A 72,089-nucleotide genomic window follows, 5' to 3' on the forward strand; every position below is an offset into this window, starting at 1 on the left:
ATCAAAGGTAGACAAAGCTCAACCCTGAGCTTGAAGCCTGTGTCCTCAATGCTATGGAGCCTGATCATGGGCAATGCATTGCTTTATCATTAAACTATTTCAATATGTGAGTGGATAGTGTGGGGAGCTGGTTCTGTAGAACATAGAGATAATTTTGACAAAACAATCCTTTGGCTTTACCAAGGATGACAAAAATTCATTAAATACTTACAAAAGGGTAAGTTTTAATAATGTTTCACTCAAACACCTATTTGAAGAGAAGTGAATGATGCCTGTGGAAGTATATCAGATGCTGTGTGAAAATGTTATAATAAAACCTATTATATGTATAGTTAATATATGCCAACAAAAGCTTTTAGATGTTAAAAAAGTATTGCTGGCACTTTTCTCCTCCTCATCACCATAAACAATGAGATGGATGCTTCATGGATGCTACATCAGTTGGGCACTCAGACAGTCCTGTTTTCCAGAGGAACTAACTGGAGCTAGTTTTGCTATTTGTAGTAGTGAGTGAATAAAGCTTGGGTGTTATTTTCTTTTTAACTTTGTTCAAATTGGTCTTGATGACTGAATATTAAATAGAACTTAACAAATGTTGAAGCTTAGGATACCACATTTTTCCTGAATGCAAATTAGTGATTGTTAAAGACAAAGCAGAAATAAAATTGAATGATGTGTGTGAAGCATAATGTTTGGATAAAAATTAAATGTTCAAATTATCTAAAAATCAATAAAATATTATTTAGAGTAAAATGGGTACATGAGTTCTCATAAAAGATATAATAGAAAATAAATGCACTGGATGGCAATGTACAGTATGTACCAAATATATAGCAATCTGTAACATTTTAGATTTAGTAGAAATCCCTAAATAAGTAAGCAAGATTAGGTTAAGCATGTTTACAATGTATTCACTCTACATTATATTGTTTTAAAATAAAAACTATCATATTAATAAGCCAAAAAAGGGATTGCTGGTATAATCACACATGTCTATGACAATGTAAGAACCTGATGGAGTTCCTTACTGGTTTCTACCTGCTTACACTGACTTCCCTGATGGGTAGGAACACACTGCTGTTTTCATTCATACCTAAGCTTCTTTAAGGTGGCGATGAATTTTGTTTATTCTTTCATTCTGGCCTTTTATTTTAACTATCTTGCCAAGAAAACAACAACATGACATTATTTTAAAGGCGAACTAGCTACCTTGTCTCATATGCCTGCTTTCATCACTTAAATGTTTCATTTTATCCAATCATTTGCTAAGTTAAAGAAGTCAGCTCTCTTCCTCCCAGTTCCATCCTCTGTACCAGTTCTGTGGGGATGAATACATGGAGAGTGGGTGAGTCTCTGCTTTGGGAGATTATAATGTTATGAAGTAGACAAACATGAAATGATATATAAGTGCAGCGCTCATGAATGAGGGCTGATAACACACTCTCAGAAGGAACTCCAGTAAATTCCGTGGGGAAAGCCTTGCAGTCATCACACATTAAACTTTAATTTACTTACTATATGGCCTTGCTGTGTAGACAAGTGAACTACATTGATCACACTGCACATGAGAAGCAGCATTATTTAGATAGCCCAAACAACCTAGATATCCCTTAACTTATGAGTCAATAAAATGTAGCAATTTTTTTTATTGTAATGGGGTGCTATTAGAATAGACTACCATAGGAAAGAAGAACTGATGCATGTTTCAGTTGGAAATATTCGGCTAAGTAAAAGAAGTCAGTTACAAAACCCACGTATACATAATCCCATGTCCATGAAATGGCTATCACAGGCAAATCTATGGGCAGAGTTGGCTAAGGCTTCTGGGTGGAAGAGTAGTAAGTGGTTGACAGTTATTGGGTATGGTGTTCCCCTGGAGGTGACAAAATTATTCTAAGGCCAAGGACAATTGCACATTGTCTTAGTCAGGGTGACTATTGCTGTGATGAAACACCATCATCAAAAGAAACTTGGAGAGGAAAGTGTTTATTTGGCTTATGCTTCCGCATCACTGTTCATCATTTGATGAAAGTCAGGACAGGAACTCAGAACAGGGCAGGAACCTGGAGGCAAGAGCTGGTTCATAAACCATGTAAGGGTGCTGTTCACGGGCTTGCTCCCTTTGGCTTGCTCAGCCTGCCTCCTTATAGAACCCAGGGCCACTTGCCCGGGGATGGAACCACCTACAATTGGCTAGGCCCTCCAACATCAATCACTAAGAAAATGCCCTACAGGCTTGCTTATAGTCTGATCTTATTGAGGTATTTTCTCAATTGAGGCTCCCTCCTGTCCAGTGACTCTGGCTTGTGTCAAGTTGACATAAAACTAGCCAGCATACACATTTCTGTGAATATACTAAAAGCCATTTAATCATCAGTTTACTCTTATTATTTATTTTGAGACAGGGTCTTGCTAAGTTTCCCAGACTGATCTTGAAACCCTGAGTAGCTGGGATTACAAGTATGTCCCACCATATCCAACTCCATAATTATATAGTTTAATATCTGCTTTTATGTGTATGGGAGGGGGAACCTGTTTGTGGGTTATACACATGTGTGTGGGTGAACTGTATGTGCATGATTATGGAGGCCCAAGATTGACATTGGGAATCTTCCTGGACCAGTCTCCATCTGATTCACTGAGGCATCATTTCTTGGTTGAACCTAGAACTCACAGATATGATGTAGTCTAGTCAGTCATCTTGTTCTAAGGAGACTCTGTCTCCACCTTCCTGCCCCAGAATAACAGGCAACCATTATGCCTACCTGATGGCATGTATTCTCTGGAGACCTAGGCTCCTGTCATCACACCTACACGACAAACACTTTATCCACTAAGCCATTTCCACAGCTGCATAATTATACACTTTAAACAGCTGACCTGTGTGTAAGAATAATCTTAATGTGCAGAGCTGCTGTGTAACAATTGGTTCGTACACACAATGCTCTCAGAACAATGTCTGCTGCTCAAAGACTGGCTTGTTATTATTCATGTCATATAAAATCAAGAGACCATTGTTCACTTGCTAGATTAGGAAATATTAAATACTTCAGTAACACTCAGTCATGGGAGAATATCTATACTTGGAGTCTCCTGCACAGCAGGTGGAAATGTAAATTGTATTGTCTCATGGCTTTACTTATCAAATAATAAATATTCAGATTTTGGTTCAATAATTTAAGAGAATTTCTCTCTGCTCCTTCTGGCAAGGCTTAAATTACCAAAAGACCCGAAGAATTATTAATACATGTCTGGTTAAATAAATGATTGTGCAGTCACACAAGGAAACTTATGAGGCTATAAAAAGGAAAAAGGGACTTTGTGCAATGAACTTACCTTTAAGATATATCATTAAGAAAAATTATAAGGCACTGACATTACCGCAAAAAGTAATTTATGTATTGATGAAAGATGATTATGCACACACATTTACATTCATATTTTGCTTTTATTTGCATGGAACTTGTGGAAGGAAACACAAGGGAATTAGTAGGGATTGGAAATCTCATGTCAAAGAAAGACTTTCGTTTGTTCCTACTTGCTTTTGTACTGCTTGAAATTTTGGTTTTAGTAAAAAACATACTACTGGCGCCCAATGGGTTGGCAAGAGTTTCCACCTAAAACCTGAGAAAAAAGATTCTAAAATGGAGCTAAAAACAGCTTCCTAGTTATCTCTCTCAAGTTAGCGGCAGCCTGCCGGTTTGAGCTACTATGGAGGGTTTCTGGCGTGTGCGTCTGACCTACAATGTGGCAGGAATGAGGAGTGTATAAGTGGCACTTTACTCTGCTACATGGGCGTTTCAGTCTTACAAAGATGAATATTACACAGAGAATCTGGTTTGTCTTGTCTTTGGGATTTTTAACTGCAGAAAAAGATTTGATCGTAAAAGCTGTTGAGTTAAACAAATATGTAAATTTTAAAGGTGCCTAGACTTCAAAATTTGGATATAAGGATATGTTGCTTTAGAAAAGAGTCTCTGCTTTTGTTTCCACAGAAAGCCAGAGGCTATGGATTTGTTCCAGATTAAGATACATAAGGTTTGATCAGCCAAGACCACCTGAAAGGTCTCTGATGACACCATGGCCCAGATGATCCAACATCCAGAATGGTTTCAAGGCAACTGGCTCAGAGGTTTACCCTCACGGACTAGTCCATAATCCTAAAATTTTCTTTGTGTCCCCACAAGATACAGCGCCCCCCTCCAGCAGGAAGTAGAAAGAAAAACTACGCCCAAATTCCCAGCTGGCTTTGGAGATGGAATTGGTTCACTCCTTCTCTAAACCCAAGCACATTGTTAAAAGAAAAGGTTAAGAGATTCTTGTGTCCCAAATCAGAAGAGCCCTCTGGTGTGGGGCAGAGAAAAACCACTATTTTATTTAAAACAGGTTGATTATAAATGCAATCTCTTTCTAAAGATAAAAAGGGGATATGATATAGATATGATAGGATGAAAGGGTAGATTAATGAACTTAATTCTAAAGAGCAACAACTCATTTAAAATGTTTTACATTGGTATAGATTTTAGTCTATTGATACAAACTTAAAGTTAATTTTGTTATACTGTAGGTATATTTCTACTCTTGTTTAAGGTATTATGTTTGTACAGCTCGCTTAAAATTGCAATGGATAATTAAAAATAGATTAATAACTGGCCATCTATGATAATCATACTCATAGCCATGTTAGTTACATCTTCTAGGTATACACAGCGATATTTCAGATAGACAGGTAATCTTCAAATACTTCAAAGGTCTACAGAATATGGCATTTAAAATATTTTTAAAATTTAGACTTTCTGGATAGTGAGACATGTCTGCTCCTGGCAGCACCAATTTACTTCAGAGAGGAGAATGGGCATTGAAAACACTTCATATGGAGTTTATCTTCACCTTGACAAAAATAGCCATTTGGGCAAGAAACTGTTCTTGCCTGGACTGCTTGATCTACGGACCCATAGAAAGGTGACCACTAAACTTTGCTTGACAAAATGGTCCTTCAGGTTCTTGCTTTGCAGAGGAAACTGTCAGACATTCTACAGGACACTGAGAAAAGTGACCAAGAGACTCTAGCCCTGTGGGCTGAAGACAAATGCCCCAACTTTACAAAGGAACATTAGGTGACTGTCCAGGCTGCCAGCTGTCAATGTCTACTCTTGCAAGACTCCCGAAAAATGCTTACATCCTTCTCCTGGTTCTCAGGTAATATTATATCCTTCTGAAGCCTTTGATATGGTTGAAAACTAGATAGTTATAATTTCCTCAGTTATGATAAAAGATAAGTTACATACAAAACCTTAGACTCACAAATATAAGATAGATAGGATATCTTCTTTAATATTGTAACTAATTCTTGCTTGATAATTGTTTTATTATCTAAAATTTTACTATATAAAAGTTAAAACCTTGCTTTTTAAAAAAGAAGAAAAGGGGAAGTGCTATGGGATGTTCTGTATGTCAAATGTGTTGCTCTGATTGGTTAAAATAAATAAAGTGCTGATAGGCCAGTAGCCAGGCAAGATTTAGGGGAGGCGGGACAAGGAGGAGAAGAAGGCTGGGAACAGGAAGGCTGGGAGGAGACACTGCCAGCCGCTGCCATGAGAAGTGACATGTAAAGACACTGGTAAGCCACAAGCCATGTGACAAAATATAGACTAACAGAAATGGGTTAATTTAAGATAGAAAAAGTAGATAACAAGAAGCCTGCCACGGACATATAGTTTGTAAGCAATATAAGTTTCTGTGTGCTTTCTTGGTTGGGTCTGAGGGACTATGGGACTGGTGGGTAAGAGAGATGTCCTGACTGTAGGCCAGGCAGAAAAACTCCAACTACATACTACTTTTTCTCTTGTTGAGAAAAATTATCATGTAGCTCAGGCCGATTTCAAACTCACCAAGTAGCTGAGGAGGATCTTGAACTCCTGATCCTCCTGCCTTTACCTCCTGAGTACCGGAATTATAGGTATATGTCACCATACTTAGTTTATGTGGTGCTGGGAATGATACCTAAGGCTTTGTACTTGCTGGTAAGCACTCTGCCAACTAAGCTACTTCCACATACCCAATAAAACATTACTTTTCAAATTAGAAAATCAACTAAAAGAAAAAAGAGAATCAAGGCTAGCAAAACTTCAAGTCAAATGAACTGGCATTTGGTCACACTTTACTCAGTGGACTGACTCACACATTGACTAGGATTTTCTAATGTTCCACATGCCCTTCAGTGCTATGAGAAGTACTTCACCAGACATATTTCTCTTCCAATCACTTATGAACTAACAAAGGGAACAGAACAGCTCAATTACCAATACTAGACCTTGGTGTCCAGGACCTGAGGGCTGGCATAGACAGGGCCATAGTGGTGACCAGCAAGGGTAACCTGACACAGACACACTGCAGCAAGTGGAAGATCTCAAGGCTTTTGAAAGAAGACCTACAGGGTATTGTCATGCTGGAAGCCTGCCACTGGACATTGCAGGATGCTTTCTACAGTGGTGTCTGAATAGTATTGGTGTCTGTAACTAGTTAATAGATCCTGAGACACAGAAGATACTGTTCCTTCACATAGCTACTTAATTTATCCATTTTTCACAATGGGCATATCACTGGCAAGTTTATTGTTTGCTGAAATACACAAGAGAATAGTTGTATCATCAGTTATAGCCTCTTAATGTTGAACATTATTAGCAGACTACATAATTGTTGGAGAATATTATTTGAAGGTGTGTTACTTGTGTTGATGTTGCATTTAACTCGGAGAAGCTGTGATCCTTTGCCCATCTAAAACATTTGATGGTTTAATAAAGAACTGAACAGCCAGTTGCAAGGTAGGAGAAAGGATAGGTGGGGTTAGCAGACACAGAGAATATATAGAAGGAGAAATCTGGGAGGAAAATAGCCAGAAAAGGAGGAGGACATCAGAGGCCATACACCCAGGCAGCCACAGAGTAAGAGTAAAAGTAATATTTACAGAAATAAGAGAAAAATAAAAGCCCAGAGGTAAAAGAAAAACAGGATAATTTAAGTTAAGGAAAGCTAGTTAGTCATAGACCAAGCTAAGGCTAGGCATTTATAATTAATAATAAGCCTCTGTGTGTGTGTTTTTTGAGAGATGGGTGGCAGGCCCCCCAAAAGAGTGAAGAAAAAAAAAAACAACCAACAACATTTGGCACCCAATGTGGGGCTGTAGAAAGCTGAACAACTACACATAATGTCTTGTGATGATATAGGAAGACTAATTTTTAAACATGGGCCTCATGTTCAATGACAATCTACATTTATTGTTTCAGGACCCTAACAAGCTTTTCTCCAAATGAGTGATATGGTGCAAAGCTGAAAAGGATTCCCTCTGTGGCTGGGTTTGTGGTGATGACGTAACAGCTGACAACAAGTGTGCTTCGGTTACCCAAACTGTCTTCATGACGATGTCTGAGTTATCCATTCTTTGGCTTCATCCAGTTTTCCTGATATGTCATTTCAAATAACAAATCAGCGTCTATATTAAGCAAAGAGGAAAATTCGGGTTGTGGATTTAGCTCAGTGGTAGAGTGCTTGCCTAGCAAGCACAAGGCCCTGGGTTCGATCCTCAGCTAAAACAAAACAAAACAAAACAAACAACAACAACAACAACAACAACAACAAAAAACAAAGAGGAAAATGCTGTGTTGACTTGGTTACCCTACACTAGTACTTCAGTCAGATCTATTTGTCATCCCCACAGCTATTTAAAACTACCAATGATGTGTACCTTTCATTCTTAACTCCCCCTTTAATTGTACAGGAAGAACACTGGATTCTGCTTATCCTGTGGAAGACATCACCATTGCAAAAGAGTCATCTTCCTCTTTTGCTCTCTACCTTACTAGTTTTTGAGACTGTGCCTTTCTCTGAATCTAGAATTCAGCTTCATCTAGGATGGCTGGCCAGCAGCTCCCAGGTCACCCTTGTTTCTTCCCCTTTTCTGCAGTCCTGGAGTTACAGGCGTGTGCCATCACAAGCAGCTTTTTATACGGCTGCCGGAGATATGAACTCAGGAGCTCAGGGTCACGCATCAAGCACCTCACCCACTAAGCCATCTCCTCAGCCCTATTTTAAGAATTTTAAGAGCACCTTCAAGTCTTCTGAATGTACAAGTTTGGTAAGATATCATCTAGAAATTTGGCAGTCACTGTTTTTAGCTAACTAGAGTTGACACTACTATAGACATACTCCACAAGTATACCAACAGCCCTGAACATCACAGTGTAGGATAGAGCCACGCCACAAAGAGAACCTCAAGTCCTTCCTACTACAGAGGCTGATGGAACACTGCATGATGATAGCCCCACAAACTGTAAGAGGCCTAGAATGTTGGGGTAATTGTGTTTTAAGATACTGGAGGTGACTTTTACCTGTTTACTAGAAGATTTCTGTGAAGGTTTAAATTACTTCAAGCAATCTTTTAAATTGCATTTCTAATATGACAAAGCTAACATTTCAATCATAGAGAAAAAACCTTTAAAAAAAACCAACAACAGAAGATTGCCATTTAAATGTGTTCCCCTTGTCCTTCACATATATAAGAGTTTACACTTTTGAACTGTGGTAATAAAATCCTCTGTTCCTAAGAAGTCTTTAATTAGCATTCTACATATTGTTCTTTGCTTTATTTTCTGTAAAATTGGTAAGTAAATATTATATATATGTATGTGTGTGTGTGTGTGTGTGTGTGTGTGTGTGTGTATCAGAATCTCAGTCATAAACAATGAACTTATGACATTTTCAGGAAAATGAATGGAACTAGAAATCACTATGTTAAACAAAATAAGCCAGGCTTAGAAAGCCAAACACCCGGTTTTGTTTCATATGCAGAATCTAGCTTTAAGTGTGTGTGTGTGTGTGTGTGTGTGTGTGTGTGTGTGTGTGTGTGAAAGGAAATCACTAGAGGGGAGGAAGAGACTTTCAGGGAGTGGGGAGGGAGGAAAAGAGAGGGTAACAGAGTATATCAGAGATGAGAGCAGAAGGGCGTGTTGCCTGCGCTACCGCCACAGGGGGCATCATTTGAGGGGAAGAGACCACTGAGAGGCAAGGGGGCACGGAAGATGAGGAGAGCAGTGGGGATGAAGAAAAATTGGAGCAAATCATAATGGCACATTTGTATTAAAACTCTATAATGAAAGTCATTAGTTTGTATGCTAAATTAAAGATGTAGAATATTCAAGTTAAAAGTGTTCTAAACTTGTTTTTTGAGATTCGGTAGTGTAACCATGAAGTCAGCAGGGGGCACCACAAACACCTCCTTTGCTGTGTGAAGCCAAGCTTGGCTGACTAGGGTTTTGGGTGGGGTCTAATGCTATCTCTAACAGTGACATCACTGTAGCAAGCATTTGTGACTTGGGTATTCACGTTATTAACTAGGCTTCCTACATAGATTTATTTTGTTTTGATTTTTGAGTTTTAGAAAAGGGAATGAATCTGATTATAAATGGACATGGACTAGAAACTGTCACAAGTGGGACATCTTTTCAGTTCTTATGAACTGTTTCCTAGTAAAGGCTGCATCCTCCTTATCTGGAATGTTCTGCCTATTTCCCCCACCACACAGCCTTGATTAACAGCACCATTGCAATACACTGGCTTTGGGGAGAAACTTTGTTCTCTTTAAAAAAAAAATAGACTTTTATTCAAACAAAACTGGGTACTGATATCCTTCCTTATTATGTATGTATAAGTGTTTATGTCTATATATTTGCTATTATTGTTGTTTGTTTATTGCTTTAGGAAGTGGAGATTGCATGACTATCCACAACTCATGGAAAACAAAATCTCTAAGATGTGTATATACAAATCATTTTACACCATAACTTTACAATCTGAAGCAATCCCACATTCCACCACACTCAGCAGCCCCAGTCAAACACAACCACGATGGGGTGGCGGGGGCGAGGCAGGGGTAGGCTTGTAGGAAACTGGCTAAATACACTATTCATTTGTACCTTTGACATCTTTCAGTCTCAACCCTCAGCTTTGACAAAGAAACTGTCCTCTGAGTTTAGTATTTCTGAAATACATTCTTTGGGATTCTTTAGCATAGTGTCATGGAGTGAATGGTTAGGATGGGATGGGCGGCCAGAGTCTCCACCTATTGAGTTCCCAGAAAAAGAGGCCATCCTCACGAGCAGATGCATAGCTGCTGGTCTTTACTTTGTCCCTCCCTCACTATATTGATCACCATTGCTGCTCAGATCAGTTTGAACCCCCATCCACCACCATCAGAAGTTGAACATTAGGATATGGGTAGGGAATGGCAGAAGAGCCCTCACGACAGTTTTTAGAAAACATCTTGATTTGTTGCTGTTGTTTTTTATTTGAACTTACATAAAACATTTGTTTTTAAATGTGCATGGGTGTTTTAATTGCATTTATGTAAATGCACCACTTGCTGGATTCCCTTGGAGGCATCTCCTGGATCTCCAATTACAGATGGTTGTGGGCCACTCGGCGGGTTCTGGAAATCTAGCCCAGGTCCTTTGGAAGAGCTACCAGTGCTATTAACCACTAAGTCATCTCTCCAACCCTAAAATATTTTTTGGTTCATGAGTTTGGATTTTTACATTGTATTTGTGTTAGCCATGTTGTTCCCATATTAAGTGTATTTTGAGCTATCAGCTCTACCGTAGCTCTGATGCTCTTTCAACCTTGTTTAGACATTTTATCATATTTCATTTTGGGCAAGGAAAACACAGAATAAAATCCAACCTCAAATCTTCATGTACAAAAGAGTCTACTTCCCTTTCAGGTTTGCAATTAAAATATTAAAATTTAGCATGGTCTCTCCTGGGACCACCCAAGTAGAGGGAGCACACACTGTGGTTTCAGGACATTGTTGTTTAATCTTTGGGGAGTTTCAGTTTCTCCCATCTGTAGTATGGGAATGTTATTCAGCTTTGTTACAACTAAAAATCATTAAATGCATGAGAGGGTGAAACTTGCTTAATGTGCAAATAGCAAGTAATCAATCAAAACTGTACAGGAGGACAGACAGTTGGATGGACAGACAGTGAGCTTCCTTATATCTGGAAAAAAAAATATATATATAGCTTTTGACTGTAGCAGATGCCAAAGTGCCCTACCCTAAGGATAATATTTTGTTAATATTTAAAAATGCTCAGCTTTAAACACCTTTTTAAGTCTGTGACAAAGGAAAACAATTTTAGAAAAAGCCAAGCCTCAAGCAATGCATGGCCAAATAACCTTGTAGAGTTTTGGGCATCAGACTCCATGAATGCACACGGGATCCTGACCTGGAGCTCATGTGAGCCTGGGCAGAGAGAACTGGGGCACCTGACCAAAGCCAGCACAACCAATCATGACAGAGTGTGGCCACCACACCCACCTGCCCACCACTGGTCCCCTGGAGAGGAGCCAACCTGTCTGCTTTTTTCCTACCAGGCTGAATTCTGTGTTAGCTCTTCCTGGAAATTCCTGTACCTGGTCATGCAAAGTGGCAATACTGGCCAATATAAACCAGGTTCAGAAGCGAATATATATATATATATCTCCAACTCTTGAGTGCTTTTTGTGGTTGGTTAACTGGAGGGCAGAGAGGTCATTTTGAAAATGCATTGTAAGCATCAGACACCCCTTTATTAATCTTATACAATCTTGCAGTCCTCTGAAAGTTGCAGGCAGAGGTACAGTTTGGTTTGGAGTCTTATCAAATCACATTCATATTTGAAACTAGGCTGTGTGGCTGTTCTAGATAAAGCAGTTGGTGTTTCTGCTCTTCTGTTTTTATGCCTTTTACTCCACTGCCACGTTTTAAAATTAGAGCTTCCTATATACTTTTCTTGGAGGTTGGCCGCATTCTAGTTATGTGCACCCTGGCATATCTTCTGCCATTTCCAAAGTTGTTCAGTGGGGTTTTGCTCTTGCCAGCTTTCATGATTCGCTGCATGCTTTGGAGCCAGTAATGAACATGGATAATACACTGAGGATTGCAATGCAAGATGAGATACTGAGAAATGGGGACATGCAGAGAAGCATGTTCAACTTCTATTTTATAGTTTTGAGAAAACTTAAAAAGTGAGTCTATATTAAAGCTTATGGTGTGTCTCTGTGAGTGTGTGTTGTATAGAGAGGAACATATTAAAATATCGGGATCTGTAAAGAGAGGAAGTTGGAGGTTCTGATTTTTGAGATGGCTTCTCAGCATTAAGGTGGGGAGTTTAATGTTTTTTTTGTTTTTTGTTTTTGTTTTTCCCTAGCCAATCAGCATCCTCTTCATTTAAAAAGATACTTCACAAGTATTCTGAGTTTCGGGCAGACAGGCATAGTATACGACGTGATTTTATTTTTCTTCTCGTTCTACATACATGTCCTAATCCACTTTGCAAAAGCTCAGTGTTCACCTAGCAGAGTACAATTCAATATTAATGCATCTAAAAAGTTGTACAGTGATAAGCATAATGGAATTCAGAATATTTCAATCAGCTATCACTCCCCCCAGCCCCCACCCCTCCCAGCGCTGCAAATCCTTCGTCTTGGGCCATCACTAATCTATTTCCTGTCTTTGTAGGTTTGGAATGGTGCAATGCGTGTCTTTTGGAATTGCTTCTTCCACTGAGAATCCAATATAGCTTACAATATTTGTCCATGACCTTCTGCCTCCGAAGATAAATGTTATTTTTGCGTTTCTTGCTGAATTAGAAAATCGAGTACAATTTGCATAAGGCAAAAATTAGAAACTAGTTAACGCAAGTGGGCCTGTGTTCTTCTACCACAGAAGGAAATCCGTATTGCCAATGACAAAAAGCAGACTGAAGGCACTAGGCACTGAGCACTCTACGTCATAAGGTCCCTTTGGCGCGCGGGGAGTGGGGGAGGGGGAGGAGTCGGGGGTGGGGGAGGAGGGGGGAGGTGGCAGAGAGAACGGTGGAAAGAAACTCTCAGGTTTAACAAAGAGGATCCATCAAGGGGTGTGTGTGTGTCAAAGTGTTGGGCAGCTGTCTTTTAAGAGCAAAACTTCCTCCTCTCGAAAGACTGATGGTTGAATACTTAACATAAATCAGTGTAAACCCCACCTCCGTGTCTCTACAGGGTTCCCTGGGGAGCAGGTTCCTCAGGGTCAGCAAACAGCAGCTTAAACCACGAGCAAGCTTTCCCTCCTGCCCTTTCCCCTTCTTCTCGCTGGCACCGTTGAGCCTCGCTACCGTTTGCTCAAATATTTGGAAGTAAATTTAGCGTCCTCCCCCTAACTTATGATTTTATAGCCAATAGGTGATGAGGCTTATTTGCATATTTCCAGTCTCTTAAGCAGCAGTGGAGTGGAAACCGTGTCAGACTCGATTCCTCCTCCTCTGAGGAATTCTGCCCCTTCCAGCTGCCCTGCCCTCCTCCCCTTTTAAAGGCTGACTTGTCCTGCGGCGCTCTACCGCGCTCCAGTCCTCCGGCGCCTCCTGTTCAATCCCCTGCTACGCGGATCCGCTCCCTCCCGCCAGCCCGCGCCCCGCATTTCCCGCAGCAGAAGGACGCGCCGGGAGATGGAGAGCAAAGCCCTGCTCCTGGTGGCCCTGGGAGTGTGGCTTCAGAGTTTGACCGTCTTCCACGCAGGGGTGGCCGCAGCAGACGGTACGTTTTGCGCGCCAATTCGTCTCCACCTGCAGACCCGGCCCGGACCACTTCCCCTCCAGCTGGAGATGGGAATGAGAAAGTTGGAAGGGGAGCATACTGGGACTCCGGGGCGCAGCAGGGAAAGGGAATCCCTGGGTGGGGGCTGGAGTGGAATTCTGGAGGAGCCTGGAGAGACTCAGCCTCTGATCACGCTGTGGCGACTCCGGGTTCCCGCTTTTTTCTCTCTCTCCGGGATTCCTGCTCTGTCCCTTGCTCTCTCCGGCCGTGGGAAAGGCGGGCGGTGTGACCGACGGGATGGGGGAGATGTGGAGGTCGGGTGATGCAGTAGTGACAAGTTGTAACCTCCCCATAGGGAGTAGGAGCGCTGAATGCAAGGCACGCGGGCCAAGGTGACACTAACTTGGCTGGGACCACGAGTCAGACCCCTCTGGCGGCCGGAAGAGTGAGCCGAGTGTGGCTTCTTCAGGGGGGGGGGTGGGAGTACGCGTTATCTGCGTCCAGGCTGCATAGGGGATTCTGGCTCTCAGAGCAGGGCTATGGGCAGGGAGTGGGAGTGTGCGGTGGTGCAGGGGAACGCGTGGCGCCGAGTCTTGGGACCTAGCGTCCTGCACGCGTTCCTGCGCCCAGGAGCATTCCAGTCTCCAAGCTCTTGCGCTCGGTTTAGCTCAGTACCCAAGAAAGCCCAGCGAAGGGAGGATCCTCCGGTAAACGTGGCTCAGCCACCAGCACTCTGGCTTTTGGTTGCCAGTTTAGCACTCTATCCTTTCTGTCCTCCCAGCAAAGGCACGCCCGAGGCGAGGCGCTCTGTTAGGTGGGAGAACGCTGGGTTTTCTAGCGTCGCAGGGAGGTCGCGGTCACCACTACAGTCACAAAGGCGGTCACCTACAGGGCGCTGCCTGTTCTCTCTGCCTAAAGAAGACGACTAGGGTCAGTTGAAAGTTTCTTTATGGCCTTGAAGTCGAGACCTGCCCACAATTGAGAAGTCTTGTAACTTGAACCTTGGTTGAGCTAACAGAGCAGAGACTCAAAATGTAACTGAACCCAGTCATAAAAGGAGGCTGGTGTTTCCTTGTGTTGGGGCTGGTGGAATCACCACGAGGGTGGTGTCCCTGGAGGTGCTTGAAGGTGGCACGTCCACAACCTAATTCCAGTCTTAGTGAGTCTGGAACTGCAGTTAAAAGTGAGCTTTATTTCTGCATATAGTTGTAAATGTCTTTGCTGAATTATCAAAGAAGAGAGAACTCATCATTGGAGAATTGCAAGGAAGATAAGAATCTCAGGTGTTTGAGGACACTGGAGAGTAGTGTGCTTTTCCTGTGCTGGGTTGTCCTTCTGCATACTTTGCAACTCCGCTTAAGAAAATAGGAGCAAACTTTCAATTCGTATCCCAGAAAGCACATCACAGTATAAAATTGTCTTTGCTGTAAACTCCCCCAGGGCCATCCATATCTTAAAGTTTTGCTACGGTTTTCTTAGAGGCTCTGGACCCAGCTTCTCGGCTACTTCGTGTGTCACCCTTGTGGGGTTAGCTGCATGGGCTCTAACATTAGGAAAACCGACAACACCTAAAGTGCCCTGAGGTCCCATCTTATACTTTGATTTAAATGGACACCTAAGTAGTTGCGTAATAATTTTGGATTTTAGCCAACGCCTGATTTTCTTATCAATAAAATGTATTAGGGAATATTATGCCAAAGTAGATGCAAAATTATTCTCTCTAATCATCTTTCTGTTCTCTCTACCCGCCCTTTATAGTGGGCTTCTTCGAGATCACAGCACCTTCTATAGAAGGTTTCTTCCGCAAATGAATTCACCGAGGGTTAGACTGAGGAAAGCGCAGTTTGGAGTGACCCCAGCTTCCCTTTGGGCTCCGAGTTTCCTTGTTCGCTCTTGGTTTTTTGTTTTTTTTTTTTAATTCCTTTCTGCGAACAGTGTACAAGTATGAGAGGCATTGCCCCGGAGTGCCTTCTTCCTGGAGCCTCTGCAGCCTTCCTGGCCCCGGGTCAGGAAAGAAGAGAGCTAAGAGAGTGAGCAAAGGGGGCCCTGCTCCATGCAGCCCTGTCAAACCGGGCACAGTGCTCGCTTGCAGGTTAATATCAGAGTTAAATACCTGGGTAAGGACAGCAGAGCAGCAAATGTCACTGGAAGAGAGCTTGACAGGGGAGTGATTGATTAATAGCTGCATTGAAAGGTGGGGGAGTGAACTGGGGGAAAAGTCGCAATGGAAAGATGTTCGGTTTCTTTCTCGGAGAGTATTTTTAGCACAGCTTCCCTTTGCGCTGCACTGTAGAGGAGACTGTTATTCTCAGTTGTCTGCTCTGTTCTGTCAGATCGTCCAACATGCCATGTCCTGTCCCTTTTCTCCCTGACCACAGCCTGTTTCCACATGATTATCACTAAGGCTGCATCTTTTTGTTTGTTTGTTTTGGTTTTGAGGCAGGGTTTATCTGTGTAGCTTTGGCTATCCTGGAACTCATTCTGTTAACCAGGCTGGCCTCCAACTCATAGAGATCTGCCTGCCTCTGCCTCCCTAGTCCTAGGATTAAAAGTGTGTGCCACTATTGTTCCGATGGCTGCATCCTTTTATCTGGGAAAATGTTCTGACTATCAGAATGGTGGCTGGTGAATACTTTGGGTCTCATACTATAAAGAATTCAATATAAGCATAATTATTTTTCAGGTCAAGAAATGTCATTTGAATATATTAATAGTTCTTTCTCTGTGTCTGTATGTCTGTCTGTCTCTCTCTGTAGATTTTGTAACCTGATAGGAATTTGTCATAACAGGTCCTTGTCATATCTACTCTTTGCAAAAGTTGAAGCTTTACCAGTTTCTGAAGGATCAAAATAATAAGATTGTAGCTTACTCTGAAACTAAGAGTTTGAAATTTGAAGAAAAACAACAAAAACCTCCCCTTCCCTCTGCCCCCTTCCATCCACACTCCACTGTAACAAGGTGTGACTTCACATACCTGTCTAAGGACCATCTTAAGAGTGTCTGTCTGTGAGGCGTGGCGTCACCTTAGAACTAATACGTGTTAGCTTGTGCTTGTGGAATAAGTGAACCTTGACTAGGATGGAAGGAGTGAGTAATCTTAGGTGACATAACGTATGTAAAGTTCACACTACGCTTGTGCCAACTGATTCTTCATGCTTTCCCTAGTCTGTTCTCCCATACTGAATTATATTGTAGCTGTGACACCAATGTTGACCTTGGAATGAATAAAGAAAATGTCCTCACTGCTAACTGGCTCAATGGCCAACTCGGGGTCTAATCCAGTGTTCATGGCACCCGCTCTATACCTTGGTGTGTGTGTGAGGTCTAATCCAGTGGTGTTCATGGCACCCACTCCATACCTTGGTGTGTGTGTGAGGTCTAATCCAGTGGTCTTCATGGCACCCACTCCATACCTTGATGTGTGTGTGAGGTCTGATTCTATGCAATCCCACTCTGACCCAAGTTACTTTAATCTTGATATAGAAGTTTGCAGAAGCTTTTCAACTGCATGGAGTCAGGTTCCTGGATGGTAGAGAGTCCAAGTGAACAACCGAGTCCAGCCCTTCTCAATACCAGATAAAGCTATCTTGAAATCAATAATTCTTGAAATCAATAATTCCCTTCTGGGGAAAAATTATTTATAAAATTAATTATGATGAAAAAGACCTCAGTCAGAACTTACATTTTATTTTTTCCTTTTCTATTTCAACAAATTAATATAGAGGTTTTATTTCTGTACAAATATTTCTAATTATATTTTATCCATTTATTTATTTATTTGTTATTTTATTTTATTTTTACAACCTAACCACTGTTTTCCCTCCTTCCTGTCCTCTCAGTCCCTCCCCCCACCTCCTCTCTGCCCTCATGCCATCCACTCCTCCTCCATTTTTATTCAGAGAAGGGCAGACCTCCATGGATATCAACCAAACACGACATATCAAGTTGAAGGCTGGATGAGCTAGTACAAGAGTCAGAGACAGCCCGGCTCCCAGTGTCAGGAGTCCCACAAGAGGACCGAGCTACACTACTGTAGCATATATGCAGAGGGCCTAGGTCGGTCCAATGCAGGCTCCCTGGTTGTCGGTTCAGTCTTTTGAGGCCCTGTGAGTCCAGCTTAGTTGATCCTCCAGGTTTTCTTGTGGTGTTCTTGAGCCCTCTGGCTCCTACAATCCTTCCTCCCCTTCTGCAGGATTCCCCAAGGCCCACCTAATGCATCTGTGGAACTTATATTTTAAGTAAAAGAATGGAATGGCATTCTTATGTTTTCGTTTTGAGGCAGGGTCTTAGCATGTTACCCTCACTGGCCAGAAACTCAGCACGTAGACCAGAATAGCCTTAAAAGTGGCCTGAGATCTCCGAGGAGTCTAGAAAAAAGCAGCGTAGCTGGTTGAGGGCGGAGTCGCTGATAACATTTCCTAGTTTCCTTAGCAACAGTTACCTCAGATTAGCTCAAGATCATCTGCCACTCCAGCAGTCAGCACAGGGTGCACCTTGGTGATGAATACTTAGGGAACCACCCCTGGGGTCCATCTTCTTACCTGGTGCTCTTCTCAAGCTGATGCTCTGGGGACTACAGAGGTTGGGAAAGCACACCAATTGATCTTTAGGATACTGAGACACTATTAAAGGGCAGCAAACACTAGCAATACGAAAACCTGCTACTGCATTAGAGTAAGCAGCAGGAAGAGTTGTGACTTTGTATCTAACACAGGACTGAAACTATGGCGAACTCATTAAACAGCACCATCTTCATGTGAAAACATTACACCCGCACACAGGGGCATGCACACAATCCTTCCCATTGAAGGTAAAATGAAAGTTCCCATGTGTAAATCTACATGATGGTGATCCTTCCCATTGAAGGTAAAATGAAAGTTCCCATGTGTAAATCTACATGATGGTGAATGAATTCCTGTTGTTTGTTTGTTTGTTTGTTTTCTCAATCAGCAACCGGTTCAGTGGATATACTGGCGGTAGGGAATCCAACCTGAGCCTTGGATATGGATCTTGGCGTTAAACAGATTTTTTTTTCCATGAAAATATACAAAGTCAGCCTTAATAATTGGATAACATCAAGGGAGTTTGTCTGCTGGGCCATTCAGTTGTCTCTGCTTGAAAAACACTGATAATCAGGCTGGCAAGGTAGTTTAGCAGATTAAAGCCATACGCCAAGCCTGATGGCCTGAGTTTGATCCCCAGTCCCCCGTGGTAGAAGGAAAATACTGGCTTGAACAAATTGTTCTCTAACCTGCACACATGTGTGGTACTATGCATGTGTGTGACTAAAGTGTAATAAAACTCAAATGAAAGACTGATAATCAAACACAAAAGCCAGATGGCTAGAGAGGAGGATGAACCATTAGAGAGGGAGAGAGGTGGAATCAAGTGAGGCTAAATTACTTTTAAACTTTCTAAAACACTTTCTAAAAATAAAGTAACTTCTTGGGCAGAATCAGGTTAATTAGGCTAAATACATATAATATTCTTTTGCACCAACTAATAAGATTCACCGCGTTTTCTGGTTTGTTAGGAAGAAGAAAGCCTATGTCATCAAATAAGGTGAGGGCTTGCATATATTCTTGGTGGCAGGATGGACTCTGAGTTATTAAGAGCTTTAAAGATCAGGAGTTTAGCACAGGCCCTTAGTTGGTTAAATGCTTTCAGAGTGTTTAACAGCTATTGTGAAACTCCTTTCTTTCTAGCAAATACCGTCATGAAGAAATGTCTCCTGTGTGTTAGGTAGTAGAGATTTGCTGGGTGTGTGCACATGTGTGGTTGAGTTACTGCTGATAATGACTCACTCAGCAGCTAACCACAGCATTTAAAAATAATCTCTAAAAAGGGAAATGCTTGCCAATCTCAGATGGTTACATGAGAAGTCCAAGTTCAATGCCTGTACTGTCGCTCTTAATGCATCCTTCTTGGTTCCTTCTGGGCTTGACTTTAGCAAGGCCACTTTGAAATTCAAGGCTTCAGATTTTTAGTTACAAAAAAGGAACCACTTCATATTGAGACATGGGTAGTGTCTTAATAATCTCAGTTGTTCATTTACTGAAAATTTTAAGAGAAACATTCAAATTTCCTATTTTTTAAAATAGTGAGTAGGTAGGCTGTGTCTATAATTTGACCAGGAAGTAAATAATTTTCTCCAAGTCCTTTGTGGCTTGTTTTCTGAAAAGGGTCTGATTGTATTAGCAACATAATAATTTTTACGTTCTATAATAACCAGAAAGATTTATCAGCATTTAGATATCTGTCAATATATCAAAAGCTGGGTTTATTGTCTCTCCTTATCCCGTTTGAGACTTACTATGAAGAATGAAAAGCTCCTTCACAGCAGATTCAGTGTCATTTTACTTTATGTATTTATTCAGTTTGGTTTTTAGAGACAAGGGTTCACTGTGTACCCTGGCTATCCCAGAACTCACTATGTAGACCAGGCTGGCCTCGAATTCAGAGATCCGCCTGCCTCTGTCTCTCAAGTGCTGGGATTAAAGGTATATGCCACTGCCACTCAGCTAAGATTTGCTGTGCTTTGAAAGGTTTGACTTTGTGTGGAAGATTGTCAAGAAAAAGGAAGAGGAAAGCTGTCTAGGGAACGTATTGACCATGCATGACTCACACTTGCCCTGGTATCTCCGGACATTCCGCTCTCTCACAGCGGCTTGAGACAGCACATGTTGCCATTAGGAGAGGAAAGCCTTCCTCAGGCTCTCAAGTTTTCTTCTCTTAAAATTCTGGTTTTGGGGAGTCCTTTCTTCTAATGAGTCTAATTGTGTTGTTATGGGTTCTAGGTTCTTAACTGAATCTACATGATAAATGATGATTGTGCTGCCAGTCCACTCTCTTTCTCATTTTGGCCGAGTCACTGGAGACAACATGAAATGAAGGAATGTCCACACTGGAGTTCACGTGTGAATTAAACACACACCCACACACTCCCTAACTAGAAGTGACAGGCTGGCAGTCACAGATTGCTTAGCCCACAATTGAGGTCATCTCTGTCCACGCTGTCACCACTGGGATTCCCTTATAATCCACATTCTCTTTTTCTCTTAAAGATATTTTTATGTGCATGTGTGTGGTGTGTGCATGATGTTTGCACATGTGGACATGCAAATGTGGAGTCTTGGGGTTGATGGAGGGTCTTTCTGGACCACTCTTTCACCTTATTCTTTGAGGCAGGGTCTTACAATCAAACCCAGAGCTTACCGATAGGGTTATTACCACAGCTTGCTCTGAAGACCTCACCTCTGCCTTGGGAGGCTGGGATTACAGCAGGTCACCACTCCAACCTGGTATTTACATGGGTTCTGGGGTTCTGGACTCAGGTCTTCATGCTTGCACAGACCCATACTACTTTAGAAAAGTCAAGGGTGTTGCTGGCCTCTGTTGCTTGTGAACCTAAAACCTTTAAGCCCCAAGTAAAACCAAATAAGCCCCCAATTAATGTCTCCCATTTCCTTTCCTGCAGGGGGAAGAGATTTTGCAGACATAGAAAGTAAGTTTGCTCTAAGGACCCCTGAAGACACAGCCGAGGACACTTGCCACCTCATTCCTGGAGTAGCAGAATCTGTGTCTAATTGCCACTTCAACCACAGCAGCAAGACCTTCGTGGTGATCCATGGCTGGACCGTAAGAATGGTTCTGGAAGTGGGTTAGGGTCAAGCAGATCCCAGCTGTTGGAAGCCCATAAACTGTGTCTGTCTGCTCTCTGGGTAGACTTGAGTAGAGGCAATCTTGGTTCAAGGTAGTCTCTACAGCCCCAGGTTCATGAACTCTTCCCCTGGCTGGTACCTACCTTTGTTTTGACACAGTGCCTGGCTGGTGCCCTTGAATCCTACATCCGTGGAGGTGGAAAACCATGTTCCTTCCACTCAACACAAGATGTTACTGTTTCGGGGAGCCAGCAGAAGTCTAGAATGATACTGATACACACAGGATGAGCTCGCCAGGATAAAGAAATCACTCATTCCTTCCTTCCTTCCTTCCTTCCTTCCTTCCTTCCTTCCTTCCTTCCTTCCTTCCTTCATTCATTCATTCATTCTCCAAAGGCCCCTTCCTGAAGAGTAGGAGGAGGCCAGAGCAGAAGAGCTCTTCGGGTGACTCTTGGCTGTTCGCCAGCTCTGTGATAAGAGCCAATCATTTGTCTTCTCTAGGCCTCCCGCTTACTAACCTGTAAAACAAAGGGCTTGTAGACTCCTCTAAGGCCCCTCCGATTTCAGTTTGCCCCAGTTAAAAACTTAAGGGAGTTTATCAGGGCACTGTCATGGAAGAAAGCTGGAGAAAAGGCTTACGGAGATAATTCAATCTACAAAGTGTTTGTCTGGCAAGCACAGGCCCTGAGTTCTATTCCACCACCTAAAGAAATAAATAAATCAAAAGCAGGGCACAGAGACGTACTCTTATAATTTCAGGGAGGCAGAGACAAAGAGGTCGGCGGGGCTCACTGGCAAGCAGCTTTGCTACTCGGTGAACTCCAGATTGAGATTCCCAAAGAGCAAGGTGGACAGCTCCTAAGAAGAACCCCTCAGGCTGTCCCACATGCGCCCACACATAAAAAAGAGAGGAAGAAAAGTACAAGCTACTTATGGAAAATATTCATAAACAGCCTCTCCCAAATATGCCAGATAGTTGCTTTACATGACACTGTTCTTATGTAAATACTTTAATTTACCTTTACAATTTTCAATTTCTAGTGAGCAGGTTGCATTATTTATTAAAAATAATTTATATGAAAAAGGTGGTTACAATGTGTCACCTTCCTGTTAGATACAACTTTTGAATGCTATTGCTGGATACTGAATTCCAGTGAAAAGAATGAGGTAAAAATGATGTAAAACCAGACCAGCTATCTCTTCCCACATGCCGAATTGGTCTTTTTATTGAAACCTTGGGGCAAATGTTATCATTTCCATGGATGTGCCAGCAACAGGACTCATACAGATATATTTTTTAAAAAGATGTACCCATTTACTAGTGTACATAGTATGGTAGATAGCATATGATGAAAATTTAAATCCCAAACATAAACTGTAAGGAGGGCAAAGATCTTTGAGGTGTTTAGAGACATTTGGGATGAACACAGCATGGCTCTTGATAGTTTCCAAGAAGTTTAAGCTCAGTGAGCAATTTCTGCAGGGGAAGCAACTGCGCATCTCAAGTCTAAAGCATCCCAGTCTCACCGTGAAAGAACTGGGTGCTTTAGGAAGTTGCAGAGGGGTGGGGAGACTTTCCCTCTCTTGCTAACATGAGGTAACAAATGCAGCATCCAGACATAGTGCCAGATGCTGCCGCTGGCCCTGCTGCGTCACTCATCACACCTGTGCTCTTCAGGTCACGTGTCTTGGTGGTTTGAGCTCAGGCTCAGGTTGCTGGCCAGACAGCCTGTGGTTCCCTATCACAGAGGCTCCCCTTGTCTGGAACCATAATAAAGCCAGCTGATCTTGGCTTATCTGAGCAAATGCAGGCTGGGTTCAGTCAAACCACCTGTTAGAGGTAGCAGAATGGGTTCTGGTTCGGAGACTTGTCTGTCAAAGGCTTGTAAGAAAATAAAAATCTAGAAAACAAGACCTTTTCTGGGTAGAAGACAGTGCTCAGCTTCCTCAACCCCTTTGTTTCTTTCATTTATATTTTATGTTGAACCAAAAAAAGAAGGATTAGATTAGGTGCTACTGAGTTAATAAAAGTACCCAACAGTATAGGTAAGTAGGTCACCTGCCCTTTTCCAGACTGCCTGACTTGGAAACACTGATAGAGAAAGAGGTACAAGAGAACCCAGAACAAACAGTTTGCCAGAGATAAGCTTGCAGGCCACTCAAGGGCACAGACTCAGGGCAGTCAAGACCCTCTCGGTCCCATCAGGAGAACTGCCTACTCCCACTGGAGCTTGCCGGTTCTCCCTGTGGGGTGGAAAGGGGACGTCAGTGCAGTTAGCATTACATTCTGGAGAAAGGCCACTGTTTTCTCATGGTCTTGCTTTGGAGCTGCAAAAGGCAGTCAGCGTAGCAGTCAGGAAGGGAGGTGAGGGAGGTAGTTAGGGCACACTCTGAGCCTGGACTTGAAGCATCCTGCCTCAGACATATTCAAAGAGGCTTAACTGGGGTCCTCGTGGGCTGACTGTTACCTTTGTACCTTTGTTACTTCGTTTTCTCTCCATGCTTAAAATCGTTGTGGAGCTGCCCCCATGCCTGCAAGGAGACTGGACACCAGACCGGTCACAAGTGGAAATGTACGAGGGAGCTTTGAGCCATTCTGAGCCAGCCTTGTGGTGCAGGTGTCCCAGAAAAGCTGAAGTTAGTTTACAGAACTGATTAACAAGAGAGGTAGAACTACAACCCATATCTCTTAGGCTGGCCTTGCCCCAACACAGGGCACAGAAACTGGGTGAAAAGTTGTGCACTAGGGCGCCGAGTGAAGCGAGATTCCTGGTTTTGTATTTTAGTCTAGAAAACGCACAAATAATAAAACAGGAATCTGAAAGAACTCATCTCATGGAGCCAGTAGATCGAGGTATCCGCGGTTCCCATTTCTCTGCTGGTTTTTGTAGTTCTCCATTGTTACCTTAAACACATTTGTCACAGTGTTCTAAATTGAAGGAATAATTGATAGCCTCTCTTGTGGCTGCAGTGACCTAACATCCTTGGCTAACCAGTTTTGTAAGGAAAGCAGTGCATGGGCATCCCTTAAAAATACCTTCCTTTCTTACTTTGCAGTTTTGAGTGTTGAGCCTTGAGCTCTGCACCTGCAGGCCGAGCACTTTGCCACTGTGCCACGGCCCCCACCCTCTTTCCACTTCTGTTTTTCAGATGGTCTCACTCAGTTCCCCAATGCTGACCTTGAAGTCACTCTAACTGAAGCAGGTCATGAGCTTACCTTTGCTTTACTCTCCAGAGGTGCTAGGATTATAGACATGCCTGACAGACCTGGCCTTTAAGTCGGCTCTTCTGGGAAACATGTCTTGACTTAATTGAAAGTAATTAACCAACATTTCCTTTCTAAAAGTGTTTAATTTGGCTATAAACTTTTAGTACATTGAGCCTGATCTTTTTTTAATAGTGTAAATTGTTGATGTCTTACTAATTGATAAAACATACTTTTTAAAGTGAGTTAATCCCCAGCCTGCTGCTCCTGAGGCCAGCACACTCCCTGGTATACTCACATTTGCCATGGAGGGAGAAAAAAATAGAAAAGAATTAGGGTACCCCTTGAGGTCTGAGTTTTCAGGCTGAGTCAGTGTGCTTCCATGCAGGTTTATATCTCTCATTTCATGTTGTCATATTTATAATGAATTATAGTTAAAAGAAACCGTGTATTATCCTTTTCAGGTGACAGGAATGTATGAGAGTTGGGTGCCCAAACTTGTGGCCGCCCTGTACAAGAGAGAACCTGATTCCAATGTCATCGTAGTGGACTGGCTATATCGGGCCCAGCAACATTATCCGGTATCTGCTGGCTACACCAAGCTGGTGGGAAACGATGTGGCCAGGTTCATCAACTGGATGGAGGTAAGACTGGGAAGGGAGCTTCCTGTGCTTAGGAGAAAACTCTTGGTGACAGCCAGACAGGTGGCTGATTTTTTTTCCCTTTTCACCATGATCTGAGGTGTTTTCTCATCCTTTCAAATTTTCAGAAGGGCATTTTTACTTTGTGGTAAGAATGACTAGATTATGCAGCCAATAAATGGTCCTGCCTTTGATAGTCCAGTGAATAACCCGGCAGTACTAAGTGGGCAGCATCAACAAAAGCCTGGTTTTTAGGACAGAGGGAAGATGGCTTGTTCATCCACCTCTTTCCGCACCAGCTGGTTGTCATGGGCATTGTATCTGGTTGTGACTCTTGTTATAATACCAGCCTCTTTAACAAAATTGGTAATAGTGTTTGGCTCTTAGAGAAGATAGTGGATCCAGATGATTGCTGAGACCCCTATAGTCACCGTCCTGGTTTGGGGCAGAGATGAACTTACACAGGGAAGCAGTGAGTGGGATGTACAGACATGACATAGTTAAGGGTCCAGAACTGCAGTTGCCTACAGATTTTACCCACTTCCTTCTCTTGGGGGCCACACTCTGGAAGTTGACTTTGAAGGTTTTGGAGGGCTAAAGAGAAGCTAGTACTCTGACAGGGCCAAGTTATTTAAAAAAAGGAATTAGATGCAAAAATACACTTTAATCATCAAACGCCAAAATTTATTTCTTGACTTCTTTACCAGTCACACAAATGAACTTGGAAGAACCAGATCACAGCCTTGGGCCTCAGGCTTCTCATTTGCTGACTTAGTTTTCTGTTGATGTGATAAAACATCATGACCAAGGCAGCTTAGAAAACAAAGCATTTAATTTGGGGCTTAGGGTTTCAGAGGATTAGAGTACTTGACCACCATGACAGGGAGCGTGGCAGCAGGCAGGCAGGCCCAGTGTTCACATCTTGAGGCACAGCTGTAGGCAGTTAGAGACACTGGGAATGGTGTGGGCTTTTAAAACCTGAAAACCTACCCCCAGTGACACACCTCCTCCAACAAGGCCACACCTCCTAATCCTTCCCAGATAGTTCCACCAACCGGGGGCCAGGCATCCAAATACATGAGCCTATGGAAGTTAGTCTCACTCAGACCATCACACCTGCTGATGCAGAAGCTGAGTCATACGTGCCTTGATCTCTGCCCTTTCCATATGCGCCTGTAATCTCTGAGTTTCCATATGTGCCTGTGATCTCTGTCCTTTCCATATGTGCCTGTGATCTCTGCCCTTTCCATATGTGCCTGTGATCTCTGCCCTTTCCATATGCGCCTGTGATCTCTGCCCTTTCCATATGCGCCTGTGATCTCTGCCGTTTCCATATGTGCCTGTGATCTCTGCCCTTTCCATATGTGCCTGTGATCTCTGCCCTTTCCATATGTGCCTGTGATCTCTGCCCTTTCCATATGTGCCTGTGATCTCTGCCCTTTCCATATGTGCCTTGATCTCTGCCGTTTCCATATGTGCCTGTGATCTCTGTCCTTTCCATATGTGCCTGTGATCTCTGCCCTTTCCATATGTGCCTGTGATCTCTGCCCTTTCCATATGTGCCTGTGATCTCTGCCCTTTCCATATGTGCCTGTGATCTCTGTCCTTTCCATATGTGGCTGTGGTCTCTGCCCTTTCCATATGCGCCTGTGATCTCTGCCCTTTCCATATGTGCCTGTGATCTCTGCCCTTTCCATATGTGCCTGTGATCTCTGCCCTTTCCATATGTGCCTGTGATCTCTGCCCTTTCCATATGCGCCTGTAATCTCTGAGTTTCCATATGTGCCTGTGATCTCTGTCCTTTCCATATGCGCCTGTAATCTCTGAGTTTCCATATGTGCCTGTGGTCTCTGCCCTTTCCATACGTGCCTGTGATCTCTTCCCTTTCCATATGCGCCTGTGATCTCTGCCATTTCCATATGCGCCTGTGATCTCTGTCCTTTCCATATGTGCCTGTGATCTCTGCCCTTTCATTATGTGCCTGTGATCTCTTCCCTTTCCATATGCGCCTGTAATCTCTGAGTTTCCATATGTGCCTGTGATCTCTGTCCTTTCCATATGTGCCTGTGATCTCTGCCCTTTCCATATGTGCCTGTGATCTCTTCCCTTTCCATACGTGCCTTGATCTCTGAGTTTCCATATGTGCCTGTGATCTCTGCCGTTTCCATATGTGCCTGTGATCTCTGTCCTTTCCATATGTGCCTGTGATCTCTGCCCTTTCCATATGCGCCTGTGATCTCTGCTCTTTCCATATGCGCCTGTGATCTCTGCCCTTTCCATATGTGCCTGTGATCTCTGCCGTTTCCATATGTGCCTGTGATCTCTGCCGTTTCCATATGCGCCTGTGATCTCTGCCCTTTCCATATGTGCCTGTGATCTCTGCCCTTTCCATATGTACCTGTGATCTCTGCTGTTTCCATATGTGCCTTGATCTCTGCTGTTTCCATATGCGCCTGTGATCTCTTCCCTTTCCATATGTGCCTGTGATCTCTGCCCTTTCCATACGTGCCTGTGATCTCTGTCCTTTCCATATGCGCCTGTGATCTCTGCTCTTTCCATATGCGCCTGTGATCTCTGCCATTTCCATATGTGCCTGTGATCTCTGCCCTTTCCATATGTGCCTGTGATCTCTGCCCTTTCCATATGTGCCTGTGATCTCTTCCCTTTCCATATGCGCCTGTGATCTCTGCCATTTCCATATGCGCCTGTGATCTCTGTCCTTTCCATATGTGCCTGTGATCTCTGCCCTTTCATTATGTGCCTGTGATCTCTTCCCTTTCCATATGCGCCTATAATCTCTGAGTTTCCATATGTGCCTGTGATCTCTGTCCTTTCCATATGCGCCTGTAATCTCTGAGTTTCCTTATGTGCCTGTGATCTCTGCCCTTTCCATACGTGCCTGTGATCTCTGCCCTTTCCATATGCGCCTGTGATCTCTGCTCTTTCCATATGCGCCTGTGATCTCTGCCATTTCCATATGTGCCTGTGATCTCTGCCATTTCCATATGTGCCTGTGATCTCTGCCCTTTCCATATGTGCCTGTGATCTCTGTCCTTTTCCTGTATTCTGCTTCAGTCATTGCTTGGCTAACTTCAGGGAGTAACAGGTGCAGGATAATGTGCAAACGTTTATATGTACACTTATATAGTATATATGTATCTACTATGTATACATATTTATTTCTATGTATAAATAATACACTTTTGGATGTCTGGAAGAAATTCCTAGTTTTAACCTGCCATTAAAGAAAAAAAAAAATCTCAACACCACAGAATATTTGTCTCTTTTAACTATAACATGAAATCAGTAAAATTAACTTACAGTAGTGCCAATTTTTAGAACCAATATTTATTTTCATTTTTGTTACTTTTGTTAATTTTGATGTTTGGCCAAGAGCTATACCAAGACATTTTTCATTTGTTCTCTCCCAGGAAGAATTTAACTACCCCCTGGACAATGTCCACCTGTTGGGGTATAGCCTCGGAGCCCACGCTGCTGGGGTGGCAGGAAGTCTGACCAACAAGAAGGTTAACAGAATCACTGGTAAGAGGCATTTTTTGTTCAGTTATCACAAGAGCCAGTGTGACCACCCTTCTGGAAGAGAATCAGAGCTTCTTTTGTTAGTACCCACATGTGTGGCATTGGGGCATGTGCCCAATGTTCATTATCTTTCTCAGCTCTTGGTTTCCATCCACTGGCCATGGCACAGGAGTAGATGATAACAGCATTCAGTATAGAGGCCCACACATTCCTCCAAGAAAGAGTTCTCACCTTCCTCTGCTCCGCTTGAGCTAACAGACTGCATCCCCTCTTACATATGCCGTCCCCTCTCACATCAGCACCAGGGAGACTGACAAGGACTGGTTCTACAGAGCATCTGGAAGAAGTCAGTCATCTAGGAAGTAGCTATAAACGGGTTGGTATAGAGAGAGGGAGAAAAGAATTGATCATGGATTAAAGGTCTTCTCAGACTCAGAAATAACCTACAGGAAGAAATCAGGCCATTGGGTGTGAAAAATCACTGAAGACCGGCCAGTTTAAAAGACGCATGTTAGGCCTGATGGTGCACTCCTATAATACTAACACTCAGAGTGGGGAGGTAGGAAGTTGAAAGCCATTGTCAGCTACATTGTGTGTTTAAAGCCATCTAGTAACAGGAGCATCTGGAGTAGGTGGAGAGTAGGGGGACCTCAAATGTGCGGGCTACGGTAGCGTACATCTGTAATCACAGCATTATGGAACTTCAGACAAGGAGGATCAAGAGTTTGAGGCTAGCCTGGGAGAATGAGAGAGAATGAGAGAGAAACAGCAGCAGAGTGAGTGAGCAAGATGCCGTTTTAGAAGAGCTATGCCTACCTTGTTGACTCTTAGTCACGGGAGGATCCAACTCTGAAGATGAGGAGCTGATTAGAATTCAGGAGCCTTCCGATTACATTCAAATGAGCCAGGATGCTGGCCTAAGGACCAAACTCACAGCAAACTCTAAAATTTATGGGGCCTTTTCTCTCCCACCAAGGCTTGGATCCAGCCGGGCCTAACTTTGAGTATGCAGAGGCCCCCAGCCGCCTTTCTCCTGATGACGCAGATTTCGTGGATGTCTTACACACATTCACCAGAGGGTCACCTGGCCGAAGTATTGGGATCCAGAAACCAGTAGGGCATGTTGACATTTATCCCAACGGAGGCACTTTCCAGCCAGGATGCAACATCGGGGAAGCCATTCGTGTGATTGCAGAGAGGGGCCTTGGAGGTGAGTAAACCAGAAGTCACTTCAGTGTGAGTTTCGAGGCTTAGATCTCCATGACAATGGTGTACCCTGTTCACCGCCTCCACAGGGTGTGGCTTCAGTACACACACTTGAGTGGGCAAAGCAGATGCCATGCATATGTGAGGACCCGAATTCAGACCACAGAACCCACATAAAAGCCAGATGCCATCATGCCTCTCTGTAATCCCTGAAGTCCTGCAGTGACGTGGGAGGCAGACAGAAGAATCCCCTGACGCTTGCAGGCCAGCTAGCCTGGGTACACAGTGGCAAACAAGCGACCTTGTCTCAAACAAGGTGAAAGGCAAGGACCAAGTCATCCTCTGATCTCTCTGCTCTTAATTTAGCACCGATGCCCTTTATGATGTGGTTTCTAGTCCTGTGCTTTTAGAAGCACCTAGACGTGGTAGACATTTTCAATGAAGCTAAGGTTGTGTTAAGGAACCAACTTCTGCCTCGGGTGTCGTTTATTCTGGCATAATAAACATTCCTATATGTAAGACGGCAAGAGTTGAAAGTCCCTCGTCAACTTTTAACAGTCAGCTGGACAGTTACAGAGGGAGGTGATGACACATCCTAACGGAGAGGCTGACGTCAAGTCTACCCCAGTGCAAGGCAGTTTCGCAGAACTGCTATTTCCCACGTCTTTTTGTGCAGATGTGGACCAGCTGGTGAAGTGCTCCCACGAGCGCTCCATTCACCTCTTCATTGACTCCCTGCTGAATGAAGAAAACCCCAGCAAGGCGTACAGGTGCAACTCCAAGGAAGCGTTTGAGAAAGGGCTCTGCCTGAGTTGCAGAAAGAATCGCTGCAACAATGTGGGTTACGAGATCAACAAGGTCAGAGCCAAAAGGAGCAGCAAGATGTACCTGAAGACTCGCTCTCAGATGCCCTACAAAGGTAAGCTGGAGGCTGTGGGAAGGAGGGGAAACTGGATAATGCCATCTCTATTGTCATGGCTGTTTCTGTCTATTGGAAAAGAGTTCATGAAGTGATGTTACTAAGTCCCGGACCCTCACTTGTACCTCTGTTAACCCAGAGGGATTTTCACGAGTCTGTTTCATCTAGCTCTTGATTGCCATACCGACAAGACCCCAGTGCTCAGACTTGAGTTTGTAGCCAGCCTTCTCTGTAGCTGGGACCAGCCAGTAGTACTGGTTTTAAGGCTAATTTGAAAGCTAATCACTTTGGGGTTATAAACTCTAGGCCTTTGGCCCAATTCAGTCTACCATTTGTTTTTGTAAATAAAGTTTTATTAGAACATAGTCAGACATATTCTGTTCCATATTATCTAACACTGCCTTCCTGCCACAAAGGCAGACTCAAGTAATTGTGACAGAGCCCACAGAGCCCACAAAGGCTACAATACTTGCTCTCTGGAACCTCATAGAACATTTGTCACTTTTAAAATTTGTTTTACATGAAGTCAAGAATCACCATAGTCAGGGTTACTAGTGCTGTGATGAAACACAATGACCAAAGCAACTTGGGGAAGAAAGGGTTTGTTTGGCTTAGCCTTCCACATCACTGTTCATCATCAAAGAGAGTCAGGACAAGAACTCACAGAGGGCTGGAACCTGTGGGCAGAAACTGATGCAGAGGCCTTGGAGGCGCTTCTTAATGGCTTGCTCCCCATGGATTGCTCTTATTGCTTTCTTATAGAACCCAGGACCTCTAGCTAAGGGGTGACACCACCCACAATGGGCTGGGCCCTCCCCATCAATCTCTGAGTAAGAAAATGCCTTACATGCTTCCCTACAACCTGATCTTAGGGAGGCATTTCTCCATTGAGGTTCCCTCATCTTAGCTGACTATAGCTTGTGTCGAGCTGGCCAGCACACTAGGGAAGCAAGAATGTACCAAGTCACATGTCCCTCTTGCATGAACTCATTTCCAACTCAAACTTAAGGCTTGACCTCTTACTTAAACAAGACATAAAGACTTGCAGGGGGAAATGAGGAAGGAGGTTATATTGTAAGACACATCTGCAGACAGGGACTGATTTTGGACAAATTGCCTTCAGTAGAGCCTGGATGGAAACCTGAAGTAAGGGCACTTATTAAAGAATAGTTTCCTCAGACAAAGCAGTGTGCTTCAGCGGTGCTTTGTAGATGTGCAAGGTGGACCAGATGTTGGAGCATACGTTATTCACAGAAATCTTGTAGGCTATACGAGAAGCCTCATTTTCACTAACTCTAGAACCAGGTGTGAGGTACAGAAGAGGCCATCTTCTAAAGACAAGGGTAGGCTTACAGAGGGTCACCTAGCATTCTGTCTGGACTTCCTGGAGACACATGGACAGCCCCCACCTCCAGCCTCTCCTGCTGTGACCTTCAGCACTGCCCTAGCCATAGGATGATTTATCTCTACTTTTGAATAGTTCTGGGGTTTGGTTGTTTTATTTTTCTGTTTTTGCTTATCTAGCTACTTATTCTCATTATAAAATGAGCTATAAGGTTGGCATAGGGTACATGCCTGGAATCCCAGCCCTTGGGAGGTAGAGGCAGGAAGATCAGGAATTCAAGGTCGTCTTCAACTACACAGTGAGTTTGAGGCCAGCTGGGCTACATGAGATCCTGTCTTAAAACACCCCTCCCCCCAACACATACACATATATTCAGTGCACAATACCACTTAAAACAAATAGAGAAACTAAATAAAGGTTGTCATAGAAACCACAAGAAAATGTACTGAAATGTTTTTCAGGAATATAACCAAAGTAACATCAAAATTCAATTTTGCCACACTCTCTGCCAATAGAGCTAAGGATGTTGGATCCCAGCTTATCAGAAATTGCATTTAATAGACAGTAGTATAATAAAAATACGCATACGAACCTTGGGTTGCAGGAGACAAGCATCAGAATGGTGCCATTATAGTCACGGTAGCTATGCTTAGGCACAGGGTTTTGGTGAATAAGTGGGGAAGAACAGGGAAGAGATGCTGAAGCTCACTTTCCTGCTTCCAGAGGTACTTCCTACGGCAGGGCAGTTTGTAAGACAGACCTCAGGGCTTTGTGTTGGTGCGCAGGAATTCACTATATTGTGTGTGCCGCATGCTGCACTGTGCAGATGGTGGAGGAGCAGAATGAGCCCAGAGTTGGGGGCTGGGGTCCAATGTCCCCACGAAATGGGAAGGAGCAAGGCCATACACAGTAACAAAGCAGCAAGTACCAAATATGCTTGGTAAAGATGTAGAAATATAAAGTGGCCAACGCAAGTAAAGGTCACAAAGAGCCTTCTGGATGTGTTTGGCTGTTACTTTGATTTCCCTGGTAGTCCCTTCCAGCTTGGCAGTTCAGATACAGCTGTGTTTCTCCCGTGTACTGCAGCCACACTGAAAAGCGTGTAAGGTCTGCACTTCCAGTAGAAAGTGTTGGATGGTCCAATGCATGCACTTCCTGTTTGGGTCTTTGGAAGACATTTGTTCTATGGGTCTGAACTGCGTGATGGTTTGGGGACTATGATGTTTCCATGAAGACTGACATGTCTGCTTTGTCCCAATGTTCTCTCCTCCTCTACAGTGTTCCATTATCAAGTCAAGATTCACTTTTCTGGGACTGAGAGTGACACTCAGCTCAACCAGGCCTTCGTGATTTCTCTGTATGGCACAGTGGCCGAAAGTGAGGACATCCCCTTTACTCTGTGAGTAGCTCGGGGCACACCTCCAGTCTGTAGATCTGGACAAAGAAGTGTACCACCACTACCCCAAAAAGAAAGTCCAGTTTAAGAAATTAGAATTTAGCTGGGTGTGGTGGGCCATGCCTTGAAATTCCAGCACTCAGGAGGCAGAGGCAGGTGGATCTCTGTAGAGTTTAAGGCTAGCCTGGTCTACATAGTGAGTTTCAGGAAAGCCAGGGCTATGTAGAAACTCTGTCTTAAAATACCGAAAAAAGAAAAAGAAATTGGAATTTAAAAATGTAGGCTTTGCACCATTTCATATGATAAAATACTGTTTTCTAATTTGTTTTATTTTTGTTTACTTTATTTTGTGTTTTCTTTCAACATTTCAGGTCTTTATTTCTTTCATTAAAAAAAAGAAGCAGTGAAAAAAATAGTTAAGTTCCCCCAAAAGAGTTGACATTATGAAGCAGGGATGTGGCTGGGAGGTGGTGTGCTTACCAAGCATTTGTATGTGCTCCCAGCATCACCAAGAAACAAAGGAAAAAAAACAGTTGTAACAAGCAACTACTCCACAACATAGACAGATAGATAGATGATAGGTAGGTAGATAGACAGACAGACAGATAAATATACAAAATGTTATAGGTAAAAAGCCCATGACAAAGTATTACTCCTTAGTTTTGATTAGGGACAATTTCATGATACTCTTTAATAATTCCTAAATGAACACATATTCTAAAAAACACAATAACTGAAATGGCCGAGCAGGACACACATACACGGGTTATATTGTTGGTTGCTAGAACTTTCCACACAAGGAAGGCAGTGAGGAAATAATTTTCTGTGGCTATAGTTACAAGGATTAAGATGATTTATTTTACAATCTATCTTGAAGAAATATTCAATATTATATTTTTAAAAATTTAAGTGCAGCATATTTATTATCATGGAACACATAATACCCCAAACTGAGTATTAATTAACATTGAGTCAAAGGTCATGTGAGTTATGATTCATAATGTTGGTAGAATCAATACAGCCTCTAAAATTAGAATTCCTGAAAAGTAGGTAAAACATGACGAAAATAGAGCCAAGTAGAGGACTGAATATATGTTTTCTAGTTAAGTGAACATATGTTCACACATGTCTAAATTAAAAAGGAGTTGGGGGCTGGAGAGATGGCTCAGCCGTTAAGAGCACTGGCACTGGCTGTTCTTCGAAAGGTCCTGAGTTCAATTCCCAGCAACCACATGGTGGCTCACAACCATCTGTAATGAGATCTGGTGCCCTCTTCTGGCAGGCAGAACACTGTATACATAATAAATAAATAAATCTTTAGGCCGGGTGGTGGTGGCTCACGCCTTTAATCCCAGCACTTGGGAGGCAGAGCCAGGTGGATCTCTGTGAGTTCGAGGCCAGCCTGGGCTACCAAGTGAGTTCCAGGAAAGGTGCAAAGCTACACAGAGAAACCCTGTCTCGAAAAACCAAAAAAAAATTAAAAAGGAATACATAGAAATAAAATTGGCTAATGGACATTTTTCTCTTAAGAGCTGTACTAAATAGTTTTTGGTGTTAGGAAGAATTCTGGAGCATGGGGAAGGGGTGTGGGATCTTAAGATAGAGCAAACACTGCTGACATGCATCTTGGACGTGTTTTGCATTTTAAAAATATCACCCCAACAATAAAGCTAGTTACATCCCGGGAGGAGAAAAGGCTGGTTCCTAAAAGTAACCGAATCTGTGAACTTTTCGCTCAGGCCTGAGGTCTCCACGAACAAAACCTCCTCCTTCCTGATTTATACGGAGGTGGACATCGGGGAGCTGCTAATGATGAAGCTGAAGTGGAAGAGCGACTCCTACTTCAGCTGGTCGGACTGGTGGAGCAGCCCCGGCTTTGTCCTCGAGAAGGTCCGAGTGAAGGCCGGGGAGACGCAGAAGAAGTAAGTGACCGCAGTGGTCCCCACACACTCTGCCAGGCCTCCTCTCATTCCCTGGGGGACTTTCCTGGAGCCTTCAACACGCAGGTGCAACTTTAGGAAGCCCTCTCTTCAGTCCTGTGGGACCCAGTTAATTAACCCAGAAACGATTCCAGAATATTCTTTCAAGGACACACAGAGGAAGGAGGACAGAGTGAGCACCAACCGTTCCTGGGACCGGAAGGGTTTGGATTTGAGGGGTTTATTTCTTTCAGATCTTGGAGTATTTGCATCTATACATAAACTGAGATCTCTTGGAGATAGGACCAACTTGTGTTTCACATTGCTCTTGCACACACAGTCTGCGGGTACTTTGTACATTTTCAGTGACTGCCTTTTGACCTCAATGTACCACATGCGGTCAGGTGTGGAAATCGCCACTTGGTGTACAAAAAGGCTTAGATTTTGGAACATTTTGGAAATTTAGACTTTTGGACAGGGGATGGTCAGCCTGTAATATTTCTGGATTCCCAGTAAGGAACATATTCTGGACTGGCCACAGCTGTTTGGAAGGAGAGCTGGGATCAGAAGCAGGCAATCTCAGGATGCATCTAGCACCATTTCCTGCAAGCAGAAAATAGTTACAAAACATGGCACAAATCTTAGAGATGCTGACATCTAAGGGCTGAAAGAAACTCCTCAAGAAGCAGCAGAGTCTCAGCCCAACGCCCCACATGTCTATGAAATGATTTGCATAAAGGGCCCCATAGAACTGAAATCTTCACACACGTTGGGGGATTGTGCAAGCATACCATTGATAGAAACAACTCTTTAAAAGAGAATTGAGAAATTATTTCTTTTTCTGCCGTTTACTTTTATAGAAAAACTTTGAAGGCATGCTAAGGCTAGGGAAACTCTGCAGATCCTTTGTTCCCAGGGCAGTTGAAGGCAGATGTCCTAATTCTCTGACAGCAGTACTAAGGGTGGTTCTGTAACTCCTCTGCTGGTCAGACCTCCTGAGTGAGATGTGACCCCAGCGGCACACTTAACTATCGGAAATAACGCCACAGTTAACTAATGTGACCACGTAGGGTTTAAATGACCTTGACCAAACATCCATTTTGAACAGTTGTTCTTATTGTTCCATATGGCATGCTCACATCTGCTTTCTCCCACAGGGTCATCTTCTGTGCTAGGGAGAAAGTATCTCATTTACAGAAAGGAAAGGATGCAGCAGTGTTTGTGAAATGCCATGACAAGTCTCTGAAGAAGTCTGGCTGGTGAGCATCTTGAACCACAGCTCTCTAAGCATCCTCTCAACATGGTCTCTGCCCAGCTCTTTACCCTGCAGCTCTTGTGCTCCCTGTCTTCAAGGTGTCTCTCTAGCCCTTCCTTCTTATCTATGCTCACTTGCTTTTTTTCTAACGCCTTAATACTCTCTTTCTTTCTCACCCCGCTGACCTTCATCCCAGACACACAAGTTAAATTTATTTTAACTCTCGAACTACTCAGAAGTCTTCACTACAGCATTTCCCATGGCTGCAGGTCTGTTGGCTGCATAGATGCTGTCTGAGGCAGGGACCATGTGGGTTCTTCTGTGGGGTCAACTCCTCCTAGGATATAACCAGAGACGAAAGTGTCTCATATCAGCTGTAGCCATATACTGACAGACTCTCTCTAACCGCCACATACTGCAGGACGCAGGACCACAGGGGAGACCTAAACTGTGTCAAAACCCCAAAAATGGAGAGAAAAATGGAGTAAGAGTGCAGGAAACTGTTCTCCTATCTCAAAACAACTGCTGGCTCGTCCTCCATGACCTCTAGGGCTAATCCACATGGCAGCTGGCAGCAGAATCTTTCCAGCACGTCAGTGCTAAGTGGAGACCAAGCATGTGACCTTCCCTCTCCTCTCCCAAGTTCTCAGGATGTGCTGTTTTCATCCCTCCCCTCGCTCCCTGCCAGACGCCAAGTGCTAATGGGTGACACATATTCAAGGGGGATATTAGATAATGCCACACAGGCAGTGACACAGAGACAGCACAGGCTGGTCACAGAGTCACTGGGAAGTAGAAAAAAAGAGCACTTGCTTCTGCTTTATCCTGATGCCTAGATTATTATAGACAGAAGTATCGAATAAAGATTGCCTCTTCCAAAAGAGACTATTAGAGACCCTATGTGGAACACCTGCCTTAAAATGTCTACTTAAATATAATTTATATATGCTCTCTATGGATAGGTGAGGAAAACCAGACAAAAACAAAGTAAAAACCAGCAAGGCCTTATCGGTAACGTTCAACATGTTATTAACAATTTGATTTATATCCTTTCTCACTATACATATATGACATGTGTATGTTTTCATATCACAAACATAGAATTATGGCAATGAATGAAAAGAAGAGGCCATATAGACCTGAATATAACTATGAATGCCCAAGAGGGCTTTGCCACGGAGAATAGTTACCAGCATAAAGCTGGCAAAATGACTTATAACTAAGGAGAGAAATAGCCACCAAGCTGTAATGCTTTGCCACTCAAAGTGTGCATCCAAGGCAACTTCATACTTGCCTCTACTCTGAAACAGGGTCTCCAGTATAAAGCTTTAGATATGCACATGAATACACTTATGTACACCTACCTTCCCACCAACCTTCTGTAATTTTAAGTAGGTATGTGATTATAAAATGGAAGTCCTCTTTAATAAGTGTAAATCCAAAACCTAAGGGAATAACCTCAACTGTTTATGAAGCATTCTGGTCAGACTGTTTATAAGAAGTTATCTAAGAAGGTCTAATGATGCATCTTTGGTCTACTCATAGGGTTTCTAAACAACAGACACATAAGTAGCCATGTCTTACAATGCACTTTAAATTTAGGAGGTCATTATGAATCAGACTAACAATACTCTTCAGGGGTTTCTGCTCACAGGCTCTCAGGCTACTGTCCCCTGTTAACTACTCAGGAAGGTGCAGATTCCAAAAAAAGAATGAAGCAGCCATTTCATTATGTTTAGCGCGTAAGGAAAGCTTTGTGACTTTTGCCATCCCATGACCCAGTGTTCTGAAGATAGTGCTCAAACAGAGGCCTATCTATACATGCATCAAGTGTGTCTCCTGCTTTCCCAGATCTAGGATCTGCATCTCATAACCTTTGTTCTGAATGTCATTGGATACGTCTTCGTCATGGCAGTAGTGGGGCGAGAGAGGGTTGGTAAAAGCCAAGCGGACGATAAATTGCCTTTCTTCTGTTTTTCCTCAGACACTGGACAATCCAAGAGGAGAAGAAAGCACTTGAGTTCTTTGAAGACTGAAGTAAACGAAGTAAATTTTATAAACAAAGAAAAAAATACCCTTCTTTGGGTGTTTGAAAGTGGGTTTTCCTGAGTATTAATCCCAGCTCTATCTTGTTAGTTAAATTAGAAGACAGGCTCAAATACTAAAACGTGGCTAATACCAGGTGAGGAGTCTCGTGGCCAATAGCATGTCTTCCAGCATCAGAGGACAGCAGATAGGAGAAGCATGGCGTCTTTTGTCCCTTAGGAAGGAATCATTGGTCCCCACAAATAAGACTCCTTCGTGTGACCTGTTTGGTCATGGACAAATGTTAGTGAGGGCCTCTTATTTTGTCAAAATTCTGAGCCCTTTTCAAAGTTTTCTCCAAGTCTAATATAGATAATGTTTTGTGGCATGAGTGAGATCTATTTCTTTAGCAGTTGAAACACCTGGCCTTTGTAACTAGTCCTTTTACCATTGGGATGAAACCAAATAACAAACAAACAAACAAATAAATAAATAGTAATCAGGGATGTGTGACTTAGCAAAAGCAATGAAATCCTGAGCCTTGGTCCCACCATGACAAAGTACAAGTCAACAGAGATACAGAACTAGATGAGTAATTCTTAATAGACTTGAATTTCTATGGCTTAATCCCTCCATCTTTTAAAAGTTTGTTTTATAGTTTAACATTGTTCTCTGGGTAGATGTTGAAAATGTCACCTTATAATTCAGATGACATATAAATTGAACTGAAAGAAAACAGTGCCGAGTTTGATTTTACTTTTATATTTTGCTTTTTGGAGGAAATGTCTCATTTATCCCACTCTGTAGCCAAGCCTGACCTAGAACTCAACTCTGTTGTTCAGACTTGCCTTGAACTCTCAGTGATCCTCCTGCCTGAGTGCTGGGGTTGTTGGCATGAACCGCATCTGGCTTGATACCATAATTTTATTACCAGATTTTTTACTATTTGTTTTTATCGACTTGAACACACTCGATAGCCAATAGTTAGCATTTAGTCTGAGACTTCTTGGCTGTGCCTCCGTCACACTTCTAACACATCACATTCATTTCTAGTTTAGATGTGATCAAGTTCAAATTCTACATCATGCAAAGTACAAATTTTACATCAGGACTGCCTTACCCCATGAGAGTTGAAATTACTGGGAGATATGATCATCAGTGCTTGTAAATTGTTGTGTACAAAGAAGGGCGTTGCCGATTGCAATAGCTACAGGAATTACCAGGTGGGCTGCCACTATTTTGTTTTACTTTAAAAAAAAGAAAGAAACTAATCAAGAGTGAGTGAACAATTATTTATGAACTAGATCTCATATTTTCAGAATGTTTTTACTATGTATTAATACAAAATGATAAAGAAGTTCTATGCCAGAGGTTATTGGCTGGGAACATAAACTGTGAAATGTGTGGGTGTCTGAACCAACTATCCACATGCAAAGCCCCACAAATGTAATTGTCATTCAATGTCATTTGGAAAGGAAAGAGTCAAGGGATGTCCTGGAAAATGGTCAGAGAAGTAGTTCCAGATATGCTGCATTGTTAGCCCTTGCTGGGAGAAGGATGGTTGTACCCATGTAATATAGGACAAAAGTGACTGATTTCATCAGGCTTGGAGACAATTCTAGAAATAAAACGATGTACAATTTGTCACTGGCACCCCTTTTATTGCTAATTCATTGACTTCAGGTTTCCGTCAAGGGCTCACAAATTTAAAATATCCAGCCAACCTGTGCACAGCACTGGACATTCTGGCTTCTAAAGACATATATATTTCTGCATACATATATTTGTATACATGTATATGTGTACACATACATACGTATCCCAATGATGCTTTGGCTTTAAATTTTATTTATTGGCTGTAAATATATGTGTGGGTGTGTAAGAGAGCTTGTAAACACTGGAAAGGCTGTGTGGCTATCTGCAGTGTAGATTTGTGGTGCTAACTTTGTGTCCGTCTCCATCAGTGATGGTCTGTCTCACTGAGCTAACTTAACTCTGGTGAAATAGTATAATGAAATAGGCTTTTAAATGAGGAAAAGAAATTCACCTATGTGAAGAAATGGAATCTGCTTTTAATAAAATTGACAACATTTTATCATGATACTAAGTCATCATTTTGTATCATTTTAGCCCTTCTAGAGTCTAGGCAAATTAGATTTATTCTCAGGGCAGATTCAGTCAGCAAATTTTGACTGAGTAACCACAGTATTGCTAAGCCATAGAAGTATGTAAGTTTCCCATCAGACGTGTGCCTGATCATCTACTAAAATCAAATGAATCAAATCGATCTCAACTCCTCTCCTTTATGACAGTGCACATGTCCATACTTCCCAGTAGTTATTGCTGCACTGTGGTTTCCAAGAAGTTCGTCCCGTCGCAGACCATCCTTTTATTCTCACACTGCTCTAGACAGGACTCCCCATCTGTGGACTAAGCTTGTATACAGATACACAGAACAGCAGGGACAGTGCAGCAATCAGTTTCCAGAGTTGCTACAATGACTGCTGACACATGGTGTTAACACCATTGCATAGTCTCTCCCTCAAAGATCTGTGTGGCCAAGAGCATGCTGAAAAAGCCAAGGCATCTCATTCTAAAACTCAGGTCACGGAGGACTTCATCTTCCCTTGGGACCCCTCCGTCTGGGAGCACTCTAGAGAGGACCCTGTGGCACCAACTGGAGCTCAGAACTAAATCTGAGCATATGAGTTATTTGAGACAGCTCCCTCACATCTAGTCAAGCTTCATGGGCAGAAGCTGGTAACCAGCAGCTTAGTTACAACCTCAGGGGAAACCCTGATCCATCCCAGCACTCCATGATTCTTAGCACACAGAGACTGTGAATACATGTTTTTGCTTGTCAAATTTGGGGCTAGCTTTTTATGCGGCCATAAATGGCAAAGGCACATAGTTTGCTTTATCTGGTTAATTTATTCCTTATAAGTCAAACATTTACAAACCCATATTTTGAGAGAACCAGGGAAAGTTACGCTTTGAAGATTATACTCATCTCTCCACCTTTCATTTAGTATTCTGAAAAACAGTAATTGTCAGTACTGTTTCATTTTCATCACTTTCTTTTCTTGTTGGTATAGATCATAGAGTTGATTACAGAGTAAAGTGGGATACTCTCAAGGAGTGGGAGTAGACAAGTAACCAAAGATACTCTGTTGGGGAGGTGTGCACAAATGTGTCCTTGCTCCAGAAAAGAACTAAAAACAGTCCAAAGTAGAAATGCTACAAATTCAACTTAAACCAACGAGTTTAATGTGGTTACTTTCAGAAGCATGGGTGAGGGCTTGCATACAGGAGCTTGGATGACTCAAAGGCAGCTACACCACTGGAAGACCACTCCAGTACCACCGACAACTCATCAGAGCTACAATCCTGGGACTCTAAATGACATGTAGACAGCTAAACAGGTTGGAGAGTCTCTTTCCTCATCAGCCCTTACTACTTATATTAGCCCGGGGGAGGAAGAGGCGTTGCAACTCTGCTAAGTTTCAGGGTGCTCTTGAGCCTTGTGAGATTGTACTTCCTCAATCTTAAGAAGCCTTTTTCTTTAGATTCTTGAGTCATATCAAGTTTCCCTTCAGGATGGAATGTTCCATTTCGAAGGGAATTGCTACATAACAGAACATTATCACAATGCTTTTACTATACTTTTCACAGGGTAGGATTGTTTATGAAGATATTCTTTAATCAAATGAGGTTTGGAGCTAAGAATAGCCAACTGAATTCATTTCCCTTCTTCCCATAGCACTGTCATCCAGAAAATTGGTTCCAAACACAAGCTCTCATGAAATACTTGTGGTTTGGGAATTTCATGACTATTAGTTGGCCTGCTTCCCTCCACCCTTCCAGTAGCATAATTGCAAGCTGGTGGTGGTCTTTTTTTTTCTAGCATTGAGGACCTCTAGTCAAGTGTCCAGCACAGGGGCCAAAGAGTGGAGTCTTTAAGGTGGGATCTTCCTGAGACATACAAAAGTCTAGGTAAAGGGACAGAAAAGCCAGCTGGCATTATGTCCCAAGTGCTAGCCAGGCTTACTGAACGATTCCCCACAGTCCAGTCATTACACCGTGTGTGATAAATATGCTGTCTCATTTAGCCTAGATGACTCAGAAATTGGGACATTCAAGGGGAAGACAGCTGAACTCTCTCCCTAGAAGCCTGGAGGATGTTGCCCAGGAAAGGAAGTTGTGAAAGGAGGGTGCCCTCAAGCTCACTGCACTGCAGATGGGTTTCCTTTGTGATGCACATTTGCACATAACTCCACAGGACGGCCTCTGTGCTTCCAGACAAGCTACAGCATAAGCCCCTTGTCAAGTCTGATGGAAGAGATGAGTCCAGCACCAATTTGTAGGCCAGTGATTTTCCCAGGATGCAGAAGCCTTTTCTGTTTGATTCCATGGCTACACCTCCCCCACGTTCAAAGTGTTGTTGGCAGAATACTATTTTCTTCTTTCTTCCTTCTTTTATATTCTCCCCTTGGTGCTGCTGATCAAACTTGAGGCCTTGCACATGTTAGATAAACATCTGCCACAGCCATAATGCTTTTTGGAGGTGGGGGCACTTACATGATAGGGTTTCTCTGTGTAGCCCTGGATGTCCTGGAACTCACTCTGTAGAGCAGGCTGAACTCAAACTCATAGAGATCCATCTGCTTCTGCCTCTCAAGTGCTGGGATTAAAGGCGTGCATCACCACTGCCATTGCCAGGATCATAATGCTCATTTTTTATTTAAAATTTGTATTCTTATTTGGGGGTTTACCATGCTGTTTGTCCTCAAACTCATGTTCCTCCTGCCTTTCTGTCCTTTAAACTGAGATTATAAGTATATGTCACTATGTACAGACTTTCCCCAAGGTCTTAACATGCCAAGTACACACTTTTACCATAGCATTGCACCCCAAGTCCTATCATATTTTGCTTCCTTCTAACCTTAGACGAATCTAAGCATGGTCCTGTAAAATCTCTCCTGAATTCTTAAGACATGTAGCGATGACTAAGTCACTAACATTTTAGACAAGGCATCTATTTTGTTCATTAACGACACCATCCACTATGTTATTCCTATCCCACACTTCCAGAGCCTTAACTGCCCATCTCTCTCATCAGCACTAAACCTGCAGGCTGGGTGTAAGAAATGCAGTGACAGCACTTGGTGTCCTCACTGCTACTCTACAAACTTCAGCGGCTGCTTTAGGATACTAATTCATTCTGGCCAGGAATACTCCGCCATGGCTTTGTAAATGCTTTCCCACAGCAGAGTATGACTAGGGAAATGAAAACCCTCCCCTTGATTCTCTCAGTCTTCTCATCAGAGGTTGTGTTACAATAAGGCTGAGGGGAAAGCCCCGCAAACATAGATTTATGAATAAAAGTTATTAAAAAGATCCATAGGAAAGACTTTACACCCAAGCTTGAAATATAGCTCCTCACAGCTGTGTGACTTTTGCCTTTGGGAACAAGTCAAAACAAGCAAAGACAGAGGCAGGAAAAACAGAGGTACCAGACTTTACATACTCAAGTTGGTGTTGAGCTTGCTGATGTCTCAGTAGAGCACCATTGAACTCCATCAACCTCTTTATCCTGGAGAAGAAACAGACCTCAGACTGCTATAAGCCCGGGAAGGAGCTTGTTGGGTACTATGGAGAACAGCATCCTTCTTGAAAAAGAGAAGAGGCTTACATCTTCATGCACAATACATCATTAGGAGATGAAAACAGAAGCGAATGCTGGCTTTGTCTCAAAAGGGAACAGGAGAGGTGTTGGGAGGGAGGGGCGGAGGGAGGGGCGGAGGGAGGGAGGGAGAAACTATCAAGAGCTGAAAGAATGATCATTGAAGATCAAATTAACAGTGCTAGAGCTGAAAAATGACTCAGATGAGAAGAAACTGATTCCATTCAGAAAATATGGAAATCCTGACTCCTCACCATGTGGAAAATGCAGGATTTGTCTGACTATATATTGATAAAAGGGATGTCCACCTCTGTTGAGGAACTTAACAACCCACATTGTCAGATATGGGTCAAATGGCCAAAAAGGGGAGAGGGGTGCCCAGACATGCAGAAAGGATGCTATAACTGACAGCTTGAAGGCTGGTAGAAATGCTATCCGTGAGGGCTGGGGTGATGGGTCAATAGATAAAGCCCCTCTGGTGCATGCAGAAGGACCTGTTTGGGTACCCAATCCCAGCACTCTTACAGCAATATGAGAAGTGGAGACTGGAGAATACCTAGAGGCTCTCAGGCCAGCCAGCCTGGATGAAGATGAAGATGAGGATGAAGGTGAGGACTGACACCCAAAGTCATCCCCTGCATACTTCCATATGCATACAGCGCCAGTAACACACAGTAGTACATGAACACACACACACACACACACACACACACACACACACACACACACACACACACTTTTTTAATTACAAAGAGAAACTCTATTGACATGATGCTGGCTTTGTGCTTCTAGATGGCCATGCTGTTCAGTGCTGGAGCAGCAGAGTGGCAATGGACATGGAGGAAGCCCTAAGTAAATGTCATCTCAGTAGAAGGGACATTTAGAGGCTGAGAATTTGCTGACACATTATTTATTGTTCCCAGGGTTCCTACTAACACTGACTTTGACCTTCATACAACAGTTATCAAATATCAAACAAAAATATGAGGAATCAGGTCAACTTGTAGGTGTGGACTTGAACCCAGGCAAGCCAAGGGGAGTAGCTGGAGCCGGCATGTGAGTCAATCACTGTGCAAAGTTGTTCCTGGACTGTGATAACTACAAACACGGCCCTGGCTGATGGGATCATGGGGATGGAATGTCTCCTCACAAAGCCACATGGAGGTTTCCCTGCTGCCATTTGAGTCACGTTGCTTCTGTAGAGTGGTCTCCGCCGCACAGCTATGGAAATTTTCAAACGTTTGTACCTCTTCAAATTCTGGTTGTTTGAAATATTAGCTATACTATTTTCAAAATTGCATAAAAATATGTTCATATGACAAAAGACCCTTTTACTTATCGCGCTGGCATTTTTGACTAGCCACAAGGATATGTTGGAAAAGCATAATTATCTTTCTCATGTTTAAATATTTAATTGAAACCCAAATTTAAGTAATTTAAGTATCTGACACTTGAAATAGTTTTGCTAAAATGCTTTTCCAAGAAAAGTGACGTTAGAGCCAGTAGAAAGGCAAGGTCGTTGAAAAGAAGCACAGGTGCAAACTGAAGACTGCAAGAGAAGGCTGGTGAAAGGCTGGCTGACGGCCTGGAGACTGGGGGGGCTCGGGAGCCTCTGCTTACAGTAAGATAGTCATCCCAAATGCTTGGGGCCATTTTCGTCTCACTGAAATGACTGTTTTCTGCTACATGATTTTGACAGATTGTACAAAGTTGTTAATTTCTCAAATATACAAGACCTTGAAGGTAAAGTTGTGAGTTACTAAGTTTTATACTCTGAAGACTTACTAGGTATTGTGCAGGAAATGGTAACAGGGAGATGGGGGGAGAGAGAGAGAGAGAGAGAGAGAGAGAGAGAGAGAGAGAGAGAGAGAATAGATGCAAACAATGAGCCAGAAGAGAAGAGGATATAATTGTAAGCCCACCATGACTGACAGGGTCTTATGCAGTAGGAGAAAGTGTCTAACATCATTAGAATAAAGACTGAGATAAAGTTTACGTGAAAATTGTTTTTAAAAGTGAATAAATAATATTATGAAAGATAAAATGAAGAAATGAAATATACATAATTCAAAAAACCAGAAAACGGGAAACAATTGTCACAGATGAGACAAATAGAAAATAATTGCAACACAATATGTCTAATCTAATCATGTCCATCATGTTAACATGTTTATAACGAAGCCCAAATGAGATACATAGATCACTGAATAGCTTAATGATAATGCTGAGTAACTGGAATGCTCCCCTTCTGGAGATGAGGATGTGAAACAACACACAGACAGTTCAAAAGGACACCCACAAAACATACAGTGCCCCATTCACATGTATCAGACATTAGTGAAGAGAAATGAGAGCTTATGTCCACACAACTGTGTGTGAATGTTCATAGCATCCACAGCTGTAGCAGCTGTATACCAGACACAACCTCCTATCCCTCAACAAGTGAGGCTGTAAACACATTGATCTGTACTACTTTGCAATACGAAGGAATGAATTATTGATGATGCTCAACAGCACCGGCAAACCCCCCAAACTGTCACATTGTATAAAGGAAACCAAACTGATAGTTCACACTGTGCCACCCAATGTGTTCAGAATTGGAGTAACTGCAAGTTAACCCACAGAAGCAGGAAGCAAATTAGCTACTGCCTGAGGACTACATGGGGAAAGAACCAGAGGAAGGAATTACAAAAGACTCCCGAAGTTGTGGACATGTTTATCACCTTGATTGAACTGATGATTTCACCATCCCCTGCTTTATTAAACTGTAAACATTGAGGTTAGAGATATGAGTCAGTGGTTAAGACCTCTTGCTGCACAACTGTGGAGAGCTAGTTCAGATCCCTGGAAGCTACAGAAAAAGCTGCTTCTTTTTTAAAAAGAGACTTGGGCCAGCAAGATGACTCGAGGGGAAAGGCACTTGCTGCCAATCCTAGGACCCTCATAGTAGCAGGGGCTAACTGACTTCCACAAGTGTGCCATGGTGTGCACATGTGCATACACAGACACACACACACACACACACACACACACACACACACACACAGACACACACACACACACAGAGAAATAAAACATCTTAAGTAGTCTCAGAGTATAAAAACAAATGTATTTACATTTTCACTACTATCTGTTCAATGAACCAATAAATAAAAGAATAATGATTATCCTTATAAGTACTTTTTGAACTCTGCCTAACATACATAAATGAAAGGAAACTTCCATTTCACTATGTTCTACATATCATGGGAGCAATTGAAACTGACCTGTATACTCATTCTTCCTGGGAACAAGACACATAAGATGTTCTAAAAATACATTGCTTGATTCATTAGAGTGAATTTCTCAAGACTGTAACAACCATGAATATTATTAGCATTAGGAAGCATTTCTCCTACATGTTCCAAAAAAGGAAGGAAAGAAAAACAGGAACTGAGATATCGTGCCTCCCCTCATTTGGATTAAGTGGGAGTGTTGGACTGGGGTTAGAAAAGATAAAACAATGGAAAACAGAAGTTAGAAAAAAGGAAGAGAGATATTTATGCTGTATTATTTCAATAGCTTAATATTTATTTTTAAAAAGGTATTTTTAACCTCTAGGCATGCCAACATCATGTGAGGTTGTGTCACACACTGAGGACAGGAATCCTACAGGTCAGTGAAGGCTCTTTGAAGTATTTCCACGACACTGTAGACTCACCACTGTGTCATCCAAATAAGGTCTAGGTAATTAGAATTAACCTCTTGGAGGTCTTCAGGATGACTAACATAACAATGATGTAGAACATGTTACCTGTGATGTGGAACCAATTATCTCAAGGTGATTGCAAGTCCAAGGGTGCATCGTACAATATATAGACCAGATGAGGCTGAAGGGCTCTTTTGCCCTTGACATTCCCTCCATACTTGAGAAAATCACGTGAGAGTTTGGATGGAATCTTTCCTCACAACCATGAGAGAAGAAACATTCCTGTTCTGTGGGACATTCTGTGAGAAGGATTAGCATGAGCTGGCACAGTTTGTCTGTCAAATTCAGCAGTTGGGCACATCTTTCCACAACAGACTTATCAAAGGAATTGATAAAACCAAAACCCACAGTGTTTCTTCAAGTGTCTTATAAGTCACATTCTCTAAAGTCCTATCAGAAATATCAACAAAAAAGTGATTATTAAATATAAATATATATAAGCTTTTACACACATCAGAAATAGAAAAGAAACAATAGACCTCCAAAACTGATACATAAAAACCAACCTCCTAAAATTTAAGAAGAAAACTGTGCACACAGCAAAAACAGAGACGGAACAGCAAACATACAATGGTCCTAATCATATAGATAGACCATCATTGTCACTTACAATAAGAGGTCGGATTTACCATGCCCAAATGCCACTTTTTACTAAGTCAGATTAGACCGATTTCACTGTTTAAAAAATGCTAGCCACTCTATGCAGAGACAAGAATGCTCTTTATTTTTGTGGGAAAGTATATTTCCATAACCCTATGATGGTTACTTAGTGATAGATGTCAAAATACATGCACATTTTTCTTGTTCACTGGAATTTATCTTGAATGAATGCATCTGCTAAAGGAATGTAGTATGTATGTTCTTGCAATTAAGATTTAGCAAATCTTGGCAAAGCATATGTGCCCTTCACTTGGGATTATGTTTTAGCCATAAACAAATTAAAGGTGAAAAAAAATCATCTGTTCAGTCAAATACCCATCCACGCTAAAATTTTTCAGAAAATTTGGGGCAGAAGGGGCATGTCGTCAACTTTAGATGGTGTTCAAGTCAAAAAGGGTATCTGCTTTCATCACTTCTGGTCAGTATTGACTTAGAGGCTCTAGCTGGGCAGTTGGGCTAAAAGATGTTACGAAAACGATTTGGAATAAAGAGAGAATCAATCCATACTTATAAATGACAGAAACCACTAAGGAATCCACTAAAGTTAACTAAGTCAATAGTCTTTTTAACTTGCGGAGACAGAGCAACCGGGCTGCCACAGACAAGAAAAGGAATCTGGCATATGCAAAACCTGAAGTACTAAATTGCAGAACACCAAGATAAATCTTCACAAGCATTTTCAAATAGACTCTTAAACAAGTTCAGCAAGGTTGTACTCTACAAGATCAAATTACAAAATCAGTGCAATATCTATACACTTCTAATAACCTAAAAATAACATCTTCAAACATATCACTTATGATCAGACCACCACAACCAAAAAAAATCCTTAGGAACAAATTTAACAAAAGAAATAAAATGTTATGGATTTTGTTCTATTTTGAATGTGAACTAGTTCTCATGGGCTCATGGTCTGTGGACACTGGGTCCCTGGCTGGCGGTGCTTGTCTTGAGAAGTTATGGAACCTTGGAGAGGTGATTAGCTACAAATCAGTCACTGGGTGAAGGTTTGCAGCTTGCCCTGTCTCCTGTCCTGCCTCTGCTTCCTGATCCACCAAGATATGAGCTAGCAGTCTCATGCTCCTGCCACCATAGCAGAGAAAAGCTCCCACCTCCATGCCTCCCCCATCACAAAGGACTTACATCCCTTAAACCACAAGAAGAATATACCCATTCCCCTTCAATTACTTTCCTGTCAGGAACATGATCACAGCAATGACAAACGCAATGAATGCATATTGAGACTTTAAAACATTGTTCAAAGAAATTTAAGGGACTTAATAATAGTAATATACAAATAAAAAACTTCCAGTTTATAGACTGGAAAATTTACCAGGTGGTAAAATGGAAATATGTATTAAATTTCATGTACAGACATGATGAAATTCCTAGCAGGGTCCCCAGCTATCTTCTTAGTAGATATTAACAAGCTGATTCTAAAATTCATATGAAATGATCTGGAAAAGGGAACAAAGTAAGCAAGCGCACATTTCCTGGTTTTGGAATTTACTACAGGACAACAGTAATCTAGAGAGCATGTTGTTGATGGCAGAGGGAAAATAGAGATCAGTGCAACCAAGTTAAGAGCCCATAGTAGACCACATATAGATGGGCAGCTAATTTTCAGAAGAATTACAAAACCATTCAATAGACGGAGAAACAGTCCTTTGTAACACAATGAAATGGAGTCACCCAGTGATGAGAACAAAACTGAAAATATAAACAGGAAGTAAGGGTGGAGAAAAGTTTAGCAGCAGCAAGGAGACTTGAAAATTCCCAAAGCAGCATCTCCCTGGACACAGAAAGCACAGGGCTTTTATTTGGGAAACCAATCAACTTGTGCGGAGGTGGGCACAGTCCTGAACGTGCTCAGTTTGAAGTCATCTTTTTTCATACATCACACGCTAATAAAAAGAAAACATGGAAGCCCCCAGGATAGAGACCTTAGAGCAATGGTAGCACACTTCACTCTAGGTCACCTAAAATGAGAGGGGCACAATGACTTGGCAATGTGAGCGTTTTCTTGTCAGTTCCTCTTCTCTCTTCTTTGAAGAGTCACTTAAAGACACGGCAGCTTCTCCTTCAGAAGTACAGGTGATTTTCCCCAAACAAAACAAAACAAAACAACAACAAAATCAAAAAACAAACAAACAAAAACCCCACTTGCCTGGCAGCTGGCAGTTTAAACTCCTGAAGTTGGGGCAACTGGGTAGCCAAAAGCAAACGAATAAAGAATGAAGCTCATGGGGGCTCGAAAGATGGCCTAGAGAACATATCACACTTGCAGAGCTCCTGAGACTGGTTTCCAGCACCCACAGCAAGAGGCTCAGGAGCACCTGTAACTCCAGCTCCCCAGGATCTGATGCCTCTGCTTTTTGTAGGCACTCACACCCAAGTGTACTTACTAAGACACCACACACACACACACACACACACACACACACACACACACACACATTTTAAATAAAAGAAATGCTTTTTAAAATGAGCCTCTCCTTATGTCAGATATGAAACTAACTTGGGACAATAAAACTTTGAAACTTAAAAAAGAGGGATAAATCTTCACAACTTTAGTGTTGGCAAAGGATTCTTAGATATGAACTAACACAAACCAAAAATAGCACCAACAAAAATACAGATAAATTGAACTCCATGGAAATTTAAACCTTTTCTGCTTAAATAATTATCAAGAAAGTGGAAACCAGCTAGGTGGTGGTGGCCACACTGTTAATCCCAAAACTCGGGAGGCAGAGGCAAGTGGATCTCTGTGAGTTTGAGGCCAGCATGATCTATGAGAGTTCTAGGACAGCCAAGGAAACACAGAGAAACCCTGTCTCAAAAAAACAAAAATAAAGAAAGGAAAGAGGGAATGAAGAAGGAAGGGAGGGAGGGAGGGAAGGAAGGGAGGGAGGGAGGAGGGAAGGAGGGAGGGAGGGAGGGAGGGATGGAGGGAGGAAGGAAGGAAGGAAAGAAGGAAGGAAGGAGGGCTAAACTCATATAACATGCTGGGTAGTTTTATGACAACTAGACACAAGCTATAGTCATCTGAAAGGAGGAAACACAATTGAGAAAATGCCTCCATAAGATCTAGCTGATGCAAGCCTGTAGGGCATTTTCTTAATTAGTGAATGATGTAGGAGGGCTCAGCCCATTATGGGTTGTGACATTCCTGGCCTGGTGGACTTAGTTCTATAATAAGGTGGGCTGAACAAGCCATGAAAAGCAAGCCAGTAAACACACCCCTCCAAGGCCTCTACATCAGCTCCTGCCTCCAGGTTCCTGTCCTGTTTGAGTTCCTGTCTCAGCTTCCCTCAAGGGACTATGACTTGAGACATGTTAGCCAAATAAATCCTTTCCTCTCTAACTTGATTTTGGTCATGGTGTTTCATCACAGCAATAGTAACCCTAACTAAGACATAACTCAATAATCATAAGTGACAAACAGCACAAATTTAAAAATATTTAGAGGCTATAGATACTCATTTCTAGAGCAAAGATATACAAATAACCAATAAATATCTGAAAAAATACTTCAAATCATTCATCATAAGGAAGGAGACAGCCCTTTACCCTCAAGAGAATAGCTACAACCATGGAGATAGAAAGATAGAATAGCAAGTGTTAGCAAGGGTCTAGTGACAGCAAAATCCTCATAGGATTATGGTGGGAAAGTAAAACATCAGGCCACTTTTGAAAACAGACTGTTGCTAAGCAACTTAACACGGAGTTAGCACAAGCGCCAGCAATCCTCCTCTGGTTATATATCCTCGGGAAATGAAAATAAGTTGTCAACACAGACATTTATTGCACCTTTATTCACAACACAGAAAAGATGAAACAGTTCAAATGTCCACAAGGAGAGAGAAAAATGTGGCATAAATAGCAACAACTTGAACACCTTACCTTAAGTATGAGAAGCCAGTCAAAAAACACACTAATTTGATTCCATTCCTGTGAACATCCAGAGCAGGGATCTTTAGAGGAAGGGTAAGCAGATTGTTACTTAATGCATGAAGAAATGGTGGAGATAGGAAAGTAAAATGAAGCAAAATATTTAGATGCTTCACATCTGGTATATTACTGGTAAATGTGTAAGAGGTGTTGGACGTTTTCATATTAAGTAGTTAAAATTAAGAAAAACATGAATTAAATTCTGGCAAAGATGCAGAGCAGTCTCTCATAGTGTTGGTGGGAACAGAAAATGGTTCAACCATGTTGGAAAAGAGTTTTACTCGTTCTTAGGAAGTTAAACCTGCACATATCTGGGGCCCAGATTTCAGCTCCCCAGGATTTATTTATCCAAGATAAATGGAGGTATATATCTATAAGACCCATGATAAATAATCAGAGCAAGTATATCTGTTTCTGTTGCTGCTCTAACAAATGGCTCCACACTGCCCGGCTTAAAGCAACAGGAGCGTATTACAATTCTGTGGTCAGAGAGCAAGGCCAGTGCAGCCAGGCCCCAATCAAAGTGCCTGCTTTGTTCCTTGTGGCATCTCTAGTTTTCCTATAGATTCTGACTTAAGAGGATGCCCTTCTTCTTGCCTTGCAGCCCCTTCCTCTCCTCTCCTTTTAAGGAAAGAGGTATAGTATCTTCTATCCCTTATTGTCCTTTCCTTATAAAAACCTTTATGATTGAAGGCACCCTGATTAATCCAGGAAAAAATTTTTGTGAGAAGACACTTAATTACACCTGAAAACCCAGGTGTCTTTAAATTTATATTCTCCAATCCCTGGAGAATATAATTCTTATGTTGTGGGAGAGTGCAGCTTAAAGGCAGATTTTGCAGTCCATATAAGGACTTTTATTTGAGCTACAAACTGAAAAAAATGATGAAATTTTAAATATTTCACTAAAAGCAGGTTATTCTTCATTATGCATAAATACATTTATTTTCTATCTCCTTGGTTATCCTTACACAGAAAACACGATTACCTAAGGGAAGAGAGGACAGAATTGTTCTGAAGACCATCCATCTTTCCTGTTAGAGGATTGACTAGGCTTCTGAGAACTGGGGAAGACAAGCAACTCCAAAGCATTGTGGGTAATGAGATAATAGTGACAGATTAGTGTTCTTTATCTGTATGCTCTAGAGCCAGTGTTCAAAAGAGGCCATCACTAAATTTTTAGGAATTTTTAATTCAGTTTTTTAAGTTCAGCCGTTACTAAACCTGAAGCTAGAGAGGTGGCTCTGTGGTTAAGAGTACCAGCTATGCTTGCAGAGGACCTACGTTAGGTTCTCAGCACACACTCATGCAGCTCATAACCATCTGTAACTCAGGTTCCAGGGAATCTGGTGCCCTCTTCTGGCCTCTGTTGGGACCAGGTATGCACATGGTGCACAGACATACATGCAGACAAAATACTCATGCACATAAAATTAAAATACATACATATTTAAAAAAAAAATAAACCACATAAATGTAAAATAAAAAATATGTTTTAAACAAAAGTAATAAATACACAAAACTGTAGTTAAGAGTTTTCCTGCCTGGCCCACAGTCAGGACAAATCTCTCTCACCCGCCAAGCCCATAGACACTCAGAACCAACCAAGTAAACACACAGAAACTTACATTGTTTACAAACTGTATGGCTGTGGCAGGCTTCTTGTTATCTACTTCTTCTATCTTAAATTAACCCATTTCTATTAATCTATACTTTGCCATGTGACTCATGGCTTACCATTACCTTACATCTTCCTTGTCATGGCGGCAGCTGGCAGTATCTCTCTGCCCCAGCTTTTACTTCCCAGAAATCTCTTCTCTCTTGTCCTGCCTATACTTCCTGCCTGGCCACTGGCCAAACAGCATTTTATTTGTATAGAACTATATCCACAGCACAAAACTTCTCAATTTCTCAATTCTTTTTTTGTTTGTTTGTTTGTTTGTTTGTTTGTTTTTCGAGGCAGAGTTTCCCTGTGTAGCTTTGCACCTTTCCTGGAACTCACTTGGTATCCCAGGCTGGCCTCAAACTCACAGAGATCCTCTTGGCTCTGCTGGGATTAAAAGCATGTGCCACCACTGCCCGGCACTTCTCAATTCTTACCTGTTAGGTTTTGTGATTATTGATGACCCTGAGGCTGTGTCTACAGTTTATGAACACTGTATAAAAGCATGATTTGACCCATCTCTTGGCAACTCCATGTTTAATCAATGACATCATGTTAGTGCTTTCCAATTATCCTAGTGGAAATATCTACACTAAAGATATCAGCAAGCACTATAAATCAGAGGTTGATTTATTGTTCTGTGGGGTACCTAGAGTTAAGAATCTGATAGGAAATGTTACTAACACATTAAATTTCAAGTGAGCTGTGACTATTGCCTTACATTGTGGATAACACAAAAGTTAAAAAATAGTGCTTGGGAGAGGGGCCTCATAAGGCCCTATGATGAGGTCAACTAACGTTGGTTACTGGGGGAGAATGGATTGGTTTTCTTTGAGGATGTGGGCTCTCATAGGAGGACCAGGTTCTAGTGGATAGCCCTACACTTATGTGCAACACAAACTGAATTCTCTGGATTATTAAAAAAAAGTAAAGAGGACCTGAAATTGGGAGTGGGGTTGGGAGTGGATCTAGGAGGGGTTTGGGGAAGGAATGGAGGATGAATATGATGAAAATATACTATAAATATGTATGAAATTTTAAAAGAATTCATAAAAAATATTACGTTAAAAATTAAAAAGAAATACCTATTCAATTGTTGCCTGATTTGGAAAAAGAAATTTTTTCATGTCATTTGCAAAACAAGTAAAATTCTGACTTACTTAGTCTTCATTACTCTACATCACTTGTTAAAATAAGTGAGCAATGTCGATCAAGATTTAGGGATGAGGGCTGGAGAGATGGCTCAGAGGTTAAGAGCACTGACTGCTCTTCCAGAGGTCCTGAGTTCAATTCCCAGCAACCACATGGTGGCTCACAACCATCTGTAATGAGATCTGGGGCCCTCTGCTGTATATATAATAAATAAATAAATCTTTGAAAAAGAAGATTTAGGGAAGAATTATAGTAGGAGAGAAGCTGTTAAGCCTTTGCTGATATAACCTGGTCCTTGTCTAGTGTCTATAAACTCTTTTTTCTTTCTTTTCTTTTCTTTTTTCTTTTTTGTTTGTTTATTTGTTTATCAAGACAGGGTTTCTCTGTGTAGTTTTGTGCCTTTCCTGGAATTCACTTTGTAGACCAGGCTGGCCTCGAACTCACAGAGATCCGCCTAGCTCTGCCTCCTGAGTGCTGGGATTAAAGGCATGCGCCACCACCACTTGGCTTATAAACCTTTTCTATGAAGCCTTTGCCCATGGATGGATGCTTTTTCACTGTAAGTTATATTTAACACTTTAGCACAAAATTGTCCTTCCTGGGAGATGGGCCACAGCATTCAGCAGATTCTAAAATTAATAAATGAAATTTTTGCCTAAAGAGGCAAAACAATTTACAAGCCACAGAGTAACAGTTAATAAACTGGATTGCCAGGAAGTTTTAAAAGTATATCCTAAAAAAAACCCGCCGCCCCCGCATTATCAGCCATCTGAGTTTGTGGGAATTATCCCACTGGGCTCATTTCCCACATCTGAGGAGCTTTGGGACCCATATCTTATGTTAAGAGAATTAAATACAGAAGAACACGCTAGATTCCGGAGACCTAGGCAGTCTCTAGCCACTTTGCTGGTTACTACTCTTGAACAAGTCATTGACACTAACAAGGTCTTTCACTTGGTATCTGCCTCCATGTCCTGCCTGGATTCCTGCTCCACACATGATAGGGTGTGATAAGTAGATGGTTTGGATCATTGTTTTAGGAATATTGTGATATTTGGTGAGAGATACATCTATATAGTTCAATCAGACAAGTCATTTTATGCCTGTTAGATCTGAGAAACCCAAGGGCCAAGTTCAGCAGCCAAGTTTTTAAACCTCACCAGTTTTTAAACCCCTCGGCTCTGTATCTACCTTATTCCCAAACCACCTGTATTTGTTATAAAATGGGAACAGTCACTTATTGATCATGGCTGTCAGAGAAATGAGGTGTGTTGAATAACCACCAGCTTGGAAGAAAAGTTTTAACTTGTATTGAGTGTTTTGTTTTCTACATTTCATGATGATTTAAAAATCACATGTCCTCCAGGGTTGGGTAATTCTTTAGAGAGAGTAAATAATCTGTGTGTGAATACCCCACTTTCCTTTGCAAACCTAACCAATTCTGGACTGTGCCCTAGGAAAACATGTCATAGATTCCAGTCCATGGTGCCTGACCTTGCGATTTTCATTTCTGATGCTTAAATCATAAAGACCAATGCTGGCTCCTAGGACAGGGTTAGGGCACTATTAGTTACTTGTTTCTCTGCTGTGACAAAATACCCAACAAAAGCAACTCATGGAAGGAAAGGTTTGCTTTGTCTTGCATTCCACACTCCACAGCCCATCACAGTGGGGCAGGTTTGGTGGCAGGAACAGGAGGCGGCTGGTCATGCTGTGTCCCTTAGTCAGGAAGCAAAGAGTGATTGATGTTGTTGCTCATCTCTCTTTATCCTGTAAATTGTGCCAGATGATGAAATTCTGCTGCCCACGTTTAGGGTAGGTCTTCCTACCTCAATCTATTCTAGAAAATCCCTCCCAAATATGCCCAGAGGGCTATTTCCATGGTAATTAAGTCCGGTTACACTGACAAGATGAACCACCACAGATACATTCATTACTGTTTATCACCTAGTTAATGCAGAGAGAAGCAACAAATCGGTTAGCACTGAGTGCTGCTCTTTGGAATGTGGTTTGTCCCCTCTGAAACTCATATTGGAATGTCATTGTCATAGTGGTGGTGGGAAGTGAGGCCCTTCTCATGGGCTTGGCTCTCACATGTGTGTTGTGATAAAGTGAGGCTACATCTCCTATTTGGCTGCAAGCACCTCTGTCTGACTTCTGCTTCACACAGCGAGGTCTCCATCAAAACCAGGAGTCTAAATAAATGCCTGTCCTTGTGACCTGCCCAGTCTCAGGTATTGTTTCACAGCAACAGAAAATAGACTGAGTAGAGTCGCAATCGACTGCAGACAAATTCCTGGCATATGCATAGTACCTATTTGGGTTACTGGGATGTGCCTCTTAACCACAAGGTCCATGCTGAAGACAAGGTGCTTTAGACACATAATCAGCGTCCCTGTGAGTGTTAGGTGTGACCCTATGACAACTCTAGTGTGCAGTGAGACGTCTATGGAAGCAGGAAGTGAGGAAGACCTCAGCAAGTGAGACATCTATAGAAGCAGGAAGTGAGGAAGACTTCAGCAAGTGAGACATCTATGGAAGCAGGAAGGGAGGAAGACCTCAGGAAGGGAGGAAGACCTCAGCAAGTGAGACATCTATGGAAGCAGGAAGGGAGGAAGACCTCAGCAAGTGAGACATCTATGGAAGCAGGAAGTGAGGAAGACCTCAGCAAGTGAGAGTGTTTCCACTGCAGCCTGGCCCAGATTCCTTGAGAAGACGTGATATTTACTTCAAACAGCTCAACTAAAGGAAGACAAGGTGGCTGGATGGCCTCTCGTGGAGAATGGGTGAGGAAACCATGGGCCCAAACACTAGAAGTCCTTGACTTTCCAGAGGATTTGGCTTCAAACCTGGGTCAACAGAACACTATTTCTGAACTCTCAGTTCATGGGGATATAGACAGAAGGGTCCCGGTTGGGTGTGAAGATGTTCTGGGATGCCAGTGCCCACAACTCAGGAAGGAAAATAGTGTAAGTGAGGTGGGCCAAATGTAGCCCAGAAAAGTTGTGCTGATTCCAATGACTTCCCCCAAGTCTCTGAGGAACTCAGGCCTTCGAGATTTTCTTTGTCACACAGGGCATTATTGGACAGCATGCTAGGAGAAAACAGAGTTTGCTTCTACTGATGCTGCCTGTTTAAAAGGAAGTCTCCTAAAAAGATTTACCTACAAGTTAATATGAAAAATAATCTTTATGAGTTTTGTGGGTTAACTATGAACTGGCCTTAATTTTAAATAAATGTACATATTTCCAAAGACATTAAATGATGATCAAATCATCTGCAAATGTGGTGTCTCTAGCTGGCCTAGGAAATGATGAATTTAAATATGTTTAGGTCATGTAGTCTAATGTATTAGGTCTAGTGTATTTAAATTATTCCCATTAGCCTTTGTCACCACCTGACTTGGGTCACCATCTATGCTGAGTTGTCCATCTCTACTCTACTGTGTTGAGAGCCCTGGAGGGTCATTACTATGACTTATTCCTTCTGCCTTCCCTTTAGCACCCAGCCCAGTACAGATCTAGACACCCTGGAAGCTTAAGAAATGTTTGAACAGGCTGAGACTCTGGACAGCAGAAGCAATGCCTCTGTTACCATCTGGCTTCTGTAGACAAGACACATGTAGAGGGTAGATGACATCAAGCCAGCTTTGATGCTGTTTATGGTTATAGCAAACAAGAGTAGGTAGACACAGCACCAACCAGAGAAATCCAGAAATATAGAGAGAGCAGTTTTGTAACGCTACCAGTATCTCAAAGGGCTAAGGCATTTAAAGAAATATATTTCTAATTGTTTCATACAGCTGCTACAAGAATCCAAGGGATTTGATTAAATTCTCTAGCAAAGTGTTTAGCACAATTCCTGAAGAAGTGGTAGGGATTACTGTCATCATTAGTAGCAAGAAGTCACATGGTATAACAATAGGAGACTTGAGAGCAAGCCTGCCGCCTAAGGAACAACATACCAGGCTGCAATGGAAGCACTCTCACATGCTGTGTTAAGCCACAGAATATGTGGCAAAACATAGATTAATAGAAATGGGTTAATTTAAGATATAAGAGCTAGCTAGCAAGAGGCCTGCAACAGACTAAATAGTTTGTCAATGATATAAGCCTCTGTGTGTTTACTTGGGTCCCAGTGGCTGTGGGGCTGGAAATAAAGATGGAAATCACACACAGAGTCTGGATTATATTGTCTTTGGTATTTTTAACTGCAGAAAGACATTTGATTGTAAAGGTTAATGAGTTAAGCCAATATATATATTTTAAAGGTACCTTGACTTTAAAGTTTATGTCTAAGGATATGTTGCTTTAGAAAAGAGGTTCTGCTTTTATTTCCACAGAAGATGAGAATCTGTGGATTGCTTTCAGGCTAATATGGTTTGATCAGCCAAGACCCCCTGAAAGGTGTCAGATGACACCATGGCCCAGATGATCCAACATCCAGAATAGCTTCAAGGCAACTGGCTCAGACAGTGCAGCCTCACAGACTACTCCAGTCAGGACTTGAAAATGATTCTTAATTTTCTCAGGATCCCCATAAGATTGCCAGCACCCCCATTCAGCAGAAATAGTATGAGAAGCTACCCCCAGATTCCCAAAATATTGTTTATAAATGTTTATTTATATTTAAAAGGAGTTGATTATAAATATAATCTCTTTCTAAAAAAGAAAAGAGGATAATATAGACATGATAGACTAAAAGGGTAGATTATTTAACCTACTTTTAAAAAGAAACAACTTGTTTAAAATGTATTACATTGCTATAGATTTTAGTTTATTACAAATTTAAAGTTAATTTGTTATACTGTATATATATTTCTACTCTTATTTAAGGTATTATGTTTATGTAACTCATTTAAATTGTAATAAATAGGCTTCTATGATAGTCAAACTTATAGTCATGTTAGTTAAGTTTTCTAGGTATACATATATATATTTCAATTAAGTAGGTAATCTTCAAATATTTCAAATACCTACAGAATATGGCATTTAAAATGTCTTAAAAACTTAGACTTTCTAGACAGTGAGACATGTCTGCTCCTGACAGCACCAATTTACTTCAAAGAGAAAAATAGGCATCAAAGACACATGGAGTTCATCTTCTTCTTGGCAAAAATAGCCATTGGGCAAGAAACTGCTCTTGCCTGGACTGCTGATAATGTTATACAAACTGGACAAGCAGGGCCCATAGAAAAGTGACCACTGAATGTTGCAAGGTGAAATGGTTCTTCAGGTTTCTGCTTCACAGAGGAGACTGCCAGACATTCTTCAGGACACAGGGAGAAGTGACTAAAAAACTCTAGATCTATTGGCTGAAGATGGATGTCCCACTATTACAGAGGAACTTTAGATGACTGTCTAGGCAGGCAGCTGTCTCTGTCATTTCTAGAACTTTGGAAGTTGCTTACAATGCATTTCCTGTTTACTTCGGTAATATTATATCCTTCTAGGATCTTTGATGTAGTTGAAGACTAGATAGTTATAGTTTTCCTTAGTCATGATAAAAGATAAATTAGATATGAAACTTTAGACTCACAAATATAGAATAGATAGAATATTTTCTTTAATTTTGCCAAATACAAATAGAGTAGACATTATAGCTGTTATTCTTGTTTGATAACTGTTCTGTTATATGTAATTTTACTGTGTTAAAGTTAAAACCTTCCTTTTTGGCTAGAAAGAAAAGAGGAAGTGCTGTGGAATGTCTTTCTGTACACTGTGATTATGTGTTGCTCTGATTGGTTGACAAATAAAGCCATTTGGCCAATGGCAAGTCAGGATATAGCTAGGTGGGAAACCTAGACAGGAAGAAGAAAGGGAGAGGAGAGAGATGTCATCTTGCCATCCAGGGAGCACACAGATAAAGCCACGGAACACATGGCAACATATAGATTAATAGAAATAGGCTGAGTTTGATTATAAGAGCTAGCTAGCAAGAATCTTGAGCCATGGGCCATGGCCATACAGTTAATAATTAATATAAGCCTCTGTGTGTTTATTTGGGTCTGAGCGGCTATGGGACTGGGCAGGACACAGGAAAACTTCCAGTTACAAGAATTCTTTTCTTGGTGATGTTATTATGGATTTAATAACTGGTAGCTATCTGAATGAAACATACAACAATATTAAGGAGATTCATAAATACTCACCATGGCCACAAAAACTCACACATCTTATAAAATTCAGCTTCATAGACTCCTGCAAAGCCCTTCCTCTGTTTTTCTCCCAGGATGGTTCTCTGAGGCACCCCTCCTAACCTAGGCTCTGCATATCTGAAACTGATCCTATTCTCGTATCACCTCCCCAGGGGACACAAGTCTCCAACTTTTACCAAAGACAATTTTACATGCTTAGATGGGCATTTTACAGCCTTGGCATGGATAGTCAGAGAGATAATCACACTAGGGGTCTATTGTATCTACCTCCCCATGTTGGAATTACAAGTGAGCACATGGTTTCCAGTGACTAAACTCAGGGCCTTATACTTGCATAGTAAGCACCTTATTGACTGAGCCATCTCCCCAACCCTCCCTTGTCAAATTCTTTATTTGATTTTATATTGCTTACTATATTATGTAATATTACTGTATGTTAATTGTTATGTGTGATAATATAATGCTACATTAATTACATTAGTTAAACAATAACTTGATTGAATAAATGCATCTCTCCTTGACTAATTTGCATGTGTGTTCACCATATGCCAAAAGTGTGTTATCTACCAATGCCAGGCAGAAACAACCTAGAGCATTGTTCAAGGGTTGGACCTCCTTAATTTGACAGCATTTGTCAAGATGCAAGTAGGTATCTATGTGCTCTCTACGTTCAATGTGAGTGTGGGCTTCTGATCCAGAGATGTAAATTGTGTGCCCTGCTCATGTCCCACTTGCCTCATCCTGCTGTGGATATCAATCACTCTATATGCTGTGAATGTGTTTCTCTGATTTGATGGATAAATAAAATGCTGATTGGCCAGTAACCAGGTAGGAAGTATAGGTAGGACAAGCAGAGAGGAGAATTCTGGGAATGGGAAGGCTGAGTCAGGAGCCACCAGCCAGACACAGAGGAGGCAAGATGTAAAAGTACCAGTAAGCCACAAGCCACATGGCAACTTATAGATTAATAGAAATGGGTTAATTTAAGATATAAGAACTATATAGCAAGAAGCCTGCCACAGCTATACAGTTTATAAGCAATATAAGTCTCTGTGTGTTTACTTGGGTCTGAGCAGCTGCAGACCCGAGTAGGACAGGAGAAAACTCCAGCTACAACACCTACTTGTTATAGACACATGCAGGCACTTTGCCCTCTGTATGTCTCTCAACTGTAAACCTGCTACTAGCATTGTGGAAGGGATAAGGCTGGAGATGCCCCCTCCTGGCTTCGGTGTGCTCTAAAATTTCTGCTATGCGTTTTCTTGTTCTTTTCAGCTTCCTGTGCTACTCTGGTCTCCCAGGTGAGCAGGGATAAAAGGGAAGTAGGAACAGAAATCATCAGGGCAGAGGATGGCTGAAAGGCTGGCATGTTACTTTTGCCTGGCAACAGGCAAATTTCTCTGCCTCTACAGTGAGGACAACAGTCCTTCCCCACAGGAGATGTTTAAGCAGATTAAGGGGGAAGTGCATCAAAAGAGCAAGGTAAAAGTCTGTTTCCTCCACGTCCCCTGTATCCTCCCTCTGCTCCTCATCCAGCCAAACCCATCTTTGCCCCCAGCTTGTCCTGTCTCTGCTTTTCTATGACACCTACTTCACCCTCAAATTCTTGGCTCCAGCACTCAAAAAACTTCTCATCTGGGTGAGAAGTTGTGTGCAACTTTTCTAAGAACTGGAAAAGACAAACAAGATTCTCTCTGATTTAGGGTAGCTTCTGAAGAGTGAGGAGAAAAGGGGGACTGGCAGTCAAAGGCACCTGCTATTAAGCAGGACAACCTGGGTTTCATCCCCAGAACACACATGGTGCAAAGAGTGACTCCACACCTGAAAGCTGCCCTCAGACAACCACACGCACAGTGTGGCAGACACACAAACAGTAAACAAGTGTGAAAAACAATAAAAAGAATAATAGGAAAGTGAGGGGACATTGAGATAAGACATGCGTTCCCAGAAAGGTGTAAATGAGAGCTGGAGTATCACTCAGTTAATAGAGAGCTTGTTTAGTGGAATGAAGACCTGGATTTTGATCACCAGCTCTTTGTAAAACCAGATAGTACAGGTCTATAATTATAGCCAAAAGGAGGATCAAGAAGTTCAAGGCCAGCCTCTGATACATAGTGAGTTTGCGGCCATCCTGGGATATATGAGATCATGTCAACAGGAAGGGAGGGAGGGAGGGAGGGAAGAAGAGAGGGAGGGAGGAAGTGTGGGCCAGGGTGGAAATCTATAGATGTATAGACACTGACAAAACAGATTTCCAACCCCAGAACCTGGAACACTTCATGGCTGGAGCTGGCTTCAATGAGTGGTCAAGGATGCTCACACTTGGGCAGGCAGCAGACAAGCTACATTCAGAACAACTGGAGCAAATGCCCCAATGCTGAAAACACCTGGAGTTCCTGGTGTGGCTGGGGTGACTTGGAGGGTCTGGTGGAAGGTCCGGCTGGAGAAGGTAGGTGACAAGCCAAATCCCAGAGCACCTCCCAAAGCCATGCTGTTGGCTCCTCCCAGAAACTCATTCATCCCTGTGGTGGTGATATTTTATTTGTGCTGAAATGTGATTTTATTTGTATGTTAATAAAGTTTGCCTGAAGATCAGAGGTCATAGTGAGCCATAAACAGAAGTCAGGTGGTGGTAGCACATGCCTTTAATCTGATCATATGGCAGACAGAGTCTCTGTGTGGTCAAGGACACAGCTAAGCATGGTGACACTCACCTTTAATCCCAGTACCAACCATAGAGACCTGGAGGTCTGTATAGACAGGCAGTGACAAGGAAGTGATGTGGCTAGGCTTAGAGCCAATGAGAAGGCAGAACAGGAAGTCAATAAAAATACAGGTTAGACAGGAAGAAGCTCTCTTGGGAAGCTGTGGCGTGGTGGTAAGATAAGGTTTGTCAGTGGCGCTTCCCTATTTCTCTGATCTCTTCGGCCATTGTCCCTGTATTTGGCTCAGTGTTTCTTATTTAATAAGACTGTTTAGAAATTTGTCCACACATCCCTGCTTCCCATTTTTTAAATTTAACATTGTATTTGCCCATCCCAGTTGATGCATTTCTTGTAAGCAATGTCCCAGGCTGTGAGCTGAGGCCCCTCTTGTGTGTTCATGGAAAGCTTTTATTTGTCCCTCACAGCCTGCCCCCACAGTACTTTTACAAGTCCTCCTACCAGACCATGACATGCATGGGACAGATATCTAAGTGCATCCCACCCCTCACCCCCCACTATGTCTACTGTCAGTGGAGCAGGACATGGGCCAGGACAGTGCTCTGTGTGGACCTGCAGGGACCTCAGTTCTTTTCAGACACTTCACTCCAAAGAAGATGGATTTCTTAATCCCTGAAAAGAATTTCAGAATGAGCTGATAAGAAGCAGAATTGGAATTTATTAGGAAGAGAGTTTAACATAAATTTAAGTATAGGGTTTCACACACACACACACACACACACACACACACACACACACACACACACGGGGTGGGGGCAATCTCAAGAATCTAGTGGCTCTTGTTACACCCCAGACCCCCTCCCCCTTCTTTTTGGTTAGTATCTCTAGAGTTGCCTAGATAGGATTGCAAACTAGTCCGGTGAAGCCAGGGGTCACAAGGGTTGAATATAGGGATTAAAACAGATCTTTTACTCTCAATGGAAGTCCCTGTGACATCCTAGATAATCACAGGTTTATAGCTGGGGAGGGGACTGATTAAGTCATACACTCTTATGTCTGAAGCGTGACTCATTGATGTTTTAATATCCTTCCAAAAGTTATTTTTATTCTTTTTAAACTATGCTCTCCCTCCCACCCCCTGTGTGTGTGTGTGTGTGTGTGTGTGTGTGTGTGTGTGTGTGTGTGTGTATGCGTGCATGTGTGTAGTTAGAGTTTTCCTGCCTGGTCCAGTCAGGACAAATCTCTCTTACCCACCAGTCCCACAGTCGCTCAGACCCAACCAAGAAAGCACACAGAAACTTACATTGTTTAGAAACTGTATGGCCGTGGCAGGCTTCTTGTTATCTACTTCTTCTATCTTAAATTAACCTATTTCTGTTAGTCTATACTTTGCCACATGGCTTGTGGCTTACCAGTGTCTTTACATGTTGCTTTTCATGGCAGCAGCTGGCGGTGTCTGTCTCTCTGCCTTCCACTTCCCAAAATTCTCTTCTCTCTTGCCCCGCCTTATACTTCCTGCCTGGCCACTGGCCAATCAGAACTTTATTTACACAGAGTGATATCCACAGCACATGTGCATGCGTGTGTGATGTGCATGTGAATACAGGCAGAGGCTAGCGGTGACTCATGCCTTGGAGCTGGAGCTACAGACAGCTGTGAGTTACCTTGTGTAGGTGCTGGGAACCAAGTTCAAGTCCTCTGGAAGATCAGAAAGCTCTCTTAATTACTGAGCCATCTCCCCAGCCTGTAGTATTCTTACTTGGCATTTCTATATAAAGGAACATTGGCTCTAGGTAGGCAGTCTTCAAAGCAAATGTTAATTGTGCCAGAATTCTTGACTCTTACCTGGTGAGAAACTTCTCCCAGAGTTTGCCGTAAGAATTGCGTCTCCCTTCCTGTTTGCTCTTAGTTTTCCCGGGTCTTATCTGTCAAATAACAAGAACTTTGTAAACATTTGCTCAATGAATGAAATTAAAGCCAAGATAAGAAGGTTGGACTTTATTGGGTAGACACTGGGGAAACTTTTCAGAAAGTAGACTCATATTTGGAAGACACTGTGGACATTTTTTAAAGTTTAGAGCTGGGTGTGGTGCATTCACAAAGAAAGAAGAGGAAGATGGATCTGGATTTCTAGGCATTTTACTGAGACTCTGTCTTAAAACCAACCAACCAAACAACAACGCTGATCTGAGGAACTCTGTAGAAAGTAGTAAAAATACGAGGGTGTTTGGGAGAAGGGGCTCAGCAGGAATGGAGTGTGTGTGTGAGATTATCAGCACACACTAGGTACATTTGCAAGACTGTCAGAGAATAAGTGAAAAAATTAAAATTCTGTGTAAGAGTATTCCCCTAGACATATATAGAAGCAGTCTTGAATGAAGACATGAGCGGGCAGTGATTTTACAGTAATTCAGGAAGGAATCTCGTGCTGGGGGAGGGAAACAGCCGTCATTCATGAAGAGCTAATGAGTGACTGAGCAAGGTCAGGCGCAAAGGTGAGGGACGAAGGAGATGGAAACATTGACAGTCGTGTTTCAAGCTGACAGACCGGAAAATCCCAAATCCAAAAACTAAACTAAAAAATACTAGAGGGAACTCGGTTTCGTACGTGATGATGGACTTTAGATTGAACAAACAGAACATGAGGGGGTAGAAGTACATCTGCGCAGAGGAGCACGGGGGGGGGGGGGGGGGGGGGGGGGGGGTGGGGGGGTCAGCAGAGGTCAGCAGCCTCTTAATTAAATAAGATAACGGACAGACAACAGAGAGACAGAGAGAGAGAGGCAGAGAGAGAGAGAGAGAGAGAGAGAGAGAGAGAGAGAGAGAGAGAGAGAGAGAAAGAGAAAGAGACCTCGGTGAATTACTTAACTTAGGGAAGGGAGTTAGAAAAGGAGCCACAGACAGCCTTAAAGAAGGTGAGAAGAAAGCAGAAGTTACTGGTCTAATGGATAGATTGTTCTGGAAATTCATAGTTAAATAAACATAGAAGGCAGTCCGAAGAAGCTCGGGGACCTAACAGTAACAAACAAGAATGACAAGACCGGAACCCCGGGCTGGGGAGATGATAGTTCAATGGGTAAGGTATTGTGATCCACATGAGGACCTGGATTCAGAACCCCAGAACCCACACAATGCAGGATGTGGTAACATGTGTCTGTAATTCCAGCACTTCTACAGAGAGACAGGAGTTGGAAACCGGAGACTCCCAAAGCTCGAGTCAGCCATGTCGGCGTACACAGTGCAGAAAACAGCAGAACCAGGAGAGCCTGTCTCAAGTAGGGTGTAAGGCAAGGACCAACACTGGATCCTGTCCTCTGTGTGCACAATGGCACGCGCACACCTGCACTCATGCACACTCATGTATACAACAGAGAGAGAGAGAGAGAGAGAGAGAGAGAGAGAGAGAGAGAGAGAGAGAGATAGTAAAATAATTAATTAAGTTTGAGGGGAAATAAATGAATGAATTTTCAAAAAAATTCTAGACAAGTTTAGCAAAAACCCCAAAATAAAGAGAACATACCAACCCAAAGGATAGGGTGAAAACAGTATGATTTTTTTCTTCTACTTAGGAACATACAGTTAGCCCTACAAATTAGTGAAAGGGCAAGTTTGTTTCAGAAAAAGTGTGGAAACAACTGACAGACCTTGAAGAGTGAGAAATCGAATGATGTCCAGTGGCAAGGCAGACTTTACCTTGAAAATCATTTCTTGAGTTTCTAGACATCTTGACATGCAAGCATATAAATATTTTAATTCCTAATGAATAATGTTTTGAAAAGATATTGTTGTAATTATTATTTCTGTCACTTTCACAAGTGTAAATTACACCCGTGATCCCTGAAAGATAACAGGCTGGAGCCCTGGTAGCATAGAGAAGGTATTCTAAACAGAGACCCGTGGGGCTGGAGCAATGCCTCCACAGTCAAGAATACTTACTGCTCTTGCAGAGGACAAGGGTTCATCTCCAGGCTCAAAACCACCTGCCACTCCAGCTGCCAGGTATCTATCTGATTCCTCTTCTGGCCTCCATGGCACTGTACTCACACACATGTATCCACTCATACATACATATCATTAAAAGTAAAATAAATCTTTAAAAGAAAGACATGTGTATCTGTTCATGTTCAGAAAGAACAATGGAAATAACCTGAGGTCTTTGTTCCCCCAACAACTCAAGAACAGGGTTTGTTAAACTGTCTCACATCCAAATCTGTTCATCTTCTGATCTTTTTTAGAAATTTTAAGGCATCCATTGGCATGGTGGACAGAAAAAAAAATGATATTCCTTCTCTCCCCATTTTGGACAAATTATAAGTAAGTTCATTTTTCATTATTAATTTCTGATTCCAATTTCTTTTGGAATATAAGGAAATGAAGACAGTGGGCTATTGACCCAAGTGATCAGGAGGAAGCCTGTGGCTAACTGTGGAGCTCAGTCTGCACCCTATACAAGTCATAAAGTGTATGTAAAATCATTGCTTTCATGCAGTGTCTTGCTATGGATGACCCTTTTACAAGCAGCACTTGCCTTCATTTTGAGTGCAAGTGTAGAGGCAGAATACTTCTGCATCTCATTGTGTGTGTAGACATCATCACCTGCCCATCACCATCCATGAGGCACAGGCTGATAAAACATAGTCCCGAGAATAAAAGGTACCACCTGTAAACTTATGAAGATAGACTGGGACCACGTAAGCATACAAGCATATTCAATTCATCAGAAGCACGTGAGAGCTTGCTGAACATACTAGACCAATGAAGGGCACAACCTGGATCACAGAAAGAAGAGGATGCCCAGTACTGCAATGGTAGGAAATTTCCTTGCCTTCCAACCACAGTACTTGGTTAGCATTTTGAGCATGCTATGCCAGAAGCATAGACACAAGACACATTTGTGCCTTTCTACAATGTCAGAATTAATTGAATGGTAATACATCCACAGCTATGTTGGTTTTGTTGACTGTAAGGCCCACCCCAATGACCTGCCATCTGACTAACTTGATGTGTGTGTTCAAAGAATCTGATTGTCCTTGGACCTTCATCTCATCTCATTTCTCACACTCTAATTGTCCACCTGTCCACACATCTATTGGACTGTTTGTCTGGACCTGATCTCACACCTCTGTTCTGTGGCTTCTAAGGTCTTGCCCCCTACTTCTCCAGTGCTGTTCAACACCAAGGGACACCTCAAGACTGCAGCCGGGCAGCTTGGCTCCAGCAGCTCTCCATTAGGTTCCTTACCTAACTCCTGCTGTGATTCTGCATCTTAACCAACCTCTTCCTCTGCCTCCACTACGGCCTCTTTAAACTTCTGGAACTTTGTGGAGGCCTCTTTAACCCTTTGTAGCCACACTATAACCTACATATAGAGAGATGATAGATATAGATATGAAGTACTGTGTAGTGGATAATGTATGATCTGAGAGTTAATATTAGTAATTAAGACTGGAATAAAGAACTTTTGATTGTCAATGCCAGCCAATAAGGGAATCAGGTATGGCACATTACAGTCAATAAAATCAACATAGCTTATGAATGTGCTATTATCCAATAAATTCTGACATTGTGGAAAGTCACAAATGTGTCAGTCTGTGCTTCTGACATATCTCACTCATGACACTAACCAACCCCTGTGACTGGAAGGCAAGGAAATTCCCTGCTGCTGGGAGCTTTCCCTCTCCTTCCTGGTACCTCAGGGGTGTCGATTCCTCATAAATGCATGTTGATGAACTGCTATAGCAAAGAGGGGCTTGCTTTTGACTCGGTCTTGTTTGTGACGAGTACTCTAGCGTTTCAGTTCTGCGATTTGGAATGTTCCTGATGAACTCTCGTGGGTCAGACCTCAACTTGCTGTGTGCTATTGGTGCCATTTCGTGAAGGAATCCCAAGAGAAATGCAAAACGCCTATTGTTTAGAAGGCACACTTGAGACATTTGCTGAATCATTTGGTTCTATGACTGGAAAGTTCAGATCAGGAGGGAGAGGTCCATCTCAAATAGCCTGTAAGCCTACTCATATCTAGCCAGCTACCTCACAGGAATAACGTGGAGAACTCCAAGGCAGAAAGTCATCTGGGGGGGGGGGGGAGAATGAAGATGGAAATGAAAGCCAGCATTTCTGAAGCGAATGTGGCAAGATTAGAAGCACAAGGAGCATTGTGGAGTTCAGGGCTAGAGAACAGCCCTACCGAAATCACATCTATTTGGTCTTAATCCAGAAGTTCTCTAGAGGCCACTAAACTGTATTCACATGCCCGACGGCAAGTGATCTTTCCCTAAACCCAGTCTTGAAGATGAGCAAAGGGTGGATGTGGCATCGCGTGCCTGTCATGCCAGCTCTAGGAACTCTGAGGAGTTCCAGGTCAGACCTATATAGCAAGACCCTGATTTAAAAAGGAAGAAAAGAAACAGGAAGGAGGGGAGAGAGGGAGAGAGGGAGGAGAGTCACCGGGAGTGCAGGAAAAACAAAGGCAGCACTTAAGAAAGCTGCAACAAACCAGTTTGGGATGATGTTCTCAGAAAGTTTGCTGTTGGGTCTGGAAGAGGTGGCTCTTGCCTCCCTGCAAGCATGAGGACTGGGGTTCAATTCCCAGAACCTACATAGAAAGCTGAACATGGTGGTATGTGCTTGTAATTCCAGCACTGAGGATGTGGAGACAGGCAGACCCCTGGGTCATGTTGGCCACCTGTCTGTAAGCTTCAGATACAGTGAGAGACTCTGTCTCAAAACATAAGGTAGAGAGCGGTTGAGAAAAGACATCCAGTGTTGACTGCTGGTCTCCATATGCATGTCCATACATGTGCACATACCAAAAGGAAAGTCTGTCTTATGTCCAGCCCCAATTAGCACATTTGTCTCAGTATCCATGAAGACAAATCCATGCTCACGCCAAGTGTGTCTGCTCACTCACGTCTGATTTTCTCTGGCAAAGTGGTCCTGGCATGCTCTGAGCTAGGCTTGGTTTTCTTGGAAGCAATCAGCCCTGTTTACTGTCTCTGCACTTGGAGAGCAGCCCGTCAGGCCTGGCAGGAGCTATCCCAAAGTGAGCGGAAAGAGACTGAAGCACTTTTTCCCCTCTGAAAATTGAAGTTTGCCAAGTTGTGCACCAAGGGGCAATAATCTCTCCTCTCCAGTGGTGGTCTAGCCTGTAGCTAAATAAAGTTGATGAAGGTGTTTGTTTGCATGCCCCACTGTTTCCAGAGGGGACTAGAAAGAACTTGGAGGTGAGCTGATAAATGTAATGGCATTCTTCTGCTGGACAAAGGAGTATGTTTGTGAGATTACAGCTAATAAGCTGATTCAACATCTTGGAAATTAACATCCTCCTCCTCGCTCCCTCTGTGTATTGAGCACACTGTGCAAAAGATAGTTTACCCAGTAACTTGGACAGCTTAAACCTTATCCCCAGATGTGAAATCCCCTTTCCATCTAGATGCTCTTCATCTCTTTACCTTAAATGCCCTGGTGCCTTGGCTTCTCCAGGGAACCAGGCTCTTTCTCAGCTTGAAAAGGCAGCTGTCCAGCACATCTCCCTCAGGCTTCAGGCCTCACAGATCCCTGCTTGTCCTAAGCACAAACACAGGTCATGTTTTCGTTATTCACCATCCTGAATTATTCAGAGACATTTGCATGCACACCTTGCTCAATACTGAAGCTTGAGATGAGATTGATGCTTTCTCGAACATCTCTCATCAC

At 42.4% G+C, this 72,089-nt stretch overlaps 1 protein-coding gene and 1 pseudogene across 1 annotated transcript; both read left to right on the forward strand.

Annotated features, from left to right (window-relative positions):
• Window positions 1-3,595: 3,595 nt before the first annotated feature.
• On the forward strand, window positions 3,596-7,264 carry LOC118597781 (annotated as a pseudogene).
• Window positions 7,265-13,213: 5,949 nt separating this feature from the next.
• Lpl (lipoprotein lipase) lies at window positions 13,214-40,362 on the forward strand. Its single transcript, XM_036166427.1, has 10 exons — window positions 13,214-13,605; window positions 21,083-21,243; window positions 24,936-25,115; window positions 28,544-28,655; window positions 29,629-29,862; window positions 30,535-30,777; window positions 33,401-33,521; window positions 35,258-35,440; window positions 36,595-36,696; window positions 38,677-40,362. Coding segments are annotated over exons 1-10 (1,425 nt in total). The 5' UTR covers window positions 13,214-13,517; the 3' UTR covers window positions 38,678-40,362.
• The last annotated feature ends 31,727 nt before the right edge of the window (window positions 40,363-72,089 follow it).

This window comes from Onychomys torridus, chromosome 17 (genome assembly GCF_903995425.1).
Source record: "Onychomys torridus chromosome 17, mOncTor1.1, whole genome shotgun sequence".
NCBI classification, from domain to species: domain Eukaryota; kingdom Metazoa; phylum Chordata; class Mammalia; order Rodentia; family Cricetidae; genus Onychomys; species Onychomys torridus.

What these genes read in the sequence shown, in the direction of transcription:
- Lpl (XM_036166427.1), top strand. Translation starts at nt 13,518, where the DNA reads ATGGAGAGCAAAGCCCTGCTCCTGGTGGCCCTGGGAGTGTGGCTTCAG. An exon ending in AGGGGTGGCCGCAGCAGACG is followed by an intron (nt 13,606 to 21,082) that starts GTACGTTTTGCG and finishes CCTTTCCTGCAG; the next exon opens with GGGGAAGAGATTTTGCAGAC. An exon ending in TGCAGAGAGGGGCCTTGGAG is followed by an intron (nt 29,863 to 30,534) that starts GTGAGTAAACCA and finishes CTTTTTGTGCAG; the next exon opens with ATGTGGACCAGCTGGTGAAG.